General features: G+C 43.1%; 3 protein-coding genes across 4 annotated transcripts; all 3 read left to right on the forward strand.

The window, feature by feature from the left end:
- Positions 1-12,226: 12,226 nt before the first annotated feature.
- On the forward strand, positions 12,227-14,078 carry LOC120528932 (zona pellucida sperm-binding protein 4-like). The gene is made up of 7 exons (XM_039753008.1): positions 12,227-12,264; positions 12,347-12,464; positions 12,992-13,108; positions 13,313-13,410; positions 13,485-13,612; positions 13,728-13,917; positions 13,997-14,078. Exons 1-7 carry the CDS (start codon positions 12,227-12,229, stop codon positions 14,076-14,078), a joined length of 771 nt encoding a protein of 256 aa, XP_039608942.1.
- Positions 14,079-33,158: 19,080 nt separating this feature from the next.
- Positions 33,159-36,156, forward strand: LOC120528933 (zona pellucida sperm-binding protein 3-like). Its single transcript, XM_039753009.1, has 9 exons — positions 33,159-33,585; positions 34,519-34,637; positions 34,805-34,908; positions 34,988-35,162; positions 35,236-35,356; positions 35,437-35,528; positions 35,607-35,722; positions 35,792-35,917; positions 36,038-36,156. Exons 1-9 carry the CDS (start codon positions 33,244-33,246, stop codon positions 36,154-36,156), a joined length of 1,314 nt encoding a protein of 437 aa, XP_039608943.1. The 5' UTR covers positions 33,159-33,243.
- A 19,093-nt stretch (positions 36,157-55,249) lies between these two features.
- On the forward strand, positions 55,250-58,354 carry LOC120528247 (zona pellucida sperm-binding protein 4-like). 2 transcript variants are annotated; one of them, XM_039752371.1, is made up of 12 exons: positions 55,250-55,453; positions 55,533-55,654; positions 55,746-55,818; positions 55,960-56,121; positions 56,196-56,383; positions 56,662-56,759; positions 56,834-56,961; positions 57,114-57,303; positions 57,380-57,527; positions 57,698-57,773; positions 57,988-58,110; positions 58,214-58,354. In XM_039752371.1, exons 1-12 carry the CDS (start codon positions 55,297-55,299, stop codon positions 58,333-58,335), a joined length of 1,587 nt encoding a protein of 528 aa, XP_039608305.1. In that variant the 5' UTR covers positions 55,250-55,296; the 3' UTR covers positions 58,336-58,354. The 2 variants fall into 2 exon arrangements, with proteins under 2 accessions (XP_039608305.1, XP_039608306.1); XM_039752372.1 differs by having other exon boundaries at positions 58,185-58,225.
- The last annotated feature ends 13,366 nt before the right edge of the window (positions 58,355-71,720 follow it).

Genomic DNA, 71,720 nt, shown 5'->3' on the forward strand with positions numbered 1-71,720 from the left:
TGCGTAACTGAAGCCGCGGACTTCCCGGCCCTTTCCAGTTTCAGGTAATCTTCTCCAATCGGCGAGCTATCCACATCTGCACTCACGATCGCACCTTCGCTCCCCTTTTCGCTCTCAGCCGGCGACGATGTAGCGGACCGTGGTCCCGAGGAGTCTGTGCTTTCGCCCATCTGATCCAGGTCTGTCTCTGATAGGCCGTATCTTGAACTAAGGCTTGCTGATCGCAGCTTGGATGTAGCTTTAGTTTCATTCTTTCGAACCCCCTTCTTGTTGGCCATGTTTATATGTGTTTACATATACTGTAGCGGTCCCTCTCGGGTTGAATAAATACAGGATATCTCAGAATAATAAGCAAATAATATGAAAAATAGCACCACTGCTAGCGGAGCTCCACTTCAGACGTCCATCTCTCACATCGGACGAGACCAATCTCACGACTGTTCTGAAGGCAAAAAGGTGGTACAAGCAGCTACTAGCAAGGTTTATTTTATTTATTTATAAAGCACTTTAAAATCAACATCAAGGCTGACCAAAGTGCTGTACAAAAAAAGCCCAACATATCAGACAAACAATAACCAAAGGGTAACAGAAACACATAAATACATAAGAGCTAAATAGATTCATAATAAAAAGTACACAGACAGTCAACATATCATAATGGGTTAAAGGCCAGGGGGTAAAATTGCATTTTTAAATAAGATTTAAGCACAGCGAGTGATAGAGCCTGCCTAACGTGCAACGGCAAATCGTTCCCGAGTTTTGGAGCTGCAACTGAAAAAGATCGATCACCTTGGAGTTTGCGTTATATGTTAGGAACACATCTGGTCTGCTGACCTGAGAGAGCGAGAAAGTACTTAAGGGTGCAGCAGTTCCGACAAATAAAATGTGGCACAACCATTAAAGGCATATTGTAATCTTTTTAGTTAGCCAATAAAAGGTGTCATTTTGCTTGGCTCTTCTCTAGGATTTAAAAACAAATGCAAGGATCTTAAAATAGACTCGAAAATGAGCTAAAGAAACTGAACAAATCATTTTCAAATCAAAACATCATTACTTTGAACATGGAGGCAAAGCTAAAAAAATCTTAGCTCAACAAATCCACAAGCAAGAAGTTCGCTATGCAATCCCAGCAATCGCCAACACAAATGGAGACAAAATAAATGTGTATTATATTTTTATGGTCAATGAGAGACTACAATAAATCCTTATATTCTACTGAGTGTAAAGAAGACAACACACAATCTAATGTATTTCTGGATGCATTACAGATTCCACCAATAGATACTCTCAGTGCAGAGGAACTGTATAAACCTTTGGCACTATCAGAATTAGATGCTATAAAGTCACTTAAGAGTGGGAAAGCAGCAGGCCCTGATGGCTATCCTGCCAAATTGTATAAGAAGTTCTCCACTCAGCTAGCTCCCCTTTTATTAGCAACATTTACAGAAGAACGAGACAATAAAATTCTACCTCAAACTTTTCACCAAACATTAATCATTGTCTTTACTAAACAAAATAAGGACTTATTACAATGTGCATCATACAGACCTATCTCACTTCTGAATAATGATGTTAAGATACTCTCAAAAGTCCTATCTAGAAGGATGGAAAAAGTGCCGCCTTTGGTAATATCACAAGAACAAACTGGATTTATTAAAGACTGACACTTAGCTTCCAATCATTGACGCCTGTTTAATGTTATCTATTCACCCACAAAATCAAACATCCCGGAGACATCAAATGCTTTTTCTGCATTCAACAAATATAATATGATTGAATGGAATTACCTTTTTACTACGTTGGAGAAATTTAGGTTTGGCCCAAACATTTGTGCTTGGATCAAACTACTGTATACCAATCCAGATGCTTCAGTTTGTATTAAAAACTTTAATTCAGACTACTTTAAACTAGAATGGGGTACCAGACAAGGATGCCCCTCGGCACCACTGCTTTTTGCAATGGCCATTGAGCCACTGGCAGTTCACTGTCGAAATGCTTATCAGATAAAGGGGATTATCAGAGAAGGACTGGAACAGAAAATTTCTCTCAATGCAGATGATATGGTACTGTATATATCAGATCCACGAAATACTGCGCCTTTGCAGTCCTAATAGCACTTACAGAATTTCAAAAGATCTCTGGTCTCAGAGTTAATTTGACTAATTTTTGATTAATTTTTCCAGTGAATTCTCAAGCACACAATATTAGATTGGACACCTTCCCTTTTATCACCCATCCATCAATTTTCCAACCCGCTGAATCCGAACACAGGGTCATGGGGGTCTGCTGGAGCCAATTCCAGCCAACACAGGGTACAAGGAAGGAACCAATCTCGGGCAGTGTGCCAACCCACCGCAGTCCCTTTTATCATCGCAGATCAATTTAAATACCGAGGGGTAAACATCACAAGTAAACACAAAGCTCTTTATTAACAAAATTTTGCCGTCTGTACGAAAAAAAATAAGCAAGACTTGTATAGATGGTCAACCCTTCATCTCACTCTAGCTGGAAAAATTAATACTGTTAAGATGAATATCCTCCCTAAGCCTGTCTTTTTATTTCAAAACATTTGAATATACATCAATGGATAGAATTTTAAGAAATTAGATTCAACCGTAACCTCACTTACTTGGAATTTAAAACATCAATGTATCCAAAGAGCGACCCTACAAAGGCAGAAGGTGGCATAGCTCTACCTAACTTTCAGTTTTATTACTGGACAGCAAACATACAAGCTATAAAAACCTGCACATGGACACAAATACATGAACAGACACAGGCTTGGTCCACAATAGAAATAAAATCCTGCAGTACTTCTTTATATTCCCTGCTTTGTGGCCCAATAATAACAAGTCATCACCAATATATTAACAACCCAATAGTGCTTCACTCACTCAGAATATGAACCAATGTAAGAAACATTTTAAGATGGAGAATCTTTTATCTGTGGCACCTCTACATGAGAATAAACTTTTTCAACACTCACAGAACATATGTAGTTTTTAATGTCTGGAAAACATTTGGGATTAAATCACTTAGAGATCTGCAAATACACAACATCTTTGCATCCTATGAACAATTACATTCTAAATTTATTTTCCAGCAACACATTTCTTTCAATACCTTCAAATTAGAAACTTTGTTAAACAGAACCTGCCCAGTTTTCATCACCTTCATCCTACCTCTTTGCTGGAAAAAATATTGATCAGTCTTGAGGGCTCAGGCACCATTTCTGTTATAATTTTAACCATTTTACAGTCCCTCCTAAGAGGACAATAGGAAGAGGATCTCTCACTCAACATCTCAGAAAAGGAGTGGAAAGTAGCAATGCAGAGAATTCCCTCGAGCTCCATATGTGCAAAGCATACGATTATTCAACTCAAAATTATATATCAAGCACATCTGTCTCGCTTACAACTGTCCAAAATGTTTCCAGGGCGAGATCCAACCTGCGAACGCTGCAATCGAGCTCTAGCCTCACTGGGTCACATGTTTTGGGCCTACACCAAATTAACATCATTCTGGACAAAAATCTTTAATTACCTTTCAGACAGCCAGGGTGTCACAATCCCTCCTAACCCACTAACAGCTGTGTTTGGTGGGCACCCAGAAGGGCTTAAAGTGGAGAAGGACAAACAAACTGTCATTGCCTTTACTAAATTACTGGCACATAGAACAGGAGAGTTAGGGGTCCTCAAGTTTAGCAAAATAAATCTAAGTCAGTGGATAACTGATGTTTTATATTATATGAAATTGGAAAAAATCTAATTCTCACTTAGAGGATCTGAGCAGAACTTTATCAAAACCTGGCAGGATCTCATTAATAACGTTTTTGATTAAGCTCTTTAAGCACTGAGGAAGCAGATTCTCTCCCCATTTCTTTTTTTTTTTTTTCTCCATTTATCTTTTTCCACTTATTAAACCCATCAATTTATTTATTTTTACTAGCTTTAAGATTTACTCTGTTGGCCATGGTCTGTTTCTTAGGGGTGGGGGTTGATTTGTTTTCAATCCTGTTTTTATAAAAAAGGATCAATTTGTATGGAATGATTACAATAAAATTAAGTAATAAATAAATAAATAAATAAAAATAAAGAAAATGACCCGGAAGCCAGTGAAGGGAAGCCAAAATCGGGGTAACGTGCTCATCCTTTCTTGTGACAGTTAAAATCGAGCAGCAGTGTTTTGCACCAGCTGTAGGCGAGCGATGAAGGCCTGGCTAATTCCAAAAAGAAGCATTGCATTGCAGTCATCTAGATGAGACGTTATAAAACCAGGTATCGCTGTTTCAAGGTTGTGTTTAGACAAAACGGGCTCGATTTTTGATAGCAAGAGTTTACCACTGCGTTCACATGGCTATCGAGTTTTAAACTGGAATCCATTTTCACGCCTAAAATTTGTCATTATGGATTTCTCAAATTGAGCCACAGTGGAAAGGTCGATGCAGGGGGTCCCGCTGGTGCCATTGGGTCTAAATAGCATGATTTCTGTCTTGTTCTCATTAAAATTTAGAAAATGTAATTTCATCCAACTCCTTATGTAAATATGACAATCAAGCAGGGGCTGGACAGAACATGGACGATGGCACTTCAGAGGGAAATAAACCTGACAGTTGTCTGCACAAAGATGAAAAGAAATACAGTCGATTCCTGTTAATCGGACCACATCGAGACGCGATCATTTTGGTCCTAATAACCGGCTGGTCCGATTGCACAAACATGCCCTATACATGTGCAACCAAGATGGGACGTGCTATAAGTAACATATTAAAATGTCATTATGACTTTTATTGTGCTGCACACACATATGGCGAACGTACGAACAACAACTACGTACATGTACATATACAATTGCTTACAACTTTGTTTATTGAAAAAGAAATCTACAAATTCTTTGAAACGATCTACACGACACTCGGCATGCGAAACACAATAAAAAAGGTTAAATTACCAAATTCCAGTCAGCATTTGAAGAACTTGTCTAGTGTGATCTGACGTATTCTGTTTGCACACTGCACTTGTTAACGCTCGACTTCATGACACCAGCTACTGGGTGGTCCGGTTTATGATAGAAAGGACAGGCATGTTCACCCCCACTGGTTTGCACTTGGTACAAATTTTCCGACTTCCTGACTTTTGATAAAAGCATAAATTCTCCTGGGGAGCCCAGGGGATCCTCCAGATGTCGCTGACCCGCTTTACATCTGCTTTTTTACACGGGCGACTTGTGGCTTCTTTTTCTTATTCTCTGTCACGTTCTTTGGTCCAATTAAACGGAATTTTGGTCCAAATAAGCGAACAATATTGGGCTTATGTAATATGATCTGTTTTGGTTCTTTAGGATTCGGTCCGAATAAGCGGCTGGTCCAATTAACCAGTGGTCCAATTAACCGGAATCAACTGTACAGTGTTTCTGGAAAATAGCACCGAGTGTCAGCAGGTACAAGGAGAACAGAATAGGTCCCAGGATTGAGTCCTGTGGTACCCCCAAGGGGAGGGCCACAAAGACAAAAGTTTTTGTGTCAGCATCGATGATTTTACTTCCATGTGAGGGATAGAAGCTAAACATTGAAGAGCTGAACCTGTGATGCCCACCCACTGCTCTTGCCTGGAGATGAGGATCTCATGGTCTATCGTGTCAAAGGCAGAAGCATAAGTAGTACACAGTCACCAGAGTCCACTGATAAAAGAGTATCATTAAAAACCCCTAACAGAGAGGACTCAGTGATGGTTGTGAGTTTTAAACCCAGACTGGAACACTTCCAGAATTGCATGTTCGTCCAGAAAGGACTTCAGTTGGTTGTAGCTGACTTTTTCCAAGAGTTTGGACAATGAAGGTATCTTGGAAATGGGCCTGAAGTTACACATAACAGAATGGTCCAGACCCGTTTTTTTCAGCAGAGGTTTCACAACAGCATGTTTCAAATTTTTAGGCACCACACTAGAGGTTAAAGTACTGTTACAGTTGTGATTTTGACAGGTGCCTACTGGTTATACACAAATATAGTTTTGTTTGTACTGCATCATGAAGGAACTCTGAGAAATACACATTTATATGTTTACTGACAATAATGTATTTAGTCACGTTTATGTTTTGCATAAGCTATTAAATTCAACAGAATTAAAAGTGTTTTGCTCCGAATTTTCTTTTGTACTCAATGTCTGGTGCATCACGTTGCAGTGTCCAACCGTAGTCAGCAAGCATTGACGGATTCCAGTTGCCCTGGTATCGTCTCTCTATCGTAGCATATGTCCTGGTGAAACCTTTCACTGTGTTCGTCACTGACAGCACCGAGATTTTCATTGGAAGAAGTCCAAGTGCGAGTGGAGGAAATGAATCTTGAGTGACTTCATTGTATTGCATGCTTTGAGAAGCTTGTCTACCAGCTGAATGGAATTTAGGGCTCTTTAATTGCCCAGAAAATTGTTAACAACGTCTTTGAAGGCATTCAAGGCAATTGTTTCCTGCCCAACTAACAGATCTTCAAACCGCTTGTCACTCATAACATGTCTGATGTGGGGGTCAACAAAAGTGTCCTCTTTGATCTTGGCGTCAGTTATTCTTGGGAACATCTGTCTTAAATAACAAAAACCTTTGCCTTCCTTGTTAACTGCTTTCTTGAAATTCTTTATGAGTCCCACTTTTATGTGAAGAGGAGGCAAAAATATCTTTGACGGGTCGAGAAGCGATTCATGTGCCACATTTTTTTGTCCTGGAAGTAACTTTTTACGGAGTGGCCAGTTCTGTCAAGAATAGTGCGACTCTTTGGTACAGCTGTCCCATTCACATTATTTTGTATAGCCAAGCTGCAGTCCTAGTAAAGAGTTTAACGACTTTAAGATCTCCACAGATATGCCAGTTGTACCTGCTATACTGGAAGTGATTAACAACAGTTCCATATTCTCATGTTTCTGTCATGTGTGCTGCATACCCAACAAGTACTGAAGGATAAACGTTGCCATTGTGTAGCAGAACAGTTTTCAGGCTTAACATTGACAAATCAATGAAGAGACACCACTCTTCTGGGTTGGGATTACATTCCAAGGCCGAGAACAATCCTTCAATGTCACAAAAGAAACAGACTGTCTACTTGTGCAAAAAATGTGGATCTATCATAATGTCGGCTTTGAAACACAGAAATTTTCATACCTGGTGACAGCAAACACCATTCCTACAGTTTCGAACCCTGCAGCTCAGCTTTGACTTTTGACGGACCCAACTCTCTGACCAAGTTGGACTGTGTTATTATATACGGATCACTTGACAAGCACGGTTCAAAATGTGGGTTAATGTCACTGTCAGTATCCTGTATTGCAGTTTCTTCATCTGGTTCGTCTAAGGTCCAATCCTCTGGTAGTTTCAGAATTGTAAGACTGTCTTCCGTCATGTGGCACGGGTCTCATTGCTGAAGGCAGATTTGGATGTTCAATTGACTTCTTGTGTTTGGCAGAGAAACCAATCACATTAGTCAAACAGAAGTAACAGTCCGTCACATGGTCTTTCTGTTCTCGTCATATCATCGGAACAGCAAACGGTATTGTATTCCGCATGACTCTGAGCCAGGCTCTTAGACTGACAGCACATGTCACGCAGCAAATGTGAGCCGCCCATTCCTTGTCTTAATCACCAGCCGAAATACAGATGATAAGCTTTCTTCACAAGAGCAGTCATCCAACGTCTCTGAGGTGCAAGTGTATTTTCACCACAGATAGAGCAGAATGTATCGCGGCTGTTACAACATCGACAAGACACCAAAACGTCTATAGCATGAAGCTTACTTACTGTTATATTGCTAAAGATACTATACTTTACAATACAGATAGTACACACACACACTGAATATCTATATTTACCAAATGAGCAGGATCGCTGTATGCAAGCCACCTTTATAGCATGTGGAGACAGTGTCAAGCTCGTTCAGACCAGCCCAGGATGTCATCTTCCACAGAACAACTTGCAACCTGGACATGCCCAGGCTGCACAAACCGTTGATAAGTCACTTACGGGAGCAAAAATGTTTGGAAACAAATAAGAAAAAAATCATGACAAAACCGAAACGGTACGTGATGGGTACATTTTGATGTGATATTCGCGATCAGCACCCAAAATTCTATAAGAAACACCCAACAGTGTTCAAGAAGCAAAAGCTTTGTTGTGCAGTGAAATAGTAAGAATAGAAGGACCAAAGGTAGAAAAGACCTCCTTAAGAAATCAAGGAGGGACAACATCAAGTGGGGGAGCCAAATGGCTTCATACTGGAAACCAGCTGCTTTTTAAAGAGGAAAGTGACAGGTCAAAGTGGTCAAACACAGATAAACAGGGTAGTAAATGGACAGATGATGAGAAGGTGATGAAATGAGGGCCTTAGTGCTTACACAGCCTTCAGCTGTATAGCGAGTGCCCAGACTCTGGAATGACCTACCGAAATTAAACAGGTCAGCTGACTCCATGAATTCTTTTAAAAAACATCTCCAAACTCATCTGTTCAGGATGGCTTTTAACTCTACTTGAACTTTATTACCCTTCTCTCAGTTTACCTCCATGTCAAGATGTTCATGTAACCTGTGTGTGTGTGTGTGAGACCATCAATTATGTTGTCTGTTAGGCTTTTCTCTGAATTTACTGTCTTAATCTTTTTTTTTTTTAAACTGGTTTGTACAATGCTATATACTGTATACCCTGCTATTCTATCTTAAAACTCTGAAGTGCTTTGAACATGGGAATGGCGCTATATAAATAAAATGATTATAATTATTATTACAACCTTATTCCAAAAAGTCAAGAGATTTCCTGCAAGTTTCTCTAGAAGCTTCCAGATAGACTGGTTCATGAAGATTAAGTACAGAACTCAATGTGTTAAAAAGTACACTGGGGTTGTGAGAGTTAGAGCCAATAACTTGATCTAGCAGCTATTAAAACTTTCTGATAACACAACCAGCTATCTCTCGAAATCTCAAAAGAAACCTGCCACCTGTCCATCTTTCAGCTCCGCTCAGCTCTCCTGCACTCCCGTCTATAGGCTCAGGTATTAATATTTAATCATGGCTCAGAGCTGCTGTGCTTTAGTTTGAGCCACAGAGTCCAGAGCAGTTTGACAAGCAGAACTAAACTGAAGTGATAGCTCCTCAGTATAGAAGACACCGAGGGCTGTGAGGTCACATCATAAATAAAACAGCGAAGAACTGAATGGCAGTGGACAATTTAAGAGCACAGCAGTAACGAGCAGGAGCGTACGGTTTAGCAAATTGACAGAGGAACAAAATGAAAACGAGCATATGGTCTGAAAACACTGCATCACCCATTTCCAGATTAAGAACAAATAAACCGCGAGAAAAGACAAGATCCAGCGTATGCCGGCGTTCCTGAGTAGGACCAGTTACAGACAGAATTAGACTAAAAGAGTATTAAGTGGAAAATGTCATTCACCAAAGGCTTCTCAGTGCAACAAACATGGATATTAAATTCATTAACAATTAAAACTTGGTCATATTTTGCCATAAATTCAGCCAAGAAATCATACAAGTCACTTTTACTTATCCTTCTTATACTTTGGTGGACGATAAGCCGCAGCACAGGAGAACGACCCAACTCAAAAATACTCCATTGAAAGCTGGAGTAAGAAACAGCTAGAGACCGCCGTTTACAATTAAAGTGGGATTTGAAGACATTCGCTAAACCTCCACCACAACCTGAGAACTGCGGGTAATTAAAATACGAGTAGCCACACTGCAACGATTCATACTGCAACGCTGGACTCGCCGGGAGACAAGCAGGTTTCAGTCACTCAGAGGAAATCCAATCGATGAGGTCCGAAGAAATCCTTTAAGATAAAAGTTTTGTTCATTACAGATCTAGCGTTCACTAGACCCATCCTGATGGGAGCCGGGTCCGAAGCCGTAATAGTGAGCGGAGCGCGCCCCAGAGGTCACAAATTCTGGAGAAACGCACCTCGCTGGCGTAGGTGAACTGGGCAGGGGCATGGGGGTGGCATCAGCCTGATCTGAACCAAAAATAGGTACAAGCAAGGAGTCCACAGGGTCCCGGGAGCGAAATGACGCAAAAAGGTGAGGAGCAAACCTATGATGAGCCAGATAAACTTTGGGAGATCGAACAAAACAGGCCTTTAACTAAACCAACCGTCCGCCGCGTTTACCTCGTCGTCTATGACGCTTCCTCCAGAGAGGTGGACCTGGAGCAATGTAGACGAATGCTGGTATTCCAGATTGGAAAATGTAATCCTCCGTTGTCCAACTGTACAAGTTTTACAGCAGACAAGCTCCAGAAATGTTTGACGATCACACACCAGTAATGAGTTGACATTTTACATGACACACAAAAATAACAACAAAGACATAAGCAAAATAGACAGCGGCAGACGACATGCCACACACACTGGCGCCATCCAAGTTATCGCTTGCTGACCTAATAAAGTGGCCGGTGAGTGTATAGTGAAGTCACAGCACATTCATCGTGTTGATTACAGTTTACGATCACAAAACATTGGATTCTTCATGAAAACAGAAACATTTGGAAAAATCAGTGTTAGTGAATTCCTTTACTGTTAAGTGACACCTGAACCTTAAGGTAGAGCATGTTTAAAAGTAAAGTTCTTTATACTTATTTCTTGATACTTAGTGCAATCATTTTCTTCAGTAAACCCTCTGATGTCAAACCATATCAGAAAAATAAACTTACCTTTGAAATCGTTGTGAAGATAAACGCACAAGTCAGCTGTGATTTCAGTTTCTCTTCCGATGTTGCCTGACGAGGGCCTTTTCTTGAGCTCACACTGCCACCTAATGACTGCTTAGTGAATAACACACTTTAAACTAAATGGTTGAAATGACACAAACCGAGTGAGATGAGTACCCCTCTTTTTTATACTAAGCTGACCCGCCTTTTAAAGGCGACCGACTTTTAAGTTGACCACTTCTTAAGGCAATTTAATTTGTAGATCAATTCGATATTTTATACAAACTCATTAATTTGGTTATATTGCATTTGATCGGTATTACTTTAATACTCGTAGTTTCTGTTATTTTTGTGATGAAATTTAAACTGTTTTTTCTATATTGAGGTCGCCCTTTTGAGCCCCCCTGATATTTACTACGCGGTTTGGCATTTGTACCCCATCAACATTAATTATTTCCAGAGACATAATTTTGTCTATTTTTCCAGCGCATCGCGCACAAAACCAAGGGAACGATGGGAGCTCCAGAACTCTGCTCACATCATGTCGCTTCGTACCGCAAGCTGCAAGTAGTAAGTCTGTGATAAGCGGAAAACCGCTACGCTTTCAACTCACGGGACAGAAGGACAATCCCGACCGCTTTTATATAGTAAGAAAGAAAGAAGAAGAAGATATCTCACAGTCTGGAGTAGAAAATCAACTTTTACCTGGATAAACGAAACTAAAAATCCCATCGTGCATTGCAAAAAGGACGGGGCGTGTGTGAAACTCCCCGCCTGCGTAGCACTCACGTGACTTTTATATAGAAAGAGATCAGATCTCGAGACTGAAAATAAGCTCCAACAAACGGCTGCTCATACCATTTTCTTATTTCTTCTTTTATTTTGTATCGTTTGCACATGTCCAGTGTAATAATCTCAAGAGGGGCCTGAACACCAACTTAAGTTAAATAAGTCTCAAGAAATCCCCTTTATTCCCCTCAGCTAATGAAAATATCTTAATAACTGGATTCATAGCACAGTGACACACTGGTGCGCGACTGCATACATTGACGAGTTGCATCATAAATTTGCCTGTTAATCGTTAGGATTCAACATTATCGGGAAACTCATCTCAAATACTAAAGCGCTAAAATGAAGAGAGAAAGAGGAAATTGGGAAATAGTTGTTTAAAAAAAAGCTGAACTAAAGCAGTGTAGGAGCACGATGCATTTATTTATTTTTTGACAAAAGGCGCTATATGGAGGAATTTGTTTTAAAATACATCATTTCAGCAAAGGAATTTCAATTAAACAATACGGCTCATCTAACTTCAAGTCATTTACTTTACGAACTTCAAAAATATTAATACGTTTATTTTATTTTTTTAAAACCCTCTTTTTGTGTTTATTTATTAGTACTTAATTAACGGGTCATTCCCAAACCTTACAAAGCCTCTCTCTTGAAATACTCATATTTGACACGTTTCTCATCTCCTTTTCTTGATTAATGTTTCCTGATTCCCCTCATTAAATTAACAGACAGATCGCCCCACACAATGGTCACTGAGGCTGTCATTTGCCGTTTATCTCCAGAGTGAGTGCGGCGTGTACTCGAGCATTGAGACTTGTAAGCGCCTGCGTATTCCAGTAAATCTCGTCAACTTTTATCTTTTCAGAGACGAGTGGTGGACTGGTAAAGGTGACAATCTCCCAGGAGTCGTCCTCCATGTAATATCCAGTCGCACCACATTATCGGTGACCTTTTCTTCCCCTTACGGTTATGCATCTGAGAAGGTCAGTAGTGCCGACACTTCAGCCATTGGTTGCCGTTGTGAAAAAAGCTGTGTGTCTTTTTGCGCCTCCTGCTTATTTAGAGTTCCCAGTATGTTGTGATCATTACTGTTGGATCTCGCACAAATCTGAAAACCTTCACATGCCCTAAGCCTGTTCTGATTTCTCTTCTGGGATGGCACCCTGAGTGTCTCTCCCATCTTCTAAATGGGCTCTTTTGCCATCACAGCTCGCCGATCTGTGAGTGTTGCTGAGATGTGCAGTTGCAGCCAGTGAGAAGCTCTCTTATGGAGGGTCTTCATCCATCACTCAAGCAGACTGTCAAGCCAGAACTGTTGCTACGATTCAAGCAGCAGCACCAGTCCATGCTACTATGCCAATGATGGTGAGTGGTTGGGAGATGTGAGTGAGCAAAGGTGGCTGCCACTGGATATTCATGTTTGTTTGCTTTGTCCAGTGACAGTGCAGTGCAGTGCACCCTCAAAGGCCAGTTTGTGGTGGTATCTGATAATGTGACCCTTCCTCCCCAGGATCTTGGGTGCATCCAGTTGGTGGACAGCAGTTCCCCCAGCTGCAGCCCTGTGACCAGCCTGTCCAGCTTTGTCATGTACCAGTTTCCAGTAGGTGCCTGTGGCAGCACAGTTCAGGTGAGACCCCATCTGGCGACTTAGCAATGTTGGCAAAAAGTGGCTCAGATGTTTAGAGTTGTCCTACCTGTTCAATGGAGGTTAATGTCTGGTGTAGAATCTAATCTTTCCCATTTTCCTCTTTGGAAATATTAAGGCAATGTGATTTTACTAGAACCATTATTAAAATGTAGTAACCAGCAGTGATTGATGATCCTGTTTCAGATGGCAGGTGGCAACGTGACTTGCCAGAACACCATGTCTGCTGCCATCACTGTGAGGAGTGGTCCAGAGGGCTCCATCACCAGGGACAGTGTCTACAAGTAAGGCTTCTGAACCTGCTTCCTCTGACCCTAAATGTGCTCTACCTGCTATGATGTGGTGTTTCTCTCCTCAGGTTATTCTTCCAGTGCACCTACTCAGGAAGCCAGGATGTGCAAGTGGAGGCTGAGGTGTATACTGTGGCGCCAACTCTGCCAGTAGTAGAGCAAGGGCCATTTGACCTGGAATTGGTCATTACCACAGGTACTGCTGGGGTCACAGATTGGCTTGATTTGCTGATCATTGTCAATGCCTTGATCCATGTAGTATGAAGTTAGAGTGTGATTGTGAAGTAAAGCCCCCTCTTTTCCATGGTCAGATTCCTCCTATGGCTCCTACTACGTGGATGCTGACTACCCTGTGACCAAAACTCTGAGCGATCTTGTGGCTGTGGAAGTGCACATCGTGAGCAGGACTGACCCTAACGTTGTTCTGACTCTTGGGGACTGCTGGGTCACCCCAGGACCTTCTGCTTCCAGCCAGCCCCAGTGGAGCCTTCTGGTGAATGGGTAGATGCCGTCTGCCCAGTGTGAGGGTGGGGAGGAGAGGATGGTTGTTCAGGGCTGACTTGAGGTTTGCATTGCCCAGGTGCCCATACACAGGGGATAACTATTTGACAAGCTTGGTGACAGTGGACAGCACATCTGGAGTGGCCTACCTAAGCTATTAGAAGAGATTTGTGTTTTGAAATGTTTGCTTTTGTGGACCCTGCAGCTCAGCAGGCCTTGGCTGAAAGGCTGGGTTTTGTGGTGATGATGAATGCTGTGTTTTCGTGCTGCTCTGTGGTTTTTATATCGTCTGTCTTGAAATGCCATTGCTTTGGCCACTACAGTGTAAGTTTGTCTGCTGTTTTGGGTTCCTGTTGATGTTGCTTCCTTTACTTTCTGTAGATCTTCACCTAGTGTGTTGCTGCTGCCTGCTATCCCTCTGCAGCAGACCCTGTACTCAGAGCTGCCCTGTGAGAAGTGAGTTAACTAATCATTAGGTAGTCCTGTACTGATAACTTGTGAATTACTCAAATGTATAATCCATATTTGGAATGCAGAATTCTTTTTTTAGTTTACAAAATTTAAATTGGGGTAGTTTGGTGTATTTCAAATGGTGGGCGCTTGGCTTGCCTTCCTAATAAGGGGTCTTATTGGCATCTTGTTATGGCTTCTTTTTTGTTTTGTTTTCCTCCTCTTGCCACCTTCAGGATCCAGCAGAGCTGCAGACAGGTAGGCTTCCTTCAGCCAGAATGTGCTCCTTCACAGTGGTCCTGTCGTCTTGGAGGCTGACCAGGTGCAAACATCTAAGCTGGAGGATGAAGGTAATGTTTGAATCGCAGAAAATGGCTTTTTAGTTAATGGTGATTGGAGAGTAAATGCCCTTTTGTCTTCCTTGCACAGCCCCTTTACCCCACTGGATACCGGGTGCTGCTGCTGCCATGTTGATGGTGGTCCTGGTTTTGGGTATAGTTGCTGGGCGGAGGTTCAACTGGCAAAAAGCAAAATTGAAGTCTTAATATTTTTATGGCTGCCTGACTTGTGACTTTTCTTTCTGGTTTTTGGACAAACTGGAGCCGTGCCAAACAGGGGTCAGCTGTGGGTATTTTTTGGGCAAGAGCACTGCAGTACTAGTCCGTCTACTTTTTTGGTATTTGACATTTCATTTTAGAAAAAAGAGGAATTTTGAACTCAGAAGAAAATTAGGGATTTTTTTTTTAGCTCTATGGTGACAAGTAGCAGTCGCCCTTAAAATTCCATGTTGAAGGATTTATTTGCGATTCAAATGATGGGGTAATGGCTGAAACAACACAACAGATGCATTTTCGTCGTCTGAAACCGGGAAGGGGTGAGTTTAAAAACCGGCTAACCCTCCTCTTGTGTTAGTTTTCTGTTATCATCTCTTATGTTAACGGGTCGGTTTTGACCCATGTATTAAATCAGCTATAAAATACACTAAAAACAATAAGCTATCATCCAATTTGTTTCTCATCTCTTGGTTACCTTGTTAGGCTTCCTTAGCCATGAAAATGTTGGTTTTAATACTTTTGGTGTGGACCTCTGGGCCTTTTTTTGTCAGTATACCGCTTGATTTCAATTTAAATAAAATGGTAAAATGAACCTCAAGAGAATCATATTAATAAATAAAAGGTTGTTGTGTTACCTGACTAATACTGAGGGGTATAGAACACATCTCTTAAATAAATTTGTTTTATTTATTTTTTCACTTTAATATTAATAACTAAAGTGACATCTATGGTGTTACGGGTCAATTTCGACCCATAGATATTTACATCAAGAAAAGGCAAAAAAAATATTTTTTTAACAATAGAACTTTAATATAAACTGAAAAAATGAAAAGCAGAACAGCTCATGACACACAATATATATTTGAATGGTCAAATAAACAAAAAACAATCAAGAAAATCGAACAAATAGAAATCAATTACAAGTTCCAAAACTAATACAAAGCTAAATCAGAGTTAAAACCTCCGTGTGCAAGAACATGCTTGTGTATGTGTGTGTTTAGAGGCATGTGTGGCCAAAAGTGACACTTCTTGTGTGTTCTCTGCAGAGATATTTCTTGCAGTTCAAACACAATACATTTGTCTTTCTGTCCTTACTGCTTGGCCAGACCTGACACCTCTTTCTTTTCGAATCAGGCGGCCTGACTGGGGTTGGGGTTGTTTCGGTTGCTGTTGAGGAAGATGCTGATGCAGATTCTCTCTGTGTTGCTGATGGTCAGGATGGAGTGCTGGGTGAGCTCTGCAGCTGTCTGACCAAGGCTGCAGCGTCTGGGTCTCGGGGCACCCGTTCCCTTCACCTAATGTGTGGCTTGAAAAGGGAATTTCCCAACTCCTCAAGAAACAGTCTCCGCCTGTTTTTTTTTTGGTCGAGTTCCTTCCTTGGTGGATGTGGCTCCACAACAAAATGCATTCTATGCAGACACATCAAGGATGTTGTAAAACTTCTGGTCATTCGCTGGCATGTGTATGTGGCTGTCAGCTTGACCATGTTGTCCACTCCTCCTTTGTTTTTGTTATAGTCGTGGATAATTGTGGGCTTTTTGTCACTTCCTGATGATACAGCTGCGTCTTTGTGAAGAGTAGACATGAGTGTCACATTCCGGTTTCTTTTTGAACAATATGAGACAACAGTGGTGGTGTTTGTAAAAGCAAACTTTGAGGAAAGTGGAGCCCTGCCCTTCACCTACAAGATTTCAGCAGGCAACTCAGGTTTATTTTTCTTCACTGTTCCCACCATGGTAAGTTTCCTCTTGAGAAGTTCTCGTCCGAGGTCATAGCTGGTAAAAATAATTGTCACAATTGATATTGTCACCTTGCAGTCCAGTGGTCATATCGAGGACCACACGTTTTCCTTGGTTTTTCTGAGGGATGCCACTCGCAGCTTTACCTGTGTAAATCTGTAGATTCCAGGCATAGCTGGTTCTTGCGTCACAGGCTGCCCAGATTTTTATGCCATATTTCCCTGACTTTCTGGGTATGTATTGCCAGAAGGGGTATTTTTCTCGAAAAGGGACAAGACGTTCATCCACTGTCACCTCTGGCCCTGGTTTGAACATCAGCAGAAGGAGCTGCACCCATCTCTCCCAGACATTCCTGATGGGACCAAGCTTGTGAGATCTCACTCTCGTCTCTCTGTTGTCAAATCTGAGGACTCTTGATATCATTTGAAATGTCTGAAGTGACATTGTTGCCCGGAAAATATTTCTGCCTGTTGATGCGTCCCATAGATTATCAGTGGCCTCATTGCAGGATCTGTACACTCCAGCAAGAAGAAGAACACCAATGAAAGCATCCAGGTATTCCTCATCAATGTCTTTCCACATGTCGCCATGGACTATTTTTCCTTCAAGGTTCGTCATAGTAATGATGATTCTTTTTAGTGACAATGGCATAAATAGCTCAAAACATGTCTTGATGTCACTGACTCTGGTCAGAGCAAACCTTGTGATTCCAGGGGTCATTTGGATGACATTTGCAGCAGCTGCCCTGCCATGTACATCATGAGGTACTGAGCTCCAAAAGATCTTACCATTTTTGGACTTGAATCTTTCAGCAGGAGCAGCTTAAGCACCAGTGACCTCCTCATCCGACTCACCAGATGTGTCTGAGTCTTCTGGATGATACTCCACATTGTCTTCCTCCTCAGAAACCTGCTCATCTGAATCGCTATGCTGCTCTGTGTCCTCTCCTTCATTTTCACCAACAATATGATCCAGAACTTGACTCACTGTGAATCTTCTTCTCATTTTTGCATGCTGCAAATTGTAAATGTGAACTCTGCAAGTCAAATGGCCACTCAAATGAGTGAATTCACCTCACATCTCTGGACATGGCCGTCTTTGTTTGTTTTGTTTTTGTGCAGGTATCCTAGAAAGCCACGCAAAATGAGAAAGCTCACATGATTAGGAGCGGAGCTGGTTGTCAGTGTGTCAGCTGACAGTGCGCTTAGGATTTCAGTTTTGGCTCTAATTATTGCTTTATCATCGTATTATCATAACTGGGTCGAAACCGACCCTAACAACACAAAGGTCATAATTTCAACCAGAGCATTTTATAATTTAGTAAAAATATATATATTTTTTGCTTTATTTTGTTGAAATAGAGGTTCCTGACAATGTCAAAAACCTTGATGCAATAAACAAATTTATGTGATTCTTGTATGCATTTAAAATTTAAAACGGGTCGGTGCAGACCCTAACACAAGAGGAGGGTTTAATTCCGGTGACCCCTTACCGCAATATCTCTGAAAAAGATGATTAAATCCAGGGATGTGCCCATTCCAGCTAGCACAGAGGACGAGGCAGAAACCAACCCTGGACGGGCATGGGCTCATCGTAAGGTGAATACAAGCGCAAACAAATACACAGCGGCATCATTTTAGTGTCAGCAAATCTGCATTTGTTTGGAAGGAAACCGGAGCCCACTGTGCAAACCCAGCAGGAAAAACATGTGTCAGAAGGGGACCTTGTTTTTCAATTTCCTGGATAATCCAGTTACTGATTGTGTCATGGCTGTCTGCAGGATGTAAGTATTTGCTGTCTTGCAAAGGAGTTGCCATTTTGAAGTTTATGGCTGGTTGAGATACAAACAAACAAACATACAAACAATACCACGTGTATAACAGAACTGCTGCTTCCTTGGAGGGGCCTGGATAATTCAGTTACTGATTGTGTCAGGATTGTTTTTGTAAGTATTAGTTGTCTTGCAAAGGAGTCGCCGCTTTGAAGTCTTGCCTTGGAGGATTTCTGTATTTACCTGACTTGGCAATTAACATTTTGACAATATTGGTTTCTAAACAGCAGATCTGTACTCATTAATGGTTGGTAACAATACATTTTGTTAACTCGTGTTTTCATTATTTGTTAAACCCAGGAAATTTAGCTGTGCCACTTGTTTAATCTGGTTGTCCAGAACTGATAATTGCAGGGACTGAAGGAGATTTAAGCTCTGGCCAGGAGAAGGCAACAGAAGGAGGACAGTCCACTGAGAGCACTGCCAAGACACTCGGACGGAGCACAGAGGCTCGCAGGCTGACAAGGGTACGTGGCTGGCACGACGTGAGGCACAAGGACGGCAATACTCCCAGGGAGGAAGAGACAGCTCTACAAGGAGACGCCGGTTGTGGGTCCAGCGAGAGAGGGAAGCCGCATGAAAGGACCGAGCAAAGCTGGCAGACAAGAAATAAGGCGTGCCTTAGGTCACAGCAATACAAGGAGCCCAGAGTGGACAAAAAGGAACAGCAAAGAGACGCCAACAGGGATTCCACGATTCTCTTGGAAACGAGTGTCCAGGGAACAGAGTGCATCTGTGGACAGTTGAGCAATTAAGTGTTGGGGTAACACTGAGAACAAACAGGACTTTGCACCACTACAGGTTGTATCATCCAATTCATGTTTTTAATGGACTTTTAGAGTGTGGACTGTGGGCTTTCCTTTCTAAGATAAGAAATTTTCTTCATGATACTGTTAGATTTGGTTTATGTTCATTTACCTTTTTCATGTACTTATTATTGTCTAGTGTAATAGAAGTTACTGTTACTTCCTGAAATTGCAGTTGTGTCTTTCATGGTGTGTTTACTCACCGCCCAATTTAAAGAAACCTGTGTGCTATAATTGGTAAATTTCAGGAGTTCCCAGTCTCTTAATAAAACTGGGTGGCGTAGTCGGATATTTGGATGGTGTCTAGTTAGATTACCTGAAAGTGTGACAGACACCTGTTACATAATTTTGGCAGTAGTCGGCAGGATTGGGCTTGTGAGTAACACACTTGGAAGTACTAGGCATTTTTTTAAAATAATTTTTATTTAGTTATTGATTTTGTGGGGTAGTTTTACTGTATTTTTATTATCATCATGATGATGCCTATTTTTGCCGGTGCACCTTGGATTGCCAAGTTTAGTGGGGAAAAAGGAGATTTGAAATATGATGAGTGGAAAGAACAGATGCAGGGGTTATTAGAAGCAGCTGAATATGGGGAGTCTCAAAAGGTCAGTATTGTGATGGGAGCATTGACTGGGGATGCCAAACGGGAAGTCAGTGTTTTGAGTGTGGAAAAAAGAGATAGGGTTACAAAGATTTTTCTTTTTCTAGATGGATTATATGGTGACCAAGTCCCGTTAGCTACTCTGATGTCCCAATTTTACATTTGTACACAAAGAACTAACGAACCTTTCAGGGCTTTTGTGCTTAGATTGAGGGAACTTCATTGCAGGTTACAACGGCGTAGCCCAGCCCAAGCCCCCTCCGATATACAGCTGCGAGATCAGCTGTTGTTGGGCCTCCACGACACGGGACTGCGACAAGCACTACGGACATTTGTGCGCCATAATCCAGATAAAACTTTTGGGGAAGTGCATCAAGAGGCCCTGCTGCTGGAAGGGGAATGTAATTATGTGGGACACAGGGAAGCAATTTGCGGAGCTATTGGTGAGTTCTCTGCAACTAACTCTCATTCACAGGCAGACTGGAGACTAGCATTCAAGGAAGAGATTCTAGGTGACCTGAAAACACAGATGATGGAATGGACTCAGGAGCTGCTGAAGGAACTGAGGCCAGCAGTTCCACAGGTTGATGCTGCCCAGCCACTAATACACTCTCAGCCAGATAGGAGGCCTCGCACTAACAGCCGTTATGCCTGGGATTCACAAGGTAGGCCCATTTGTAATCAGTGCCAAAAAGCAGGTCATTTGGCGCGGAACTGTCCATCCTCTAGTGGGCGCCCTACTTTTGAACTTGTGAACCCTGCAGCTGTGGGCCAGATAGCAGGGTTGAACAGTGAAACACGAAAGGCCATATCCCCTCTTATTGGTGAGTGTCCCGTGGTACACGTCACCATCGAAGGCAAAACATTAAATGGACTGTTAGACACTGGATCCCAGGTAACACTGATGAAAGAGAGTATTTTCAAGCAGCATTTTACAGATACGATTGAAGTTGGGCAGGCACCGTTTCTTCTAAACCTGAAAGCTGCCAATGGGTTGGATATCCCCTATACAGGCTACGCCACAATGGATTTTGAGGTGGCTACAGTGAAGTTACCTGCTAGAGGGGTTGTGATTGTACCAGATGAAGTCCAAACGAGCCCATTGCTGATTGGAATGAATGTGATCTCTGCTTGTTGGCATGCTGTTTTTCAGGCTTCAGATTCACCAGTTGTACTGTGTCAGGCAGCCCCCAGTACGCAGGAAGCAGGGTCTAACAGCTCTGCTGTGTGTCGACGTGCTGAGCCACACCGGGGAAAATGATGGATTCAGCCGATATGTACAACCAGCCTTCTGCCATAGTGTGAAGGTCCCTGCCAGAGGGGGTACCAGGGAAGAATGGGTGAAGGGACATCAGCAGAAGCTATCAAATACAGGTCAAACTGCTAAGGGGAGGATGGATAAGGCAGCACAACATAATAAAGCTCAGCATAAGGAAGCTCAGGCTATTCCATTGCTTCCTGGAGAAAGGGTATGGCTGAGAAATAGAGGTAGACAAGGACAAGGGAAGCAGACAGGTTGGTGGAACCAAGAACCCTATGTGGTGCTGGGCCAGGTAGGGGATTCTGGGGTGGTGTATAAGGTGAGGTCAGAAGGGGGAGGTAGAGAGAAAAATGTGCACCGTAATGCTTTAAAGCCTTGTTGTTGTCTCCACAAAGTGCTTCAGCTACCCCAACAGCCGAACCATCTCCACCTGGACTTCCCATATATTGGTTTTGGACAATGAGAGACCCAGCCTCTCGAGAAAATGGTTATGTCTCAGAGGGGGGAGCTGTGGAGTTGCGCCGATCGAGGAGGGAAAATTTGGGGAGACCCCCAGCCCGTTTTAGAGAATAAGAATATTATGCTGATTGTCCGGGACTGACAATGGTTAAGTCTGGGGGGATGTCAGAAGGGGACCTTGTTTTTCAATTTCCTGGATAATCCAGTTACTGATTGTGTCATGGCTGTCTGCAGGATGTAAGTATTTGCTGTCTTGCAAAGGAGTTGCCATTTTGAAGTTTATGGCTGGTTGAGATACAAACAAACAAACATACAAACAATACCACGTGTATAACAGAACTGCTGCTTCCTTGGAGGGGCCTGGATAATTCAGTTACTGATTGTGTCAGGATTGTTTTTGTAAGTATTAGTTGTCTTGCAAAGGAGTCGCCGCTTTGAAGTCTTGCCTTGGAGGATTTCTGTATTTACCTGACTTGGCAATTAACATTTTTGACAATATTGGTTTCTAAACAGCAGATCTGTACTCATTAATGGTTGGTAACAATACATTTTGTTAACTCGTGTTTTCATTATTTGTTAAACCCAGGAAATTTAGCTGTGCCACTTGTTTAATCTGGTTGTCCAGAACTGATAATTGCAGGGACTGAAGGAGATTTAAGCTCTGGCCAGGAGAAGGCAACAGAAGGAGGACAGTCCACTGAGAGCACTGCCAAGACACTCGGACGGAGCACAGAGGCTCGCAGGCTGACAAGGGTACGTGGCTGGCACGACGTGAGGCACAAGGACGGCAATACTCCCAGGGAGGAAGAGACAGCTCTACAAGGAGACGCCGGTTGTGGGTCCAGAGAGAGGGAAGCCGCATGAAAGGACCGAGCAAAGCTGGCAGACAAGAAATAAGGCGTGCCTTAGGTCACAGCAACACAAGGAGCCCAGAGTGGACAAAAAAAGGAACAGCAAAGAGACGCCAACAGGGATTCCACGATTCTCTTGGAAACGAGTGTCCAGGGAACAGAGTGCATCTGTGGACAGTTGAGCAATTAAGTGTTGGGGTAACACTGAGAACAAACAGGACTTTGCACCACTACAGGTTGTATCATCCAATTCATGTTTTTAATGGACTTTTAGAGTGTGGACTGTGGGCTTTCCTTTCTAAGATAAGAAATTTTCTTCATGATACTGTTAGATTTGGTTTATGTTCATTTACCTTTTTCATGTACTTATTATTGTCTAGTGTAATAGAAGTTACTGTTACTTCCTGAAATTGCAGTTGTGTCTTTCATGGTGTGTTTACTCACCGCCCAATTTAAAGAAACCTGTGTGCTATAATTGGTAAATTTCAGGAGTTCCCAGTCTCTTAATAAAACTGGGTGGCGTAGTCGGATATTTGGATGGTGTCAAGTTAGATTACCTGAAAGTGTGACAGACACCTGTTACACATGGAAACTGCAGGCAGGGAATAAGAGCGACGTGACTACCTGTGGAAAAGAAATGCTAACGCTCCAACACCGTGTCACCCCCATGTGTGTAATTATTAACAGTTAATTTAAACAATAAACGCTTCGTAACATGTATCATTTCATCAAGAAAGTGAAATCATCTATAAACGTAAGGATTCTAAATGCAGAGAGTTGGAAAATCAATGTACTCGTTATGGCGATCTATTGCTGTTTGCCTATCAGGAGGAAGCCCCAGAAAAAAGAGACGGCATAAAAGATGATATAGATATATATATAGAGAGAGTTTGTATCGTGACATTACGAGCGGGAATATGCGACGCTTGAATATAAAATCACCACGAATACATTTGAATGTCGGCATTTGCTTCACCAAATCGAACCGTTCATCAAACATCGAAGCGCGCACATCGATCCTACTAGGATTCGCTTAGCGGTTTTCTGTCACATGTAGACAGTAAACGGACTCTGACGTCACATTCCGACTTTTATCACAGTGCGCCCCCACTCGACTTATTGCTGGTACTGCAACTTGTACACGAGTCACATTAATGTCTGAGGACCTGCTCAGAGGACGAGTCAAATGAACACTGGGCACGTGTGGCAGTGATGATGCGTGGGCGTACGAGTTTTGAGCGTGAAGTATAAACGAGCTCAAAGTGTAATATTCAGTAAGATCCACTTGTGTTTTCCAAGTCCAGTTAAGTGCAAATGTAGCATTGCTTTGACCGATCGCAATCTCCCTGTTAATGCTATACTTGTCAAGTGTGTTTGACCGAGCAAAAAATTCACAGGGAAAACCAAAGATAGGGGTCCCTCTTGGAGTTTCAGGCGAGTAGTCCATGCATATTACAGAGGAAAATGTTATGCACTGGGACAGGTTATAATGTGCAGGCTTATCGTCTTTATTGTTTCCACCCTTTGTTTTCTTAAACCGCTAATGCAGAATGAGGTCATGAGGACGCTGGAGTTGCCCCAGTTAACATCAGGCACAAGGCAGCTGTGTTCAAATCTGTCCATGTAACATCTAGATTACTATGACATCTTGCACACAGGGAAGACTGAAGCTGTTTGGGCTCACGTCCCATTGCTGTCACCACTTTGTGACCTCCAACAAGTGGTTTACCTGGCTGAGCTCGTATTGGAGAATTCCCTGTGTGGCACTAAAATTGGCATCGCTAGCTTTTGCACTTGTTGGGCGCTTTGTAGTGGTGGGGAAAAATAAGTCTCGTGAAGCTTTGAGGCTTTCTTTCTATTTGTGCCGAAAAAGCTTTGAAACTTCAGCTCCATAATGAACGGCGACATCTGGTGGTTAACTGAGGTCAAGGCAAGAAATCAAAAGCACAAGAGATGCGGCGCTCGTTGTTTCAATCTCGCGTTACTAGTAAAAGGTCAGAAGAGACCGAGTTCATCTTATTCGACTAAGAGCCTTGTCCATAAATGTAACTTTGAACGCAGTTTTCCGTTGTTAGTCGTCATCTGTCACCAAAGCTCTCCAAATCTGTAAAACTCAACATTGTTTTATGAGAATGACTTATTTTAAATAAATAGGCTACCTGCTCATTTAGCGCCGAAGCTAACAAACCAATGAAGTGCGCTGTGACGCACTGAGGACGTTTGAAGCTTCAAACGTCACAGGTCACGTGATAGCGGTGTTTGGACACTGACTCTTCTCACTACGGTTCAGATTGACTGGCACAAACTTCCACACTTAGGCATCATTGTCCCGCTCTCTAGCGCTTTGTCATACCCTTATTAATGCTGATTGTTGGGGGGTTGGGTGGGCAAAAGCAATTCAAATAAGCACTCGTTATAACTGAGGTGTGCAGAAGGACATCTCAGAATGCACAACACGTTGCACCTTGAAGTAGGTGGGCTACAGCAGCAGGAGACAACAGCGGGTGCCACTCCAGTCAGCTCAGGATGGGCCACTGAAGCTACAATTCACACATGGTGCTCACCAAAACTGGACAACAGATTACTGGAAAAATGTCTCCTGCTCTGATGAGTCTCGATTTCTGCTGTGGCATTCTGATGGCCCTGGTCAACAACATGAAAGCAGCAATCTATCCTGCGTTGTATCAACGGTTCAGACTGGTGATGGTGTGGTGGGATATTTTCTTGGCACTCTTTAGGCCCCTTAGTATCAACGGGACATCATTTAAATAACACAACCTACCTGAGTGTTGTTGCTGACCATGTCCATCCCTTTATGACCACAATCTTCTGATGGCTATCTCCATGTGCCATCTCACTAAGCTCAAATCATCTCAGACTGGTTTTTTGAACGTGAGAAGGAGTTCACGTGAATCAAGTGGCCTCCACATTCACCAGATCTCAGTCCAGTAGACCACCTTTGGGGTGTGTTGGAATGGGAGATTTGCATCATGGATGTGCAGTCGACTAATCCACAGTATTAAGTGATGTCAATATGGAGGACAGTCCCCAATGAATGTTTGCAGCACCTTGTTGAATCCACACCATGAAGAGTCACGACAGATCTGAAGGCAAAAAGGTGGTCCAACCAGCTACTTGCAAGTTTTGTTTATTTTATTGATTGATTTATTTATTTATAAAGCACTTTAAACACAACATCAAGGCCGACCAAAGTGCTGTACAATAAAAGCCCAACATATCAGACAAACAATAACCAAAGGGTAAAAGAAACAGAAACACATAAATACATAAGAGCTAAAGAGATTGATAATAAAAAGTACACAGACAGTCAACATATCATACTGGGTTAAAGGACCAAGACCACAATTTGGAGAGCCACAGCAAATGGTCTGAATATTTATGTAAATGAGAGGTTTCACTTATTGATTTTTTTTATAAATATGCAGTTCTATCTGAAAACATGTTTTCACTTTGTCATTATGGTTTATTGAGTGTAGATGATTGTCAAAAATAGCAAATGTATCTATCTTAAAGAAAATCTACAACATAAGAAAGTGTATATGGTGAGAAATATATTAAATACCGTGTGCTGCCTGGTGAAACACAGTTGAGGCGTCTGTCGAGGATTGCTTGTCTGTTACCGAGGCAACTTCAAGTTCACAGCCTCATGGCGTAACACATCTGTCGCCCAATGATTGATGTGGAGAGCATACTAACCCGACCCCTGACCTGGCCCTGTCACTGCCTGTTTGCTGTGTCTGCGTGTATTGAAGTGGTAGTTCCTGTTTGAATAAATATGCTGACTGTTCCTGTTTTGATTGGAATAAAGATTGTGCTCGTGAAGCATTTGGATACAGCATCTTCTCTCAAGTGTAAGACCGTGACTCACATGGTACCATAAGTGGGGTCTTGCACCAATGGAAACTCAACAGTCATACGATGTTCCTCTCCAACCACAGCGGATGAGGCTACAGCAGGTGCTTCTGCCCTTGCCTGTCCCAGAGATGTGCTGGTGAAGATGTCACCCTCATACATCCCAGAGTGCTTCCTATTCTGTTTGGAATGCATAGCAATACTGATGTGCTGGGACAAGGGAGGCTGGGCATCAATTATGACCTCTGTTATGATCAGGGAGGCCATACAGGTCATGCTAAATCTTTCTCCTGACAGACTTGTGATTTTGACTTCTTGTAGCAACGGAACCTCCTCCATATGGCTATGATCCCCTTGGCCAAGGGACATCAGTTTTAGCTGTGGCGAATCGATTCTGATTGCCCTATATAGGGACGGGTCCAGGGTTTGGTAGACCTAATTCAAAGCTGGTTTTGCGGAGACACCTTCGAATGCATTGAAGAAAGCTCGCTATAGACACAGTCTTGTCAGGGATAAATGAGGTCCTTTGTGATGAGATGCATTGGAATGATGTCTACTTGCTGCTAGAACTTAGCCGCAGATTGAAGGGCACCTAAGCCACCCGGAAGCACAGGTGGCACTGACTTCAACTCAACCATCACGTCCACTCTAGATGGTCAATCGCTGACTCTATGGGTCTTAGCCTCCACCTCCACCTTGTCTTTGCCTCTCTTCAGAACAATATCTATTGCCACTCCCTTCCTCTGCCCCTCCTATTCAATCACCAGGCTCCTAAAGTTGGTGATGCCACTGCTTGGGGCACAAAGATTGATGTCGCAGGTAGACGGTACTATTGTAGGAACTCCACAGCAGGGATTGAGGGCAGGTGCTTTAGCTGTGACCAACCAGAACATCTTGCTTGGGAGTGCTGCCTCTTGCTATCACCGTCCATGGACATTGGTCTGGCCCAGGTACGCGGTTCTCAAGATTCTCACAAGATGTTGAAAAAGGAAAATTATAAGGTCTCTGTTAAGTTGGCTGGACGCAAAGTCCTGGCTCTGTTGGACATTGGTAGTGACCTCCGTGTTGTCCACCATGGCTTTCTCCAGCAGGCCCCTTACACAAACATGGACATGAACATCCACTGTGTCCATAGGACCGTTAAAATGTATGAGACTATCTTACTACCTCTGAAATTTAACGGGCAGAGCTTGAAGGTTTGGACCACTGATAAGCAGTTGACACAGGCAGAGATTGCTTGTCTGTTGCCGAGGCAACCACAGGTTCATGGCATCAAAGAGGCAACTACAAGTTTGCAGCCTCGCTTTGTAATGCATCTGTTGCCTGATGGTTGATGTAGGGAGCATTCTAATCTGGCCACTGACCTGACCCCATCTCTGCTTGCTTGTTTGTGGTAGCTGCCATTTAAAAAAATATGTTGACTGTTCCTGTTTTGATTGGAGAAAAGTTGGTTTTCTTGAAGACTTTGGGTTCAGCGTCTTCTCTCTGATGCAAGACAGTGACTCACGTGTCACTCTAAACAAATATATGTATATTGATATACAGTATATGTACGTATATATATGTATATATTTATATATTTTTATATATATATTGTGCAGAAAACCAGGGCATTGGCCCAAACACCCAACACGAACACATCAAGAGTCCCGGGTTCAAATAAAGGATGGCTCTTATTCACCACAATACCTTCACTATAACACAAGCACAGATTTTCCATCTCCACAAATCAACCCTCACCACCGCACTACCCAGCTCCGACTCACCTGGAAAAGGGAGTGTGGTCCCTTTTATTAAGGACCTGGGAGTACTTCCAGTGCCAGAGCTACTGCCCGATGGAATCACTTCCGGGTTATGTTAAAGTCAATTATAACAGGGAGCTTGTCCTCCTGCAGTGCCCTCTTGTGGCACCCAGGGGAATGTAGCCTGGCAGACCAGCCCTGCTGGCTTCCCACTGGGCACTGATATCCAGGGCCACTGCCATCTAGTGTGCTGGGGCAGTTAAAAACTTCCAGTGACATCTTCATTCAGTGGGCTGTCTGTGCAATCCCTTTAGGTCCTTCCTTCCTGGTCTGATTCCTTCCTCCTTCCCAGCCAGGTTGCCTATCTGCCTGTTAGGAGCCTCCTGTCTGAAACAGGAACCTTCCCTTCTTCGGGCCATGTTGCATCTACTAAATATATAATGTGGTCCCCGGCCGGGGCTGGAGCCTGGCCGGGACGCCCAGGAGGACCAGAGGAGGGCTTGTGTCTCCTCCAGACCGAGAGGGGGCGTCTGTCCTTGTTATGCTGGAGGCCTCGGGTAGAGGGCTTGGAAGCCCAGCCCTGTAGGGACCCATGGCCAACGCCAGGCGGAGCACCAGTGCCTGATTATTCCGGGAGCTCAGCACTTCTGCCACACCAGGAAGTGACGGGGGGGAGACGACAGGGGACACCCAGACGGCTTCCGGGTGCACAGCCTGCACTTCCGCCACACAGGGGTGTGTCCGCGGGAGATTCCAGGGAAGCAGCTGGAGCCAATCCGGGTTCCTATAAAAGTGGCCACCTCACTCCAGTCATTGGCGGAAGTCGGGTGGCAGAGAGACGGAGCTGGAGAGAGGACTGGAGGTGACCAGAAGAGAGAGGCGTTGTAAGGCCTGAAGAGAGAGAGAGGCATTGTAAGGCCTGGACATTGGGGGAACGGTGCAAGAGGCACTGGGGTTTGTGCACGTGACTTTTGTACATAGTGTAAATAAACAAGTGTGTGGTGGAACCAACGATGTCTGTCTGCCTGTGTCCGGGATCAAGTTCACAATATATATATATAGTGGAAATTATTCAACAAAGAAAAGAAACTCCATAAAGATAAAGTTTTGGGGACCGTCCCCATATATTGTCCTGAGGACAAAAGTATGCAAACGTGATTAAAAGTACTTGTAATTCAGTATCAGTTGACAAAATGGATATGATAAGATGGCGTTTTTTATAGAGGATGCATTATAGGAACAGGAACTGGTTGGCAGGAAGTGACATCATCATTGTGGAGGAGCTGGAAGTGTCCATGGTGACAAGCAGAAGAGATGAAAAATGGAGTCACCGGAAGTGACGTTATGGCGACCATTTTGAAACCCGGAAATAGTGGCTATTATCATTCTTTGGTTTTCATGTTGGGAGAAAAGGTTCAAGTAAGTACCATGTGACAATCCTTCATCTCGTGATATTTCACTCACATTTGGGCTTTCTGACTGCCTCCTAATCACATGTTTGTGACTATATATATATATATATATATATATATATATATATATATACATATATATATATATATATATATATATATATATGTCCATCCTTGTCTTGCACCTCAAAACACAAGGCTGAGTCTCAGTACTTTAGCAAAATCATCTTTATTCAGCTTTATTCAGCAGACGGAAATGCCTTTGTCATGGACAATGAGGTGTCAAATGGAAAAATGGAGAAAATTCATCAAAGTTCAAGGGTTAGCAAGCACTGTGGCTTTGAGAGCTGATATTTTTTTTGCATCAATGGATTTTGAACGAAGACCCCTTCACTGCTGTTCAAAATCTTTTACATTTACATGCATATCTGCTATGATTTAGGGATAACATACAGAAATGATGGGCGGCATGGTGGCGCAGTGGGTAGTGCTGCTGCCTCGCAGTAAAGAGACTTGGGTTCGCTTTCCGGGTCCTTCCTGCGTGGAGTTTGCTTGTTCTTCATACGTTTGCCTGGGTTTCCAAAGACATGCAGTTTAGGTGCATTGGCAATCTTAAATGGTCCCTAGTGTGAGCTTGGTGTGTGTGCGCCCTGTGGTGGGCTGGTATTGACTATAGGAGACCCCCGTGAATCTGTAGTTGGGATAAAGCAGGTTGGATAATAGATGGATGGATGGATAGATACAGTAGTGATTGTAAATGAAGTGTTTTGGTTTGCAGTGCACATTAAAAATACACAGCATAAGTATTTGTGTTCGAAAAAGTATGAAGAGACTGATGCACTGGATGGTTAAACAGGTGCCTTTCACATCTATCTATCTATCTATCTATCTATCTATCTATCTATCTATCTATCTATCTATCTATCTATCTATCTATCTATCTATCCTGTTATTCCACCTGCTCTCACGGTCCCCATCATAGTTTCAATGTGCATCTTGGTCTCTTCAGTACCAGATCCATAGGACAAATCCAGACTATAATATTTTCAACCCGTTGCACCATGCTGTCCAATATGATGCCAGCTTTCTCTTTGCTTCTGTTCGTCAATCTTCAGTCTGTGAAATCCGCAGCCCCCTTTATTCTTCCCCTAATTTGTTCTACAGATGTTTAAAAGAACAGGTGTACCCCTGCCACCCAAATTTTATTCTACACCTGACTCTAAATTTCCCAGTCCTCTGCCAACTTGCCCAGTTCCCCATTTTGCCAAAGCACACACCATAATGTCTGCACCCCCAGCTCCATAATCTTCCATAAACGTGCACTTCTGTCTGCCTTACAACATATTCATAGCTTGACTCCAAATCTTATTCTCCCTCTGCTAATCGAGTGCCCACTCCTTGGCCATTTGCACTGTTTTCCACACATTAGTTCATCATTTAGCCCACCTACAGAGACATTCCCACCCTAGTTTTATTCTACACTTGCTGCCAGTCTACCCAGTCCTATGGAGGTTTGCCAGTCTCATCTCACCTTGGCACAATCTCACACTGTAAGATCCACAGACCCCCACATCCTGACACATCATTCACCCCCACCCTGTCTTGTACTACTCCCACAGGACACATCCAAGCTAAATCTTATTCTGTCTTTAAGATCAGGATGTCTGCATTTCATTGAATATTAATTTTTCCCTCCTTTCCTTCAGGCCTGAAAGAATTCTCATGTGCTTTCTGATTGTCTAGATCCGTGTTTTCCAGCTTTTTTTTTCTTAGGTGGCCCACTTTTTGTAACCAAAAAGATCCCAAGGCACCCCACAATTTTGCTAACCACAAACACACTCATTCTGATACTTGTGCTCAACTGTCCGAACGGGTGGGAGTAAAAAAGCAGCTCCGAGATCAGCATTCACAGCACTTAGTGAGCACATTGGTGGCACCTCCCAGTTACTTTGTCCCTTTGCCCGGCCTCTCTGCCTCTGAATCAGCTCGTATGCCAACTATCCACTCGCTGGCGACCACACACCCAAGCAGCCAGGGGAGCTGTGTTGGCAGCATAGTGATAATAGAGCTGCTTTTACACCAGCTTCTCCAGGTAGTCCTGTCCTCCTCAGACAGGTCTTGCCCACCTGAGGATGTTGTCCCTCTCAGGTTCAGACCCAGGTGCGTTACACTATTATTTCGATGGCACAACTGGATAGCTGTCATGGCACACCATTGTGCTGCGATACAGTGGTTGACAAACACTGCCTGAGATGACTGGCGCTACTTTCATGCAGCTTTCATTGTTCATGAAGATGTTTTCGGTCTTGTACGTTTATCGTTTTCCACAGCAATTCAATACTTTGAAACAGAAAGCAGGGGAAACAAAATTAGACATCACTTACTCCGCACCCCATTAATCAACTCCAATTGTTACAACAAGAGCTGGAAAATGTCAGTGTGTACGCTCTTTTGGCCTTTGCTCTCTTGAATATTTTGTTTCTTTTCCCTTTCATCACAACCCCTGGAGTTTTTATTATTTTCTGCCCTCCCAGGCCATGTGACTACAGCATTAGACCTATCGTTAGAGACATATTACTATTAAATTATTTTAAAGTGAATCCTGGCAGCTAGGGATGTCTCATGAGTCAAATGGCTTCCAGCCCCTGATAAGACATTGAACTTGAGGTAGGTTACCTTGACCGATGTTGAGATATTCTTACTTTGCATTTCAGCTTATTTGTGCCCAGTGAATGTTGAATACGTATATTGTGCACCAGTATAAAAAGAACCTGAGAGGTTCAAGTGCCGTTCCTGGTCACTTTTACACCACAAAACTGTTGATTCACTATTACATAAATAGGCAAAAAAGGAAGATTTCTTTATGTTATCTGAGGTCCACTTCCAGATTATGACAACAATGGAGCAGTCACAGGCACTGCCACTGTTTGGCTCAAAAATAATATTTATCATCGTCTCTGCATTGTTTGAACCAATCCACCCAAAACTGGGCCTGCTTGTCCTGAGGTTGCTTTCCACTATTTTTTTTACAAGGTGATTTACTTTATGACCTTTTTCACTTAATCAATCAGATATGAAATCAATGTGAATGGTAAGATATTTGTCCTGTCTCCGCTTTGCAAAGCTGATTTGATTTTACCAAAACAGTTCCTTAGAGCTGTCTGCATCACTCCAAACGTTTTCAAATGAATTTGATGCAAAGTGAGATTAAATCGAAGCTACATAAAAACGTTTTAGTAGCACCCCATTACCACAAAACATTTGACTACATTCAACTTTAACTACATTTGTCCAATATTCCATTAGTCTTCCGTGTTAGTCTGCAATGCACAACACGCCCCCAAATCTCGTAAGTGAAACTTCTTCAAGGCATCACACTTAACATTTAGTTCACTTTATTCTTCACTTACGCAAAGCAAATAGGTTTTAATTACCGAGGGATTTAAAACCCAATTGGCGGCTGCGTGATCCACATAAGAACTGCTAGTTTACTGCCAGAGATGATCTTACGCGTTGGCATGCTTTAATTTGTGATTCGAATTTTATGATCTGTTTCCCGTAATTAACCTCAGTATTTCATGCGTCTTGATTATTTCAAACGCGATTGGTGTCTGATTGGTGATCTTTTTCTCCGCACGTGTTATTATCATTAAGCGGTCGACCGCCTTCATTCGTGTATACAAAGACTGTGCTGCGCTTCAAACTTTACTGCGCTTTGTTGATTTTCCCCTTTGCTGTTTCAAAATGTGGTGTAAAGACAAGGGTCAGATAGCCGTGGTGTTGCTGCTCTTTATCTTCTGCGATGCTTTTGCTCAGCCCCGTTTCAAAGGACGGAAGCAAATCGCAAAACACCAGAAGCCCGCGGTCATGCATTATGTTGAGCCGAGAGCTGGCGCTCCGCAGACCGTAACCGCTCAGTGCACCGACAGTGAGGTGATCGTCACCATCAGTCCGGACTTGTTGGGCATCCAAAAGCCGGTGCAGCCTTCTGATCTTTCCATGGGTGGATGTGGCGTCACCAGCCCGGCCGGTGCTCAGCCTTTTGTGATCGAAGCGCCTCTGCAGGGCTGCGGGAGCACCGTGGAGGTGAGCTGATGAAGTGCTCTCGCATTTGTCCTTTTCCTAATCTTGTTTCTCGATGATTACTACTGAAAGCTCTCGTATGTGGCTCAGGTCTGGTTTATGTTCGTATGACGTTTTGGCGCACAAGTCGCAATTGATCAGGCACGCTTTAACGAGATCCTCTCTTTCTTTACGTTTTCATAGCGGACTGAGTGCTCATAGGCTTTAGTACAGCATAGGCAAGAAAGGAGAATTGAGTAGTTAAGCCTGCATTGTGTGCATAGACCCTTTATCGGTGGTGCAGTGCCCACTCGTGACCTGTATGTGGGCATTCTAAATATCAGATTATTCCTTTGAAGAAGCCTTCTAAATTCTGTTCAGTTAAGTTGACAAAACTAAGTTGAGGTTTTTCCATTTTCCGTAACAAACCCGCATTCCTAAAGCGTTCAGGTGTGAAATCTACAGTTTAACACCCCAAACCATTTCAATATGCTGTGAAAGACTTTAATCAATATGGTGAGTAAACTGCTTTGAATATCGGTACTAAAAATTGGGAGAGGTGTACTGCTTGGACATTTGCTTAAGTAACCTTTTGGGTGAATGGCCAGTAGTCAGCCCTTTGGTGGGAGATCTTTACAGATCAAGAAAAGGATATCTGGAGCCTTTAAAAGGATTATTTTTGTTACAATCCTGAAAGATTTACATCTTGCCTGAAGGGGCCCGAGTTGCCTCAAAAGCTTGCATATTGTAATCTTTTTAGTTGGCCAATAAATGGTGTCATTTTGCTTGGCTTTTCTCCTGAAAAGTTACAAAGCCAATTGCTTTATGCAACTTATATTGATTAAACCTTTTGACTACAAAGGGTCTCTGACTGTGCTGTTCGAGTCCAATCTAGATGTTTTTGCTCTTGTAGTTTAGCATTGTCAGCTGAATAGCCCTAAACTGTTGGCTCTTTAGATGCTGGGAGCTCTCATCGTGTACACCTTCTCCCTGGACTACAATCCTTCTCCAATTGATGGTCTTCCCATTGTAAGAACAAATCCAGCTGTGGTGCAGATTGAATGCCAATACAACAGGTAAGGGAACCAAGTCCACTTGGCCAAGTATATACTAATGCAAAACAGACAAGTGCAAAACGGATGCGATGTACAGCACATTATGACGTGTTAAGCTACAAGAATCTACCCTGATTTGAAGACCCGTCATGTTGCTCACCTTTCTAATGTCCTTTTTCTTTCCCCAGGCTACACAATGTAAGCAGCAATGCTTTAAACCCCACTTGGGTTCCCTACACCTCCACAATATCTGCCGAGGACGTTCTAGGCTTCTCGCTTGTTATAATGAGCAGTAGGTGTACACATTTAAAAATCCTACTTTCCATTTGCACTAATGTGATCTGAACACCTTGTAACATTCCTGTCTGCAGGTGACTGGAGTGGGCCGAGTCCATCCAACACCTTCTTCCTAGGAGACCTCATTAACCTTCAAGCGTCTGTGGACAGCACTAACCATGAGCCTCTCCGTGTCTTTGTGGACCGCTGTGTGGCCACTCCTGGGTCCAATGCATCAGCCCCAGCCTACACCTTCATTGGGAATAATGGGTGGGTGTGAGGAATAGTCGGACTAGATCTTGGTCTGGAAACGCAATGCTATGGTCCATCTTGTGTATTGCAGGTGTTTCTTAGACAGCCAACTGACAGGCTCCAATTCCCAGTTCGTGTCCCCCAGAGTTGCCCAGTCTGTAATGCAGTTCCAGCTGGATGCCTTCAGGTTTTATGGCCTGACTACTAGTTCAGTAAGTCCTTTCCTCCCATCTTTGGAGGAATCCCATTGGATCTCCCAGGTTTGACAGTACTCTTGCATGTCTACTTGCAGATCTTCATTACCTGCCATCTGAAGGTGACCTTGGCGTCTGCTAATGTTGATCCTTTGAATAAGGATTGTTCATATGACTCTGCACTGAGCCAGTAAGCGACTGACTGGGAGGATGAGGGTGCACCTGTTCAGATGAGGTAGCAGGTTGTGATTGGTGGCTGTGCTTTCAGGTGGAGCTCAGTGGATGGGAACAATGCTGTCTGTAGCTGCTGTGACACAAGCTGTGCCAACCCCCCTCCCTTCAGGAGGGGCTCTGGTGCCCCTAAACACAGACGCAGGAGAGCAAGTAAGTGACCTTTACAGCAGGCTTCTGTAGTGTCCAGTCTGGGATACACCAACTAATTGTGTTTTGCAGGTGAAGTGAGTGCACCAGCTGGATGGCAGGAGACCATTTCTGTTGGCCCTCTTTTTCTGGAGAAGGTCTCTCCTTTGTCCTCTGTATCTCAGGCCTTGTCTCCTCAGCAAGACGAAATCTCTGCAGGTAACTTGTCTGAACAGTGTAAATGCAAGCCATGTTAAGGACTGCTTTTGAATCTAGCCTAGTGAGTTGCAGTGTGTTTAGGTTTTCTTCATTCCTAATCTCCGTCTTTTCTCCTTGCAGACTCCCAATTCCAAGAGTCCATCCTTGGTGCTGTTGTAGGTGTCCTGGCTGTCTCCTGTGTGGCTGTGCTATTCTGTAAGCACAGAAAAGCAAAGGGCTCTGTTAATACTAAGCAATAAAATTTTTAAAGTTCACAGCATTGCCTATAGTATATTTTCAGGGGGTGGTGTACCGGTGCCTATTTAAATAGCATTCTGGTCTTTCTGAATCTTCTAGACAGATGGTGCCACATGCATGGCCACTACCTCATGGAACAATCTCTGACCATCAATTTGCTTAGGATTTTAGGTGGGAGTGCTAAAGAAGCTGCTCTCTAACCAACTTTGGTAGAAAGTGTCCTCTCCACAAATGTGCCTACTAGTCGAGGCAAAAGTCTCCATGCACTCGTATCAGATTTTGGATGTCAGATCTCCCATTGCTCTTAATCTCTGGTACCCACCAGAGTTCAGACATCACAGCAGCTATTCATTAAAATGGCACAATCTAGACCTGAGCCTCAAAATGGGGGCTATGAATGTGGCAGCCCATGCCACCTGTCATTTGAATGCAGAGAAAAGCTATAAAATCGATCACAGACAAGCCCAGCAGCTCTTTAACCCAAAACATTTGTTTTCTATATGCATCAGGATCACAAAGTAGGGAACTAAACTTATTGGGGTGGGGGAGGCAAACAAGTGTCTAAATTTACAGACCCTACCCATGACAAACTGTTAGGCTAGAAACAAATTTAAAACAAGCTGACAGGACCAAAATCCTGGGTATCCAGCATGAAGTGTCTCATTGAGCAAAACATTTTGGCTTTGATTTAAAGACCCTTTTTGTGGACTGAATCTTAATGGCACTCATAACTGAGTAACCCTGCTGTCAGATCTTTATTTTGAGTGATCTTTGAGATGGAGTATCTTTCTCTACCAAGACAGGTTCTTGCTGCAAGAAAAGCAATTCATTTAATGTGTATGTGTGTGTGATCCAGCTGGTATGTCAGAACTAAAGATCTATTCCTCCTGGTGGATACGAATCAACCTTGATATTTTTCTCTTCTAGTTTCTGGGATTTCATTAAATAACACCAACTGGTGCAACAACAAAGTAAAGGTTCCTTGTAACAAGGATTCTGTTGTATTGTAAGAGGTACAGGTTTTGAATTTATGACTTAAAGCAGGGGTCCTCAATTGCGGTCCTGGAGGGCTGAATTGGCAAAAGGCTTTCATTCCAAACTAGAACTTGGTCCTTGCTGCTGATGAATGTTGGTGTAGTTGCCTTGTTAGTGCCTTTTATTCATCAAAGACAAATTTTAGTTATTGTAGATCAGGAGTCCTCAATTACAGTCCTGGGGGTCTGTTATGGTTGCAGGTTTTCAATTCTAACCGATTTCTTCATTAGAACCTTTTTACTAGCAAAGCAATGTTTTGGATCTTAATTTTAGTTACCTTGCCTGTTACCGTTCACAAATCCTAATTGCTTATTAGATTTAAGCAGTAGCATTAAGTTTTAATTGTTGCCCGTTATCTTTATCAGACCTTCATTAATAATGAGATGCAGATAACCAATAAACCATGCAGCAGCTCTCCAGCTCACGTACTTGCCATGAACTATCGGTGATTAAAAAAAAAAAATAAAGTTTAGAAATGAGAGGAATTGGCAGGACCATTAAGTTTAAATCTGTAATGGTCCGCAAAACGCATGGATATGTTCTCTTTGAAGGACACTCTCTACAGTGCGATTACAGTTGCTCTTAGATGAATGCAAGCATTAAAAAGCTAAATAGTTCAATACCAAGTTTCATCATCCGCATGGACTGCTTTCTAATTACCGTACTCGCGGACAAGTTCTCCCGTGGATAAGTCAGAGCTTGATTTTTATCGTACAATTTCTACTATTTTATAATGTCGCTCGTATAATCGAATGCGGAAAGCTCACTCTCTATTGGTCCAAGAGATTACGATATGCTAACGCCCACCTGAGAGTAACGGAGCACACGGCCTTTATGTGGGTGCGGCAATGCGCTGTATCAGCGTCAGCGCCTAATCTCGCTCTTCTGTGCCCACGTGACCACACGGTAATACCCAAACTACTCCAAAGCGACGTTTGCACTTTTTTTTTTTTGTGTATCTCGCACCTTCAATGTAAGAGCATCCCTTATCTACGATGAAGCGTCCGATCAGAAGAAAATATAAAGCTGGTTTTAAATTAAACGTTGAAGTACGGAAAGAAATTGGCAACTACGCTGCTGCAACAAAATTCAATGTGTCTGAGAAACTGATGTGAGATAGAAGGAGGCAAGAACATGTAAAAGAAAAATTAAGTGTCGCATTTTTGAAAGGGTGTACAAGTCTGTCTGATATGATCGACTTTTCGGGTTTCAAGACTTGACCTGTACATGATGGTAGACGGAATAAAAACCTGCAGCCCTCCGTGATTGAGGACCACGTCTTAAGAATTTCTCAAACTCATTCCAGACGAGCTTTTACATGTGTTTTTTTTTTTAGTGTTTTGAGGCCCATTACTAACTTAAACAATAGCTAAACTTAGCTAATCTGTCCGGTTCTTGGCAGCTTTTGCTTGTTTCATTCCAGACCAGCTTTTTAATGTTTTTTTAATTGTTTTTGTGGGTGTTGACATGAAGACTAAATGTCATTGCAATAGCAAGAAATCTTTTAACAGCGTACGCTTTGGGTAATATACTGGTGTCGGAAGAATAACAAAACTCTCTGAAGCTTCTTGATTAGGGTAAAAAAAAAAACGGTCATGCAGTCTCCTATTTATTATATTAAAAAAGAAAATAAAATCTTGCTCATGCGCACCTCATATTCACCAAAATCACGCCAGCACTTAACAAAAAGGAAACACTTCTTTCAAGAGCAATTTACATTTATATGTTAAGGGGGGCCTGTCAAATGCGCTTTTAAGTTTCTATCTGGTTATAAGCTCTTGTTTCCACTACTGGCACCTGTCCCACTCTCTGATTGTGTATCCACAGATTAAATTTGGAAGAAACCCAAAACCACTTAAATTTAGATTGCTGGGGGTAAAGCGAACAAACTGATGTTGCAAACTGTCTTGCAACCAAAATTATATCTGGTGTGCTTATTTTTGTCCTTTGATTAGACAGGGAAATGCATCACCTCCATTCGTTTATAGACCACCACGTGGTCTTTGACACTGAGAAGGAGGACAAAATTGCCTTGTCTTTGTTCAGGGGCTCTGTTGCATTGTGGGTTTGGGTGTTTGGTCATACCTCGTGTTTGCTGGTTGTACTGCAGTTACACTCCAAGATTTCCCATCTGAATGCTCCTCATATGTTACATAGTTTGCTGGAAGAAAGAATTGCTTTCCTGTAATCTTTTTGTGTTTCCTACTGAAGTTGGATTCAACTTGGCACCATCATCTTACTGTCCAGCACAGGAATACCCTTGACAGTGAAAGGGTCTCTTCAGTCTTTTGTTAACGGCCATCCTGTACAGTAAGGTTGGTACTAAAGAGCAAAAGTCCAAGCAGACATTTAGTGAAGCAGAAGGAACAGAACTAATACTGGAGTTGGGTTATAAAGCATGCCGTTGACTTGGGCTTCTTGGGTTCATAAGCCAAGCCTTTTGGTCCATAACTGATACACAGGTAGAGTTATGGTCATTTTTCTCACTGACCATATTGGTAAATGAATTGAGATCCAGAAATCTCTGGGCTGTCGATATGTCTTGATTAGTGATATCGACTCTGCATGCAGTCTTCTCTGTAGAAGATTCAGAGGCAGCATTTCAATGGAAGACCAATTTTAGCAATCTTATGAAACCTGAACTGGCGTTTGAGAAAAAGGTTCCTGCAAATTAAGTGTAAAATCTCAAATTGTGATGCCACATTCCACTTAAACTACAAAAGTGTACACTGTTTTCAGGTAGCAGTAATCAGGTCTGCCTAGTAAGTCATGGAACAGCAAAGGGCTACTCCATACTAGTTTGAAGGGAGGTTTGAACAGATTGCGGTCTCTTCAGTCCAAGTGAGTGCAATAGGAACTCCCAGTGGCTCAGAGCCTCAGCCAACACTCCTCTTGCTGCTTTTGAGAGTCCCATTGTTTCAGATTTATTTATAGTCGATCGGGGCCGGCTCTACACTGGGGGAAGAGGGGGCAATGCCCCCTTAAACAAATGTCCTGCCCCCTTAAATCAAACTTTTAGAAACTGAGAAAGAAAATAATAGATTACCCATAAACTTAATATGGACAAGATTTACTACAGTAGCTGAAAAATCCACTGGAAAAGACACGAATGAGATGACAGGTTTCACCTCTTGTTTGCTCTTTCCCTCTGTGCTCTGTTTGTCTGCAGCTCTCACAGCACTTGGCAGAGATCCCCCACTCACCCTCCCCCCAGCTAAACATCCAATCACTGTTAGTATGCAAATGACCCGGTGTCAGGTTTCTCAGTAGGCGGGGCAGAGCAAAATGAGCAGCGTAACAGCAGGTAGCTTTGAGGAAGCAGCAGATCTGTCAAAATCATAGCGACTCATGAGATAATTAACAACAACTATGTAGTTTTTACCTTAACTGGTTTTAACAACTGGAAAGCAACACTTGATCGAGATAAGGAGCTACAGAGGCATATGTCCAGCCACAACCATGTGCATGCTTCAACCATCTGGACTGAGCATAAAAGCAGAGAGGCCGGGGTTTGACTGTGGATTCAATGTTGGTGGGTAAAACACAACTTGACAAAAAAACATTTCTATGTCAAGACTATTGGTAGTGCTATAAGGGTTCTCTGTGTAAAGGAGTTGTGGGTCCGTGGGACTGCAGAAACCTTGAGACATGATGCAGTGGGTAATGATGATGACATTGCTTCAGGTATTTTTCTAAAACTGATGGAATATACCTTAGAGAAGGATGAGAAGCTAGCAAGCATTCCTATGGGTATCCCAAAAAAATGCAAAATACACTTCTAAGAATATCCAAAATGAAATTATCCAAACACTGGCTGACATGGTGCTTGGAGAGGTCAGGAAAAAATATGAAAGTGCTGATTCTGCAGGGTTTTGCCTCAAAAGAGATGGGACCAGGGATAGGTGCAATGTGGAAAATGTGTCTGTGATAATACGGTTTGTCAGAAATTCTATGCCAGAGGAGCATCTCATTGGGTTGCTTGACTTGCAACAACTTGATGCAGAGTACATCACCTCTGAGATCCTGTTCCACCTTTGTGATGCTGGCTACAGTGCTGACAGTATACTGAGCCAGCGTTATGATGGGGCTTCTGTGATGAGTGGGGTTAGAGGTGGGGTACAAGCTCTGCTCCAAAAGAGACTTGACAGATATGTCCCATACATCCACTGCTACAACCACCAACTCCACTTAGTGCTTGTGCAGGCCATGCAGAGTGAGCCGTGTGAAAAAAGATTTTTAGCCTATCTAGTTCAGTCTACAACTTTTTTCACCACCACTATGTGCTCAATAAACATGATGCACCTTGTCTAAAAAAGCTGCTTGAGATCAGATGGACAAGCCACTATGAGGTGACAAGGTGCACTGTAGACAATCAAGAAGAAATCCTTAGTATCCTACCTGAGATGACAGAGGATGATGATGATACAGTTGACCTGTGTACCGAGGCATCAGGCCTGCTATGCCAAATTAAGAGGCATCACTTGTCTGAGATTGGAAAGTTCCCAGTGCGGGTGCTTGGTGTCTTGAAACCAGCAAATGCTATTCTACAGCCTCAGTCAGTTGATCTGTGCAGTGCTTCTGAGGTTTAGTGCAGCACTGGACTCCTTTAAAAACATCCGTGAGGATGACTGTTGGGGAGTGTCATCTAATATGGATTATATGAATTCCCCCTTGGGATTAATAAAGTATCTATCTATCTATCTATCTATCTATCTATCTATCTATCTATCTATCTATCTATCTATCTATCTATCTATCTATCTATCTATCTATCTATCTGATGCTGAGGATGAGTCACGTCCAACAAAGTGAAGGAGAACAATGAGCAAACACCTGGGTCAAAGTGTTGTACTCTCAACTTTGGGATCTACAGACTCTGGTGACCCTACCATTTCCCCCCATCAGTCTCTGAATAGATCCCTGCTCAACATCCTTGACAGGGCCATTTCAGAAATAGAAACTAGATTTTCACACAAGAATATTGACCTGATGAGAGCCATATCTAGTGTTGCTCCCAAATCTATCACATTTCTAGATCCCATCCTGTTGCACCCTCTGGCTGTGATGGGAGTACAAGGAACCCTTTCCTGAGTTGCATAAATTGCATGTAACAGCCCTGGTCATTGGTGTGTCTTCAGCATCGTGTGAGAGTTCCTTCTCCACTTTATCACAGGTCCTAACCCCCTATCGTCGCACCATGTTACACAAAAGAAAGAGGAATTTAGTGGTTTTGGCCCATGAGAAGTCCATAACAAATAACTTGGCTATGGATGAATTTGGAAGAGTTTTTGCAAAGTTAAATAGGAGACTGTTGTTGTAGAGTGGATTGAAGTGAAAGGAGAGTGGAGCTGTTCAGTTGCAAATGGAGAGTTCAGTTTGATGCAAAACAAACAAGCTTTAAACAAGACAAAAAGACTAAAAAGAAGAAAAAAGTTCAAATGTTCTGTTCTAATTTGTTGTGTTCTACAAATTAGTTTGAGAATTGTAGGAAAAGACTTTTTTTTTTTTAATTACTATGCCAACCCTTTTTAGTTTTGTAAATATTGGCTACTAGCCAACCCGCGGCGTAGCATACGCCACATAATCAGGCCGCTTTTTAAATGATTTTTAAGCACAGAGGAAAAAATAAACATTTGAAAAATCCGTAATTTAATAAACCACCAAGAAAAGTAACATTGCAACAATGCACGCTACGAAGCAACATACAATTGTCCGTGACTGAAAACCGGAGGTGCGCCTTCTCCTTCCAAAGCGAAGGACGGGGTTGAACGGCGCTCGTTCAGTACGCACTGCCCGCTTATGTGCCCGCCCCCAACTCCCTACCTGAGTCGCTTTTGTCTGTGTACAATCCACACTCACCTGTGAGTCACGTTGACTGTTCATTTTCCAAACACCGCCTCAGTCGGTTTCCACGTTGACTTTTCATTGTTCTTTGCGGTTCTGGGTGCTTTTTTATATATAATCCACCAAGTCACCCGGGGGGGGTTACAAAGGGTAGGAACATAATCAGTGCGAGCGTATGATCCGCACGTACTGGGAATTTCTCGTTCATGGGGAACAATTGCAAGCCACGGTCTGCATCACGAATGGGGTTCAACGGCTTACCCACGCCGGGTAGACACACGTTGATCCATTCAGTGTAGCGCGCGCGTGAAGTACCAGACATACAAGTGCATCACAGACCTGTTAATGCTCAATCTCACGTGGCTGAAAGCCACTTGTCCCTGTAAGAATTTGAACGCCGACCGCTGTTGGGTCGTGTAACTATTTAGCAGGCGGGAGTCTCGTTCGTTTTCGGAAATAAGCATCCAAATCGCTCCACTAAGTAAGATCTGCCATGCACCACCACCCACAGAATAAAATACGGAATCGTCCCGTATTTGAGAATGAAATTGCGTGTTCCGTGGTCTTGGCCCCCAAGGGATGTGCCCCCCGCTGCAGTATGGGTCCCTTATTTGTTTGTATTAAAAGTGGTAACCCTACCTGTGACTCACGAAGACTTTTCATTGCTCTGTGCGGTTTTGGCTGCCTTTCTATATATAATCCACCAAGACACCCGACCACCATGGGGGGGGGTGTGTGTACAAAGTGCAGGAGCATAAGAAGACGCATGTTTGTCGCGGATGCGAATTGCTGTATGTAGCGTGTAAAACAGTTTGCTATGAGCAACAGTTTCGTCAATGACATTTCTCCAAAAAAACCCGACTGACAGAAACAAACAGTTACCTGAAGCAGGAATTTCTATAACATTGAAAGAAGTGTTGTTTCCATGAAATACATTTGAAGCGGTAGCCATGGAGGACAAAAGAATAGTCAACGTGGCTCACAGCTGGGTTTGGACCGCAGCACAGACTAAAGTGAGTGAGTATGTGTTTGATGAGCTGTTTGAGTTGGCGGGCAGTGGTCTGAGGTGCGTTCCTGAGCACATGGGAGGAGGGGTAGAGTTTGTGGGCGGGGCTTCATTGTTCCTTTCGCATGGTTTTTCATGGTGGACGTGGTTGGTGTCGAAACCGAAAAGAATAATGAAAAGTCAATGTGGCTTAGACGTGTTTTGGACTCCTTGCACAGACGAAAGGGGCTAACTGGGTGGTCGGTGAGTTTTTGCGTCAGGGCACATGGGTAGGCAGTGTGAATGCGTAGAGAGCGAGGGTAGACGCGGGCCGGTGAAAAAGGAGTGTTGTTGGGCAGGAAAACGTCTTCCGTGTTCCTGCAGGAGCATCTAAGAAGACGCAGGTTTGTTGCGGATGCGAATTGCTGTATGTAGTGTGTAAAACAGTTTTCTATGGTGCAAGCGGTCATGCGTTGTAACCGAAAACTCGTAGACTGCTTACTTCATTGTGTTTTAACCTCAGTCGTAAAGGAATGTTTTAAGGATCCCATGGGATACCCCTCGCACGCTGCATATGGCGATTCACCTCCGCGAGAAACATGCCTCTATGAACAGTCAACGTAGCTCGGAGGTGCATGACATGAACATGGCATTAACCTGACCTGCACCGCATGTGGCCTCCACGACAGACGAATATAAATGACGCCACTTTTTCTGTGTCCTCGCGTCCGACTTGGTGGGCGGGGCCCTGCGAGTTGTCCTATCCAATGGTCTTGGAGTTGGTGGGCGTGGCTCCTTCCTGCGTGCGCCATAGGTGTCTCACTTGTCGGCGGCTTAGTGAATCCAAGCCCCTTCCGGCGTGCTTTTCATGGTTGTCTTGCCTTAGTGAATTACATATATAGATATTGAGAGGTCTTATTTTATTCTTACTTTATTTTGCAAATTTATTTGAGAATTAGGCCATCCAATTAAGATACATTTTATATTGTTGGATGTAAAGATCTGGATGGATATTTTATTTTATTCTTTATTTTATTAGATTTTTTTATTCTATTTTTCAGTTTTATTTTTCAAAACTTAGTGAATTGATTTTTTTTTTTTATAACTTGGCCTACCCTTTTTAGTTTTGCTAATATTGGCAATAGTGAGAAGTGTTTTTGTTGGGTTCGAATATATTTGATTTAGGCCATCCAATTAAGATAAATGTCATGTTTTTAGTTGTTTTAATCTGATGAGGAAAATTTTATTTTATTTTTTGTTATTTTATTTTTCAGTTTTCCTCCTTAGGGATTGCCACCTTATTGTGGTCAGGGGGTTTTCATACCTCGGTGACCCTAAGAGCCACACCAGCAGAAGCTTAGCCTTCAGGTGGGACACCCAAGTTGGACAGGTCTTAGGGTAGAGGCCTGACAAAGAGCAATCCAATGACATGACGAAAACAGTTATCCAGAGCACCCCCCACCACCACCACCACACCACCCCTTTCCGTCTCTCCGCCACCATGTGCCCCCTTCACATTTCTGTCAGCCCCCTCATATATGCCTGTCTTGAGCCGGAACAGCTAGCAAGGTTTATTTTATTTATTTATTTATTTATAAAGCACTTTAAACACAACATCAAGGCTGACCAAAGTGCTGTACAATAAAAGCCCAACATATCAGACAAACAATAACCAAAGGGTAAAAGAAACAGAAACACATAAATACATAAGAGCTGAGGAGATTCATAATAAAAAGTACACAGACAGTCAACATATCATACTGGGTTAAAGGCCGGTTAAAGTGCGCTTTTAAATAAGATTTAAAGACAGCGAGTGACACAGCCTGCCTTAAAGTGCTACGGCAAATCATTCCCGAGTTTTGGAGCTGCACCTGAAAAAGCTCGATCAACTCGGAGTTTGCGTCGTATCTTAGGAACGCATAAAAGCACCTAAATCACACTGAAAATCTGTGGAAAGATCTGAAGATAGCAGACCACCAACACTCACCATCTAATGTGAGTGAACTTGAACAGTTCAACTGTAAAGAAGAGTTGGGGCAAATATCGAGTGGGCTCAATCTAGGTGTGTAAAGCTGATGAGAAGTTTCAACAGACTTAGGGCTGGCATTAAAGCAAAAGGGGGGTCAACAAAATGACATTGGCATTAGGGGTGATCCTTTAATCATCTCAGTAGGTCTTGTTAATGTTTTTTTTTTTTATAATTCTTTGACTCTTCTCTGAAGAGTGACAGACAGCATGCGATCCTCAAAGCAACTCTCCAAAGATCTGAAAACAAAGATTGTTGAATCTCCTGTTTTAGGGGAAGGCTACAAAAAGCCATCTTAGAGGTTTAAACTGTCAGTTTCAACTGTAAGGAATGGAATCAGGAAATGGAAGGCCACAGGCACAGTTGATGTTAAACCAACCTAGCAGGTCTGGCAGGCCAAGACAAATACAGGAGTGGCATATGCAGAGGATTATGAGAATGGTTACAGACAACCCACAGATCACCTACAAAGACCTGCAAGAACATCTCACTGCAGATGGTGTGTCTGTACTTCGTTCTACAACTCAGCACAATTTACACAAAGAACATCTGTATGGCAGGGTGATGAGAAAGAAGCCCTTTCTGCACTCTCACCACAAACAGAGTCACTTGTTGTATCAAATGCTCAATTAGACAAACCAGATTCATTTTTGGAACAAAGTGCTTTGGACTGATGAGAGAAAAATGGAGTTATCTGATCAGAACAAATAATGCTTTGCATGGTGGATGAAGAACACCACATTCCAAGAAAAACACCTGCTACCTACTGTCAAATTTGGTGGAGGTTCCATCTTTTTGTGGGGCTGTGTGACTAGTTCAGGGACTGGGGCCCTTTTTGGAGTCGAGGGTCGGATGAATTCAACCCAATTTAAAAAAAATTTTCAGGATAAAGCGTCAGTCACAAAGTTGAAGTTATGCAGGGGAAGGATATTCCAACAAGACTATGACCCAAAACACAGTATGAAATCTACAAAGGCATTCATACATAGGGAGAAGTACAATGTTCTAGAATGGCCATCACAGTCCCCTGACTTGAAGATCATCGACAATCTATGGGATGATTTGAAGCAGGCTGTCCATGCTTGGCAGCCATCAAATTAAAGTGAACTGGAGAGATTGTATGAAGAATGGTCAGAAATACCTCCATCCATCATCCAGACACTCATCACAGGCTATAGGAGGACAGCATCGAGAGGTAAAAGATAGATAGATAGATAGATAGATAGATAGATAGATAGATAGATAGATAGATAGATAGATAGATAGATAGATAGATAGATAGATAGATAGATACTTTATTAATCAAGAGGATATTCACATAATCCAGCAGCAGTATACTGATACAAAAAAGAAAAACAATATTAAATTAAAGAGTAATAAAAATGCATGTAAAAAGAGACAATAACTTTGAATAATGTTAGCGTTTACAACCCCAGGGTGGAAGTGTGGAAGATGAATGTTCTCTTTGTTCCCTTTTACTAATTCATGTCTGAGAAGTAAGCTTTACAAAACCATTGTCGCGGATGCCAGGGGCGACTATCCGGCCGGGACGCCTTGGAGGACCGGAAGTGGTCGTGTCCCCTTATGGGATCACGTGGAGGTCGCCTTCCTTGTTGCTTTGGGGGCCATGGGTTCAGGGCATGGAAACCCCACCCTATAGAGGCTCGTGGTCACCGCCAGGAGGAGCCCCAATGCCTTGGGGACTTGTGACCTCAGCACTTCCGACACACCAGGTAGGGAAGGGTAAGATTTAGGAGGACACCCGGGGAGCTGCCGGGAAAACAGCCGGCATTTCCATCACGCTGTGGCGTGGCCAAGAGGGGAATGCCGGGAACCACCTGGAGCTCGTCCGGGAGTATATAAAAGGGGCCGTCTCCCTTCAATCATGGCTGGAGTTGGGTAGAAGCAGGACAAGGCACCAGAGAGGTGTGGAGGCGGCTTGAAGAAAGGCATTGTGAGGCCAGGACTGAGTATTGGGGTTTGTGCACTTATTTGAACTGGGTCTGAGTGACTTAATATTTGTAAATAACTGTAAATAAAACACGTGTGGTGGTGAAGTACAACATGTCCGCCTATCTGTGTCCGGGTCAAGTCCACACCATACACTATGTAAAAGCATGCTTTGCTGAGCAAAACAGAAAAATATTTGTCCAAAGGACTTAATGTCTGAGCATTCCACACCTGAGTCTGCCTTATCACGTTTTCCCTTAACTTACATCTGAACGCCATAACAAACGGGGCCAAGAAATCAAGTTTTGCAAGGGACGTTGAAGAGGCTCAAGGATTGTGTATAATAAACGTGTTGACTGTTATATTTCATAATGATATTAAATCACGCATTCTAGAGGTATATAAACTTGCCTCACCCAAAAGATGGGGTACAGAAGAGCCCTGACGCTGTCATGTATATTGATTGTCTGCTTTCCTGAATTTCTTCTCACTGTGACTCTGCAAAATAAAGCTGCTTTATAACCAGTTATGTGGACAAAGACTTCAGACAAGACAGCAGGTGTGAAGAGTCGCATAGTGTGGAGTCTCCTCAGTCTGTCACTGAAGCTGCTCCTCTGTCTGGAGATGATCCTGTTCAGTGGATGCAGTGGATTCTCCATGATTGAAAGGATCCTGCTTAGCGCCCGTCGCTCTGCTACAGATGTCAACCTGTCCAGCTTCATTCCTACAATAGAGCCTGCCTTCCTAACAAGTCTGTCCAGGTGTGAGGCGTCCTTCATCTTTATGCTGCCTCCCCAGGACATCACCGCATAGAAGAGGGCTCTCACCACAACCGTCTGGTAGAACATCTGCAGGATCTTATTTCAGATGTTGAAGGACGCCAACCTTCTAAGGAAGTATAGTCGGCTCTGACCTTTCTTACACAGAATATCAGGATTGGCAGTCCAGTCCAATTTATCATCCAGCTGCACTCCCAAGTATTTTAGGTCAGCACCCTCTGCACAGTCACCTCTGATGATCACGGGGTCCAGGAGGGGTTTGGGCCTCCTAAAATCCACTACCAGTTCCTTGGTCTTGCTTGGAGGCTCCACTAAGTATTGATGTCATATCTCTGTTGGGGTGCCCACATTTATGCCGCTGTCTAATTTTGTTATAATGCATATTGCTTATTTTCTGTTAATCCAATAAACTTAAGGTCACTGCTGAAATACTCCTGTTTCCATAAGGCATGTCAGATATTAAAAGGAAGTTGCTACTTTGAAAGCTCAGCCAATGAGAAACAAAAATTAAAGAATTAAGAGGGGGTTCTAAACTTTTTCATATGACAGTATATGATATCCTCATTGTCTTACACACTTGAGTGTTTTATTGGTTGTCAGAAGGAAGAAGGAAATAATTATATTATATTATATTATGTTATATTTTATTATATTGTATTATATTAGACTAGATTTGCATAGATTAGATCAGTGATGAGCTGATCCTCCCATGAGGCTGTTGGACATCTCTATGCCTGCGGTTCTTGAAGCTGATCCTCCAATTAGCTGTGAACCTCCCAGCCTCACTGAAATTGCAAAGGTGGTGGACCAGCTGAGGGAAGGGAAGGCTGCAGGGTTCTGTGGTATCTGTGGGTGAACTTCTCCAGGTTGGTGGCCAGCTGTCCTCCTGGCATTGCAAATAATCTTTCCTTCCATTTTGGAGACGCACGTCATCCCAAGTGACTAGAAAACGGGACTTGTCATCCCTATCTGGAAAGGGAAGGGTGATCGCCTGGATTGCAGCAACTACAGGATGAAAACACTGCTCTCAGTGCCAGGTAACGTCCTTGTTAGGGTCATCCTCAATAGGATCAGTGATCAATTGCTCACCTACCAGCGACCGGAGCAGTCTGGTTTGACGCCTAAGAAGTCTACCATCGACTGCATCCTGGCACTGAGGGTTCTCATGGAGCGCAAACACCAATATCAACAGAGTTTCTTTACAGCCTTTGTCGATTTTCATAAAGTGTTTGAGTCAGTTGATCAAGCTGCCCTGTGGGACATCATGAGACTTCACGGGATCCTCTCAAGGTTGTCGGATATCATGGCCGCCTGTACACTGGTACTGTGAGTGCTGTGTAGAGAGGGGCAGACCCTCTCAGGTGATTCTGGGGTCCATCAGCGGTGTGTTCTGCTCTTACTCTGTTCAGTACTTGCATGGACTGAGTGTTGCATAGTGTCGTAGGGTCCAGCGAATGGGGGGCATCTGTTGGTGAAGAAAGATTCACTGATCTTGTCTTTGTTAATAATGTTGTGATTATTCACAGAGTCAATGAAGGCTCTGATCGGTGCAATCAAGAGACTGAGTGAGGAGTCTGAGTGTCTGGCCTTGTGAGGGTCCTGATAAAAACCAAACAGCCTTTAATGACTTCTTGGGCATGGGCATCAGCAGTTTGTCTGTGGAGAGAGTGTTGACCTCGTCGAGAGGTTTACTTACCTCAGCAGTGACATTCATATCTCTGGTGACTCTTCCTATGAAGTCAGTAGATGGACTGAGAGAGCATGGGGGTCATGAGGTGACTGGAAAGGGTTGTGTGGTTCTCCTTATATCTGAAAAATGATGAAAGTACAAGTCTTTAGAGTCCTGGTGCTCCCTGTTTGTGAGACATGAACGATATCTGGTGACCTGAGATGAAGACTGGACTCCATCATATGTGTCTCTTCAGAGAATCTTTGGGTCCCACTGGTTTGAATTTCTGTTGCTCCTGCAGTCCCAAATGAGGTACATGACCTGCATTGTAAGGGAGCTTACATCACTAGTTCAAGTTCAAAGTTTATTGTCATGTGCACAGTAAGGAAATATGTTTCCCAGTATAATGAAATTCTTTCTTTGCTGTCCGCACCAAATAACAGAATCATCATATAAAGATGAACATAAATAATTAGCAGCAGATAGACAATAAGTAACAGAGGCAGCGTAAAGTATAAAAACAGAATAGAAGTATAAAGTGTAATGTGCAGGTTGGTGTGTGATGGTCAAGACCAATACAGTTGTGTGAGGTCGATAGAATGAGGTGGACCACGGTTATAAACTCCAGTCAGTTATTTAGGATGCTAATAGCCTTGGGGAAATTTCTTTAGCCTGGAAGCCCTCATTTCATACTTCTATACCTCCTGCCTGAGGGTTGAAGTGTGAACAGTTTTGTGTTGGGGGTGAGTCGAGGCAGATCTCCTGCAGACTCTGCAGTTGTAGATGCTCTGCAGAGAGGGCAGTGGGGTCCTGTTGATCTTCACATCAGTCTTTCCCACTCTCTGCAGGAATCTGCGGACCATAGCAGTAGTGGTGCCGTACCACACAGTGATGCAGCTGGTCAAGATGCTCTCAACAATGTAGCTGTAAAAGATGCCAAGAGATCTTAGTCGACATACCAAAATTCCTCCGCTTCCTCAGAAAGTCCAGCTGCTGTTTGGCCCTCTTGACCAGCTGTTTGGTGTTAAGTGTTCAAGTGTAGTCCTCAGTGAGGTAGATACTATGGCCATGTGACGCAATTCCCAGAGGGTGATCCTTATTGAGGACTTGAGTGGCTGGACTAGGCCAAAGGTTCACCCACGTAACACCTGGCTGCAACAGATAGGTCAATTCTGGAGGGTGGGACTGGACCGCATGTCTGCCTGTGGGGTTGCCAACCGGGATCCCGTGCTGTTTCGTCATGTGGTGGGTGCGGTAACGTGCTGTACCAGTGTATGCTCCCCATCCCGACTTGATTGTCTTACCCCTCACAAAACCCCGAGAGTCATCAAATTCTTAAGCCACATTTGCTTTTTCGGTTTCGATCAAACCAGCTCCGAGGTCCCTTCATTTCACAAGCTTGTCTGTTTTCTCCTCCTCTGTCCCGGTCTTAAGATGAGAAGAATGACAGCACTTGAGTGTTTTACTGGTTGTCAAATGGAGGGTGGGAATAATTATAAACTTACATTAGATTAGATTCGACCAGATTAGATTAGTAAAAGGAAATCTCTCTGTGATGCGTAAACGGTATTGTTTCACTAATATCGGGCGGTTTGTCATTCGATAGGTGAATTCATGCTTAGACAGACTGGCTCATTTTACCACACAATCAAGCGTCGACCAACCACAGACATGTCGGCGATCCATTGAAGCACTACAAACGAATGAGGCTGGCGTAGCGGGATCGCGCGTTTAGCACTCACGAGGAGCGCAATGCTGAATCGATTTGTTTGTGTTCGCCAATCGATTCCCACTGTGAGGGACAGTTGTACGTTACTGTGCTGAGTGTACACTTGCTGGCCTAATTCTTCGGTTAGAAAGAACCGCAGCTACACCAGAGAGTAGATAACACCCTTCAACAGCTTGCTTCAGGTACTTTGATAGATTTGTATACATGTGTGGTATCTAAACAGAAATAAATGAATACAATAAGTGCATAAATACCGATGGAATACATATATGAACATAACTAATTAAATGTCAAAGTTACACAGTATTCAGCAAGAGCAATGTTAAACATATCTCAACTTTACGTATTGTTTAATCAAACCAGTAGGTGGCACTATTAACCAGAATTAAAGGTACAGCGTAATGCCCAAGACGGCATTCATTTAGAAAAAAATACCTTTACGTTTAATACTGAAAAAATCAACACATTTTAACGTCTTGTAGCGTAGAAAAATACAACTCATCTCTCCTCAAAGGTCAACAGTGCACAGACTTAACAATATGTTCATTCGCAAATAGCAAACATAGCCATAATAGCGCTTTTGTATACTTGCACTGAATATCAACATAAGTTGCAACAATAGCTAAAATATTAAGTTACAGTGAACACTACAAAAAATAAATAAATAATTAAAAAAAAAAAAAAAAAAACCTTTGCTGTTAACTTTTGTAACTGTGTGTTGTGCGTTACTGACAAACAAGCAGGTAGAGACTGTGAGCGCGTTACAATTCAGAAACAAAACGCCGTGCATAGTCTTGTGGGCGTGTCTTGACTCGGTTCAGCAAATATCAGGGAATTTTGTACACCCTGCTTTCTGTAGGACTTCTTTTATTGCTTCGTGAAACTACTCATGTAGTCATGACTGTAAAAATACATCGCCAAGTAGAAGTGTAACTGACTGGAAGGTTGAGATATGTGCTATAAAATGTAGTGGAATAAAAGTAAAAAGTTTCTGCAGATAAATCTTGTAAATAAAATTACAGAAAAAAAAAAAAACAGAAACAATTGTAATTCTACTTCGTTACTTTCCATCACTGCTGCCCGCTTGCCTTGAAGTGACCACTCAAATCATCATCCTTCTATATAAAAGCGGTCGGGTTTGTCCTTCTGTCCCTTGAGTGCTACGCAGGCGCGGAGTTTCACACACGCCCAGTCCATTTTGCAATGCACGATGGGATTTGTAGTTTCGTTTTTCCAGGTAAAAGATGATTTTCTACTCCAGACTGTGCGATATCTTCTTCTTCTTCTTTCTTAAGCGGTCGGGATTGTCCTTCTGTCCCGTGAGTGGAAAGCGTAGCGGTATTCTGCTTATCACAGGCTTACTACTTGCAGCTTGCGGTACGAAGCGACATGATGTGAGCAGAGTTCTGGTGCTCCCATCGTTCCCTTGCTTTTGTGCGCTGGAAAAATACACTAAATTATGTCTCTGGAAATAATTAATGTTGATGGAGTACAAATGCCACACCGCGTAGTAAATATCAGGGGGGTTCAAAAGGGCGACCTCAATATATAAAAAAGTTTAAATTTCATCACAAAAATAACAGAAACTACGAGTATTAAAGTAATACTGCTCAAATGCAATATAACCAAATTAATGAGTTTGTATAAAATATCAAATTAATCTACATATTGAATTGCCTTAAGTGGTGGTCAACTTAAAAGTCGGTCGCCTTAAAAGACGGGTCAGCCTAATATAAAAAAAATCATGACCAGTGTCAGCCTCTTACACAAAATATTTGACGAACAAAAAGCTTATTGCAAAGCAGCTCTACGCTCGGTTTATTATAGCTCCATTTTAATAAATGTTTGAAGACTTTTTTAAAAGTAATTTTATTCATTTATTTATCTTAATATGGGCTACATTTTGTTTTATCCTAGGACTCATCTCATGCTATACGCACTGCAAAGTCGTTGAGTGACAATTGACAAATGTTTTCGTTATTAACCCATCAGTGGAAATAAATACACTTGTGAAAAGTTACATACGGTAAACACTACATAGTAATTAAATCACCAAATACGAAAAAGCCCTTAAAAGCGGCTAAATTCGGACACGGACTGGTTCGTGGACAAACGCAAAAGAAAGGACAGGCACACGCATCAGTGAAAAAAAAGTTCATTTTGAAACGATGAGCCCCCTGTTCTACTTTCCGATGACATCGCGATGCCCTTGTGTGTGAGAAACAAAAGTGGGGCGAATCAACGAAGAGAAGTCCGCACTGCACCAGGGGTGGGAATTAAAGGATACAGAGAGGGCTTGAATACCATCTAAAGTAAAATATGTCTAAAAAAATCCCCTTCATTCCCCACAGCTAATGAAAAAAAAATAATAATAACAACTGGATTTGCGGCACGGTGACTGCATACGTTAACGAAAGAAAAAAAATGCCCGTTATTAGGATTCGCCGTTGTCGGGAAACTCATCTCCAAATACTAGAACATGCGTGCTAAACAATGAAATGAAATAAAAGGTTAAAATGGAATGCTAAAAAATGAAGAGAGAAAGATGAAATTGGGAAAATAGATGTTAAAAAAGTTGAACCACGAGAAAGTATGTGAAAGATAATATTTTTTATGGAGGTTTTTTTTCTTCTACATCATTTCGGAAGGAATTTCAATTAAAACAATACGGCTGAACTAACTTCTAGTCATTTAGTTTCCAAAATTCAAAAACGTTGTGAATTAAAAAAAAAAACATTCAGGAAGACCCTCTTTCTTCTGATTTATTTATCAGTACTTAATTAACGGGTCATTCTAAAACCTTACAAAGCCCTTCTTTAGACATACTCGTACCTATAGCTGTCACGTTTCTCCTTTTTTTTTTTTCTTAGTTGAGATTTCCTGATTTCCCTCACTAAATTAAAAGATCGCACTGCTGAGCGGTCACTTACACGCAGTCTTCTACTGGACATATCAGTCCGATGCCCTGACGTGCTGATTGCTCATTAAAGCCGCACGAGCAGAAGGAGTGCCTCAGACTTCCCGCGCTTTCTCACTAACGAGTCACTTGCGCGGGCCGCAGCCGCTGATGATTTAAACCTGCGCTCTCTTGTTCATGTGGTGTTTCTGTTTGGCGAATTCACAGCATGGCACGTTTGGATTGTTGGTGCTTTTTCTGGCTGGTCGTTTGCCTGATGGGGGTGCAGTTTGTTTATGCGGCGTCAGGAGACTTGACCAAAAAATGCGATGGTGACAAGATGATGATGCTGTCAATTGCCGGCTCTCCGACCGTTTTTCTTCAAAGTGAGTGTGGCGTGTCCTCGGTACTTGGACTTGTTAGCTCCTGCGTATTCCAGTAAAGCTAGTAAACTATCTTTTTCAGAGACGAGTGTTGGACTGGTAAAGGTGACCAACAATCTCCCAGGAGTTGTCATCCGTGAAAAGTCTGGCCGCACCACACTAACTGTGCCCTTTTCTTCAACGTACGGTTATGCGTCTGAGAAGGTGAGTAGCGCCGACGTTTCAGCTGTTGGTTACTGTTTTTTAAATTAAGCTGTATGTCATTTGTGGTCTGAGCCTCTTCTGCTCACTTTAGAGCTCCCAATACGTCGTGACCATTGCCGTTGGATCTCGCGCAAATCTGAAAACCTTCACATGCCCTAAGCCAGGTATGCTTCTGTTCAGGGTTGGAACATGGAGTTTTTTTTATATATATATATATATATATATATATATATATATATATATATATATATATATATATATATATATATATAAAAAAGAGTGTGGGTTTTTATTTTTTTTAAAAGGTCGTCGAGTTCTTAAGCTTCCGTCTGATAGATGTGCCGTTGTGGACAGCGAGAAGCTCCCTTGTGGAGGGTCTTCATCCATCACTCAAGCAGACTGTGAAGCCAGCAATTGTTGCTATGATTCAAGCAGCAGCACCAGTCCATGCTACTATGCCAATGATGGTGAGTGGTGGGAGAGTGCGAGTGAGCAAAGGTGGCTGCTACTGGATATTCATGCTTGTGTTTGGTTTGGCCAGTGACTGTGCAGTGCACCCTGGATGGCCAGTTTGTGGTGGTGGTGTCTGAGAATGTGACCCTTCCTTCCCTGGATCTTGGGTCCATCCAGTTGGTGGACAGCAGTTCCCCCAGCTGCAGCCCTGTGACCAGCCTGTCCAGCTTTGTCATGTACCAGTTTCCAGTCAGTGCCTGTGGCAGCACAGTTCAGGTGAGACTCCATCTTGGTGATGTGCAGCAGCAAGCACTCTGTCAACCATAGGAAGCCAGAGAGCTGAGTAATCAGATCTCTGTATTAGACCTGATGGCTTGTGGTGGATCTAATATTAGTCCTAATTCTGTAGTTATTCTGTCCTAGTAAAGGGGATCAGGTTTGTTCTAAAGTTGTTGGACCATAAAGACCTTAGAAATGTCTTGCTGATGTGCTAGAAATGGAAATCCCCTGCAATGACTTCATAGATTGCACTAATTCTAATGTCCCTGTTTCAGCTTTCTGGTGGCAATGTGACTTACCAGAACACCATGTCTGCTGCCATTACTGTGAGGAGTGGTCCAGAGGGCTCCATCACCAGGGACAGTGTCTACAAGTAAGGCTTCTGAACCTGCTTCCTCTGACCCTAAATGTGCTCTACCTGCTATGATGTGGTGTTTCTCTCCTCAGGTTATTCTTCCAGTGCACCTACTCGGGAAGCCAGGATGTGCAAGTGGAGGCTGAGGTGTATACTGTGGCGCCACCTCTTCCAGTAGTAGAGCAAGGGCCATTTGACCTGGAATTGGTCATTGCTACAGGTACTGTTGGGTGGGGTCCATGATCATTTAATTTCCATTCCTTTCACAGAATGGTTTGAAGGTACAATAAAAGCTGGTAGATTTGTAGTTCCGAGAATCGTATGGTTAGCGTATGCAATTTCCAGTTATTTTCTGCTCTTTTCCATGGTCAGATTCCTCCTATGGCTCCTACTATGTGGATGCGGACTACCCAGTGACCAAAACTCTGAGGGATCCTGTGGCTGTGGAAGTGCACATCGTGAACAGGACTGACCCTAACCTTGTGCTGACTCTAGGGGACTGCTGGGTCACTCCAGGACCTGCTGCTTCCAGCCAGCCCCAGTGGAGCCTTCTGGTGAATGGGTAGGTGACCACCTTGTGGGAGGGTGAGGTGAAGAGGGTGGCTGGTCCGTGCTAACTGGAGGTCTGTTTGTCCCAGGTGCCCATACGCAGGGGACAACTATTTGACTAGCTTGGTGACGGTGGACAGCACATCTGGAGTAGCCTACCCAAGTCATTACAAGAGATTTGTGTTTGAGATGTTTGCTTTTGTGGACCCTGTAGCTCGGCAAGCCTTGGCTGAAAAGGTGGGTGTTTTTGTGGCAAAGGGTAATCCTGCCTTGTTGTTGCTATGGTCTTGCTTGAAATACTGTGATGGGCTTCAGTTTGGAGATCGGTGTATGGATACAAACCAGTGACATCCGAAGCTTCTCTGCTGTGTGGTTTCATGATTTGTGTCCCTGGCTTTTCTCTGTAGATCTTCATCTACTGTGTTGCTGCTGCCTGCTATCCCTCTGCCACAGACCCCTGTACTCAGAGCTGCCCTGTAAGAAGTAAGTAGCCCGTGGCAGTTTTTGGCTGTGGTGTGTGTTTTGTAGGACAAGGTGTTGCTGTTAATACAGTAATTCAGTGCCTTGTAATTGATGCTTTGCACACTGGTATGGAGACTGCTTGTCTCGTAGACATGGGGTGTGAAATCTGGTTGACTGCCTGGTAAAGGGGGCTCGGGGTGTGAAGCTAAACTTTTTTTTTTTTTTTTTCTCCCAGGATCTGGCAGAGCTGCAGAAAAGGTGGAACAAATTGCTTCATCCAGGAAGAATGTGCTCATTCACAGTGGTCCTGTGGTTTTTGAGGCTGACGGTATGCAAACCTCCAGACTGGAGCAGAAAGGTAACCATCTTGATCCTTCTAGAGTAGTCCAGAGTTCTGCTTGAGGTCTTCATCCTTTACTGTATGGCTTGGAGAGTAAATGTCCTTTGTCTTCCTCCCACAGCCTCTCTTCCCACTGGATACCTGGTGCTGGGAGCTGCAGCTGCCATGTTGATGCTGATCCTGGTTTTAGCTATAGTTGCTTTGAGAAGGTTGAACAAGCAGAAAGTGAATCTGAAATTTTAAATAAAAGGCTCTTCATGAATGGTTGGAATCTTGTGCAGTTTTTAAATGGAGTGACACCTGGGGGTCTTGTGTCTAAAGCTCTAGCTGTCGATTTTTGGTTTATTATGAAATTGGCGGTGACCTACACTTCAGCCGTAAACCCACCCTTGAACTCTTTTGTTGCATTTATTGCTGGCCTCCTTTACTTATCACATCCCATCTTTGCCAAGTCTACTCAAGGAGTGCTTTTAATGCTGCGTAAGACTGCTTTCTATTTAACTCTGGGATGTGTCTGAGCTACCCTCTATACCCTGAGCAGCTCATGGTATCGCATGGAGGCTTTGAGCTGACATTCATCTACTTTTTCTGGGGTCTTTTGTTTCTAAAATGGGCAACTTTCATTTTCATATTGGTGATGTTGCTCGTTGGCTAACCAAATACACCAGTATGGCTGCTTTAAATGTTGGCATGGCTTGATTGGCTCAATGATCAGGGTCCGGCCCGTTGTGCCTCATGTCACTAGGCACTATCATCCCATCCTGTGGGTTTCTTAGCGCTATGGTGCAAAAGTACCTGTAATTGATTTAAAGTCGTGCCGTCTGCTACATGTGGTACATTGCTGCTCATTGCATATAACCAACAAGTGAACTTCGGGTGTGTGGTTTTTAAGCACACCATCTCTCCATCTTTGCTCTGTCGCCAACATCTGCCAATTCATCTTTCGGGATGGTGTTGGAGTGACTACCTGTCCTTCCATGACTATGTTGAAACATTTCCTTATTCTTGATTCACTCTGTAGCATATATCAGTAAGGTGAGATCGTAGCTGACTGTGTGCTGCCCAACATCTGGACCAAGCTGTGCTCTTGTCACATCTGGAATACTGCAACTCTCAGCTGCTGAGAGTGCAAATGAAATGGCATTTAGTGTTGTGCCCTCCTCAGTTGGTTGGTGTCACACCTCTTTGTTATATTTGGTTTCTATCAGCATTGAATACCTTTTTAAATTCTTGATTTGCCTACAGCAGTCAATGGGTAATAGACAGAGTCCCAAAAATGGGCTTACACTCTTTGAAGAATTGTAAGGCCAGGTATCTACTGCATCTTCCAGTAGACGCTCCTACTAAACAAGTGTTACAATGTTTATACAGGGTGGGCTATTTATATGGATACACCTTAATAAAATGGAAATGGTTGGTGATATTAACTTCCTGTTTGTGGCACATTAGTATGTGAGGGGGGTGAACTTCAAGATGGGTGGTGACCATGGTGGCCATTTTGATGTCGGCCATTTTGGATACAACTTTTGTTTTTTCAATAGGAAGAGTGTCCTGTGACACATCAAACTTATTGGGAATTTCAAAAGTAAAACAATGGTGTGCTTGGTTTTAACGTGACTTTATTCTTTCATGAGTTATTTACAAGTTTCTCTTTGTGTACAGCCATTGACATGTCACAGAGGTTAACACGTGAGGAGCGGATAGAAATTGTGTTGATGTCTGGTGAACGCAGTAACCGGGTCATTGCAGCAGATTTCAATGCAAGACACCCTACGAGACCACCCATCTCCCATGCTACAGTTTCATGAAACTGGTTCAGTGTTGGATTTGCCAAAATGTGGACTCCTGAAAACTCTCACTAAAGAAGCAACATCCGTGGCTGTCCTAGCTTCGTTCAGCAAGAGCCCACAGCGTAGCACTCTCCGCATGTCACTGGAGAGTGGCATTAGTCGAACATCCCTTCGGCAGATATTAGCTACTCACAAATGGCACCCTTACAGACTCCAGCTACTGCAGCATCTCAACAAGGATGACCCAGATCGGCGCACTGAATTAGCAGAATGGGCAAAACAAAGTGGAATAGGACTTTCAGTTTACGCAGAAGATTTTGTTCAGTGATGAGGCAAACTTATATTTGAATGGTGAGGTTAACAAACAAAACCACCGCTATTGGTCTGACACTAACCCACATTGGATAGATCCCTCCAAGACTGTTGGAACAAAAAAATTGATGGTGTGGTATATGGGGTTTAATGAGTGGGGCCATTCTTCATCAATGGAAACCTCAAGGCCACTGGATATGTGAAATTGCTACATGATGATGTGTTTCCCTCTTTATCCACTGAAGCTGGCACGTTCCCTGAGTTTTTCCAGCAAGATGGTGCACCTCCACATTATGGGTGTCGGGTCCGAGCATTCCTAGATGAACAGTTTCCTGGAAAGTCGTTTGGTCGTCATGGGCCAGTTAAATGGCCCCCAAGGTCTCCCGATCTGACCCCCTTAGACTTATCTTTGGGGTCATCTGAAGGCAATTGTCTATGCTGTGAAGATACGAGATGTGCAGCACCTGAAACTACGGATACTGGAAGCCTGTGCTAGTATTTCTCCTGCGGTGTTGCTATCAGTGTGTGAAGAGTGGGAGAAGAGGATTGCATTGACAATCCAGCACATTGAACACATTTTATAAGTGGTCAGAAACTTGTAAATTACTCATGAAAGAATAAAGTTACGTTAAAACCAAGCACACCATTGTTTTTCTTGTGAAATTCCCAATAAGTTTGTGTCACATGACCCTCTTCCTATCGAAAAAACAAAAGTTGGATCCAAAATGGCCGACTTCAAAATGATCACCACCCATCTTGAAAAGTTTCCCCCCTCACATATACTAATGTGCCACAAACAGGAAGTTAATCTCACCACCCATTCACATTTTATTAAGGTATATCCATATAAATGGCCCACCCTGTACTTGCACCCTTACAATTTTATTGGAATCCTCCAGGTGGCGGTGTGAGATCATCTTGGTGATGACAGGTTCGGCTCCTCTGTTGTGAATTGCCTGGACCACCCGTTAAATTCCGGTGAACCCTTACCGCAATATCTCTGAAAAGGAGGATTAAATCCAGGGATGTGCCCATTCCAGCTCGAACAGGGGACGAGGCAGAAACCAACCCTGGACGGGCATGGGCTCATCGTAAGGGGAATATAAGCGCAAACAAATACACAGCGGCATCATTTTAGTGTCAGCAAATCTGCATTTCTTTGGAAGGAAACCGGAGCCCACTGTGCAAACCCAGCAGGAAAAACATGGAAACTGCAGGCAGGGAAATAAGAGCGACGTGACTACCTCTGGAAAAGAAATGCTAACGCTCCAAAACCGTGTCACCCCCATGTGTGTAATTAACAGTTTGTTTAAACAATTAACGCTTCGTAAAATGTATAATTTTATCATGAAAGTGAAATCATCTATAAATGTAAGGATTCTAAATACAGAAAGTTGGAAAATCAATGTACTCGTTATGGCGATCTATTGCTGTTTGCCTATCAGGAGGAAGCCCCAGAAAAAAGAGACGGCATAAAATGATATAGATATATAGAGAGAGTTTGTATCGTGACATTACGAGCGGGAATATGTGACGCTTGAATATAAAAGCACCACGAATACATTTGTATGTCGACATTTGCTTCACCAAATCGAACCGTTCATCAAACATCGAAGCGCGCACATCGATCCTTCTAGGATTCGCTTAGCGGTTTTCTGTCACATGTAGATTGTAAACGGACTCTGACGTCACATTCCGACTTTTATCACAGTGCGCCCCCACTCGACTTATTGCTGGTACTGCAACTTGTACACGAGTCACATTAATTTCTGAGGACCTGCTCAGAGGACGAGTCAAATGAACGCTGGGCACGTGTGGCAGTGATGATGCTTGGGCGTACGAGTTTTGAGCGTGAAGTATAAACGAGCTCAAAGTGTAATATTCAGTAAGATCCACTTGTGTTTTCCAAGTCCAATTCAGTGCAAATGTAGCATTGCTTTGAGCGATCGCAATCTCCCTGTTAATGCTACTTGTCAAGTGTGTTTGACGAGCAAAAAATTCACGGGGAAAACCAAAGATAGGGGTCCCTCTTGGAGTTTCAGGCGAGTAGTCCATGCATATTACAGAGGAAAATGGTATGCACTGGGACAGGTTATAATGTGCAGGCTTATCGTCTTTATTGTTTCCACCCTTTGTTTTCATAAACCGCTAATGCAGAATGAGGTCATGAGGATCCTGGAGTTGCCCCAGTTAACATCGGGCACAAGGCAGCCGTGTGCAAATCTGTCCATGTAACATCTAGACTACTATGACATCTTGCACACAGGGAAGACAGAAGCTGTTTGGGCTCACGTCCCATTGCTGTCACCACTTTTTTGACCTCCAACAAGTGGTTTACCTGACTGAGCTCCTATTGGAGAATTCCCTGTGTGGCACTAAAATTGGCATCGCTAGCTTTTGCACTTGTTGGGCGCTTTGTAGTGGTGGGGAAAATTAAGTCTAGTGAAGCTTTGAGGCTTTCTTTCTATTTGTGACGAAAAAGCTTTGAAACTTCAGCTCCAGTATAAACGGCGACATCTGGTGGTTAAATGAGGTCAAGGCAAGAAATCAAAAGCATAAGAGATGCGGTGCTCGCTGTTTCAATCTCGCGTCTCTAGTAAAAGGTCAGAAGAGACCGAGTTCATCTTATTCTACTAAGGCCTTGTCCATAAATGTAACTTTTGAACGCAGTTTTCCGTTGTTAGTCGTCATCTGTCACCAAAGCTCTCCAAATCTGTAAAACTCAATATTGTTGAATGAGAATGACGCTTTTTATATAAATAGGCTACCTGCTCATTTAGCGCCAAAGCTAACAAACCAATGAAGTGCGCTGTGAAGCACTGAGGACATTTGAAGCTTCAAACGTCACAGGTCACGTGATAGCGGTGTTTGGACACTGACTCTACTCACTACGCTTCAGATTGACTGGCACAAGCTTCGACACTTAGGAATCATTGTCCCGCTCTCTAGCGCTTTGTCATACCCTTATTAATGCTGATTGTTGGGGGGTTGGGTGGGCAAAAGCAATTCAAATAAGCACTTGTTATAACTGAGGTGTGCAGAAGGACATCTCAGAATGCACAACACGTTGCACCTTGAAGTAGGTGGGCTACAGCAGCAGGAGACAACAGCGGGTGCCACTCCTGTCAGCTCAGGATGGGCCACTGAGGCTACAATTCACACATGGTGCTCACCAAAACTGGACAACAGATTACTGGAAAAACGTCGCCAGGTCTGATGAGTCTCGATTTCTGCTGTGGCATTCTGATGGTCCTGGTCAACAACATGAAAGCAGCAATGTATCCTGCGTTGTATCAACGGTTCAGACTGGTGATGTTGTGGTGGGATATTTTCTTGGCACTCTTTAGGCCCCTTAGTATCAACGGGGCATCATTTAAATGCTACAACCTACCTGAGTGTTGCTGCTGACCATGTCCATCCCTTTATGACCACCATCTTCTGATGGCTATCTCCATGTGCCATCTCACTAAGCTCAAATCATCTCAGACTGGTTTTTTTGAACGTGAGTAGAAGTTCACGTTACTCAAGTGGCCTCCACATTCACCAGATCTCAGTCCAGTAGACCAGCTTTGGGGTGTGTTGAAACGGGAGATTCGCATCGTGGATGTGCAGTCGACTAATCCACAGTATTAAGTGATGTCAATATGGAGGACAGTCCCCAATGAATGTTTGCAGCACCTTGTTGAATCCACACCGTGAAGGGTCACGACAGTTCTGAAGGCAAAAAGGTGGTCCAACCAGCTACTAGCAAGGTCTATTTATTTTATTGATTTATTTATTTATAAAGCACTTTAAACACAACATCAAGGCTGACCAAAGTGCTGTACAATAAAAGCCCAACATATCAGACAAACAATAACCAAAGGGTAAAAGAAACAGAAACACATAAATACATAAGAGCTGAAGAGATTCATAATAAAAAGTATGCAGACAGTCAACATATCATACTGGGTTAAAGGACCAAGACCACAATTTGGAGAGCCACAGGAAATGGTCTGAATATTTATGTAAATGAGAGGTTTCACTTATTGATTTTTTTTATAAATATGCAGTTCTATCTGAAAACATGTTTTCACTTTGTCATTATGGTTTATTGAGTGTAGATGATTGTCAAAAATAGCAAATGTATCTATCTTAAAGAAAATCTACAACATAAGAAAGTGTATATGGTGAGAAATATATTAAATACCGTGTGCTGCATGGTGACACACAGTTGAGGCGTCTGTCGAGGATTGCTTGTATGTTACCGAGGCAACTTCAAGTTCACAGCCTCATGGCGTAACACATCTGTCGCCCAATGATTGATGTGGAGAGCATACTAACCCGACCCTGACCTGGCCCTGTCACTGCCTGTTTGCTGTGTCTGCGTGTATTGAAGTGGTAGTTCCTGTTTGAATAAATATGCTGATTGTTCCTGTTTTGATTGGAATAAAGATTGTGCTCTTGAAGCATTTGGATACAGCATCTTCTCTCAAGTGTAAGACCGTGACTCACATGGTACCATAAGTGGGGTCTTGCACCAATGGAAACTCAACAGTCATACGATGTTCCTCTCCAACCACAGCGGATGAGGCTACTGCAGGTGCTTCTGCCCTTGGCTGTCCCAGAGATGTGCTGGTGAAGATGTCTCCCTCATACATCCCAGAGTGCTTCCTATTCTGTTTGGAATGCATAGCAATACTGATGTGCCGGGACAAGGGAGGCTGGGCATCAATTATGACCTCTGTTATGATCAGGGAGGCCATACAGGTCATGCTAAATCTTTCTCCTGACAGACTTGTGATTTTGACTTCTTGTAGCAACGGATCCTCCTCCATATGACTATGATCCCCTTGGCCAAGGGACATCAGTTTTAGCTGTGGTGAATCGATTCTGATAGCCCTATATAGGGAAGGGTCCAGGGTTTGGTAGACCTAATTCAAAGCTGGTTTTGCGGAGACACCTTCGAATGCATTAAAGAAAGCTCGCTATAGACACAGTCTTGTCAGGGATAAATGAGGTCCTTTGTGGTGAGATGCATTGGAATGATGTCTACTTGCTGCTAGACCTTAGCCACAGATTGAAGGGCACCTAAGCCACCCGGAAGCACAGGTGGCACTGACTTCGAACCAACCATCACGTCCACTCTAGATGGTCAATCGCTGATTCTATGGGTCTTAGCCTCCACCTCCAACTTGTCTTTGCCTCTCTTCAGAACAATATCTGTTGCCACTCCCTTCCTCTGCCCCTCCTATTCAATTACCAGGCTCCTAAAGTTGGTGATGCCACTGCTTGGAGCACAAAGATTGATGTCGCAGGTAGACGGTACTATTGTAGGAACTCCACAGCTGGGATTGAGTGCAGGTGCTTTAGCTGTGACCAACCAGAACATCTTGCTTGGGAGTGCTGCCTCTTGCTATCACCGTCCATGGACATTGGTCTGGCCCAGGTACGCGGTTCTCAAGATTCTCACAAGATGTTGACAAACGAAAATTCTAAGGTCTCTGTTAAGTTGGCTGGACACAAAGTCCTGGCTCTGTTGGACATTGGTAGTGACCTCCGTGTTGTCCACCATGGTTTTCTCCAGCAGGCCCCTTACACAAACATGGACTGGGGGAACATCTACTGTGTCCATAGGACCGTTAAAATGTATGAGACTATCTTACTACCTCTGAAATTTAACGGGCAGAGCTTGAAGGTTTGGACCACTGATAAGCAGTTGACACAGGCAGAGATTGCTTATCTGTTGCCGAGGCAACCACAGGTTCATGGCATCAAAGAGGCAACTACAAGTTTGCAGCCTCGCTCTGTAATGCATCTGTTGCCTGATGGTTGATGCAGGGAGCATTCTAATCTGGCCACTGACCTGACCCCATCTCTGCTTGCTTGTTTGTGGTAGTTGCCATTTAAAACAATATGTTGACTGTTCCTGTTTTGATTGGAGAAAAGTTGGTTTTCTTGAAGACTTTGGGTTCAGCTTCTTCTCTCTGATTCAAGACAGTGACTCACGTGTCACTCTAAACAAATATATATATATAGATATACAGTATATGTACGTATATATGTATATATTTATATATTTTTATTTATATATTGTGCAGGAAACCAGGGCATTGGCCCAAACACCCAAAACGAACACACCAAGAGTCCCGGGTTCAAATAAAGGATGGCTCTTATTCACCACAATACCTTCACTGTAACACAAGCACAGATTTTCCATCTCCAATTCACCTCTCACCACCGCACTACCCAGCGCCGACTCACCTGGAAAAGGGAGTGTGGTCCCTTTTATTAAGGACCTGGGAGTACTTCCAGTGCCAGGGCTACTGCCCGATGGAATCACTTCCGGGTTATGTTAAAGTCAATTATAACAGGGAGCTTGTCCTCCTGCAGTGCCCTCTTGTGGCACCCAGGGGAATGTAGCCTGGCAGAACAGCCCTGCTGGCTTCTCACTGGGCACTGATATCCAGGGCCACTGCCATCTATTGTGCTGGGGCAGTTAAAAACTTCCAGTGACATCTTCATTCAGTTGACTGTCTGTGCAAACCCTTTTGGTCCTTCCTTCCAGGTCTGATTCCTTCCTCCTTCCCAGCCAGGTTGGCTTTCTGCCTGTTAGGAGCCTCCTGTCTGAAACAGGAACCATCCCTTCTTCGAGCTATGTAGCATCTACTAAATCTATAATGTGGTCCCCGGCCGGGGCAGGAGCCCAGCCGGGACACCCAGGAGGACCAGAGGAGGGCTTGTGCCTCCTCCAGACCGCGAGGGGATGTCCGTCCTGGTTATGCTGGAGGCCTCGGGTAGAGGGCTTGGAAGCCCAGCCCTGTAGGGACCCGTGGCCACCGCCAGGCGGCGCCACAGTGCCTGATTATCCCGGGAGCCTGGCAGTTCCACCACACCAGGAAGTGCCGGGGGGAAGACGAAAGGGGACACCCGGACAGCTTCCGGGTGCGCAGCCGCACTTACGCCACACAGGGGTGTGTCCCGGGAGATTGCCGGGATGCAGCTGGAGCCCATCCGGATTCCTATAAAAAGGGCCGCCTCCCTCCAGTCATTGGCGGAAGTCTGGTGGCAGAGAGACGGAGCTGGAGAGAGGACTGGAGGCGGCCAAAAGAGAGAGGCGTTGTAAGGCCTGAAGAGAGAGAGAGGCATTGAAAGGCCTGGACATTGGGGTAACGGTGCAAGAGGCACTGGGGTTTGTGCACATGACTTTTGTACATAGTGTAAAAAAACAAGTGTGTGGTGGAACCAACAATATCTGTCTGCCTGTGTCCGGGTTCAAGTTCACAATATATATATATAGTGGAAATTATTCAACAAAGAAAAGAAACTCCACAAAGATAAAGTTTTGGGGACGGTCCCCATATATTGTCCTGCGGACAAAAGAATGCAAAAGTGATTAAAAGTACTTGTAATTCAGTATCAGTTGACAAAGTGGATATGATAAGATGGCGTTTTTTTAGAGGATGCATTATGGGAACAGGAACTGGTTGGCAGGAAGTGACATCGTCATTGTGGAGGAGCTGGAAGTGTCCATGGTGACAGGCAGAAGAGATGAAAAATGGAGTCACCGGAAATTACATCATGGCGACCATTTTGAAAAATGGAAATAGTGGCTATTATCATTCTTTAGTTTTCATGTTGGGAGAAAAGGTCCAGGTAAGTACCACGTGACAATCCTTCATCTCGTGATATTTCACTCACCTTTGGGCTTTCTGACTGCCTCCTAATCACATGTTTGTGACTATATATATATGTCCATCCTTGTCTTGTACCTCAAAACACAAGGCTGAGTCTCAGCACTTTAGCAAAATCAACTTTATTCGGGTTGAAACAGGAAGAGCATGGATATTTATTGTAGTGGGATCTACCACTCTCCAATACGCAGACACAGCAGTCAGGCAAGGTCGTTGTCAGGTTAATTGGCAAGTAATCCTGTTCCCTGCCTTTATAATGTTCCTTGCAACACCCAGCAATGATAGCACTTATAGTGTGACCGCGGTCGGCTTGGATTTGCTTTCCCAGTGAGTGCCTGGAGCCTGCTGTTGCCCTGGCAACAGATACGCTGTCTCCCACAGACAGGCGGCGATTGTGCTTCGGGATACTCTTCAGTGTGCTGTCTCGTTAGGGGGGAGTCCCAATAGAGTTTAGAAACCTTACAATATACTATGTGGATATATATACATATATATATATATATATATATATATATATATATATATATATATATATATACTGTGTGCACAATTATTAGGCAAGTGAGTATTTTGACCATATCATCATTTTTAATGCATATATTCCAACTCCAAGCTGTATTAACTTGAATGCTTATTGGATTTAAGCACGTCAGGTGATGTGTATTTGTGTAATGAGGGAGGGTGTGGCCTAAGGAGATCAACACCCAATATCAAGGTGTGCAGAATTATTAGGCAGCTAGTTTTCCTCGGGCAAAATGGGCCAAAAAAGAGATTTAACTGACTCTGAAAAGTCAAAAATTGTAAAAAGTCTTTCAGAGGGATGCAGCACTTTTGGAATTGCTAAGATATTGGTGTGTGATCACAGAACCATCAAACATTTTGTTGCAAATAGTCAACAGGGTCACAAGAAACATGTTGAGAACAAAAGACGCAAATTAGCTGCCAAAGATTTGAGAAGAATCAAACGTGAAGCTACCAGGAACCCATTATCCTCCAGTACTTTCATATTGCAGAGCTGCAACCTACCTGGAGTGCCCAGAAGTACAAGGTGTTCAGTTCTCAAAGACATGGCCAAGGTAAGGAGGGCTGAAACCCAACCACCACTGAATAAGAAACAGAAGTTGAAACGTCAAAACTGGGCCAAGAAATATCTGAAGACAGATTTTTTTCAAAGGTTTTATGGACCAATGAGATGAGAGTGACTCTTGATGGACCAGATGGATGGACCTGTGGATCAGTAATGGGCACAGAGCTCCACTCCAACATGGAGGTGGGGTACTGGTATGAGCTGGTATTTTTAAAGATGAGCTAGTTAGACCTTTTTGCATTGAAGATGAACTCAAAATCAACTCCCAAACCTACTGCCAGTTTTTCGAAGACACTTTCTTCAAACAGTGATACAGGAAAAGACCATGATTTTTATGCAGGCCAATGCTCCATCACTTGCATCGAAGTTCTCCACTGCGTGGCCAGCCAGTAAAGGCCTTAAAGATGAAGGAATAATGACATGACCCCCCTTCCTCATCTGACCTAAACCCTATCGACAACTTGTGGGCACTTCTTAAACACTAGATTTACGGGGGAGAAAAACAATACACCTCTCTGAAGAGTGTCTGGGAGGCTGTAGTCACTGCTCCACAAAAAGCTGATCGTCAACAGATCAAGAAACTGAAAGACTCCATAAATGGAAAGGCTTATGACTGTTATTGGAAAGAAGGGTGGCTATATTGGTCATTGATTGACTGATTGATTTTTTTTGAAATGTCAGAGATGTTTATTTGTAAATTTTGAGGTGTTTGTTTATTATTCTCACTATAACAGATGAAAATAAACAAGTGAGATGGGAAAATTTTCATTTTCCTTTAGTTGCATAATAAATCTGCACACTAATAGTTGCCTAATAATTGTGCGCACATATGTATTCCCTGATGATGTTCACACTCACATTTCCGTTGTGAAACATTCAGGTTTCAGGTTTATTGACATTTTGGATTGACTGATAGCACTGTGTTTGTTCCATATTAAAATTAATCCTCAGAAATATAACTTGCCAAATAATTGTGCACACAGTGTATATATATATATATATATATATATATATATATATATATATATATATATATATATATATATATATATATATATATATATATATATATATATATATATATATATATATACGGTATATATATTATATTTTTCATTACTGTATAAAAAAGTATTATTTCAAATTTGCATAATTCAAAGGATCTATTGTGGAACTGTAAGTAAATTCCTCATTTGTCTTGAGCCACTCTGACTGGACAAAGACATTCCTAAACTTATATAGTGTGGCGGGTGGCTGGGGGCTATGCCCAGCTAGGATGCCTGGAAGGACCAGGAGAAGGACTACACCTCCTCTGAACCACGCAGGAAGCTCGTCAGGAGCACATCCGGGTGGACTTAAAAGGGGCTGCCTCCCTCCATTCATCAGCTGCAGTCGGGAGGAAGAAGACAGAGCTCGGTGGAGAGGAGTGGAGGCGGTGAAGACTTGAGGAGGTGGGTGACTGTGTGTGTCCGGGGCTGGACTTCTACAATAGGCAGCGAAAAGAAATGACAGCTGAAGAACAGTTAAGCATCCTATAGAAATTGGAAATATAAGACATTTTAATACATCAATAATAAGGGGCAACTCCCCAACACAATAGAAAAATGAAATACACAAAATGTTAAAATTACTTTGACTTATTTGATTTAAATTTGGTCATGCTGTTGAAAAAAGAAAATGATCTAATAATTTGTCGATAAATTTTTAATTTTCAAATTTTTGTTTATATTATGTTCACTTAAATGCTCAGCATGGCGCAAGTGACGAATGTTGCAAAAGCAATTGAAAGCAGGACTAGCTAACAGGGTGGGCGCATGAGTGAAGGAGAGGCTGTGTCCAGCACAGGAGAAACCAGACGGAAATGCCTTTGTCATGGACAATGAGGTGTCAAATGGAAAAATGGAGAAAATTCATCAAAGTTCAAGGGTTAGCAAGCACTGTGGCTTTGAGAGCTGATATTTTTTTTCATCTAAGGATTTTGAAAGAAGACCCCTTCACTGCTGTTCAAAATCCTTTACATTTACATGCATATCTGCTATGATTTAGGGATAACATACAGTAATGATGGGCGGCATGGTGGTGCAGTGGGTAGTGCTGCTGCCTCGCAGTAAGGAGACTTGGGTTCGCTTTCCGGTCCCTTCCTGCGTGGAGTTTGCTTGTTCTCCATACGTTTGCTTGGCTTTCCTCCCACAGTCCAAAGACATGCAGTTTAGGTGCATTGGCAATCTTAAATTGTCCCTAGTGTGAGCTTGGTGTGTGTGCGCCCTGTGGTGGGCTGGTGCCCTGCCTGGGATTTGTATGTGCCTTGCGCCCTATGTTGGCTGGTATTGACTATAGCAGACCCCCGTGAATCTTTAGTTGGGATAAAGCAGGTTGGATAATGGATGGATGGATGGACAGATACAGTCACAAAATTGCGACATACTCCAAGAAAGGTTTGGGGCAGCCACCCGTATAATGTGGTATCCTGGCTGCAAAGGTCGTTTTTACAAATAATCAGCACTGAAGTGCATACAACTGAGTCCAAAACAAGACTGAGGGAAAAGGGAAAAAGGGCAGGCTTTTAAAGGGGAAGACAGGAAGTGAGGTCATGGGAATCAGGCATGTGTTCGCCACTCATTGGATCAGGCCCAGACGTGATATCAGGGGTGCCAGCGCCGGTTGTTTCCTGCAGAGGCATTAGCTCTCTTGGAAATGTGTTCTTTTAATATTGTGGCTTATTAAATAATTAAACAATATCATAATATACCAGAAAAGGCGATATCC

This window comes from Polypterus senegalus, chromosome 4, assembly GCF_016835505.1.
Source record: "Polypterus senegalus isolate Bchr_013 chromosome 4, ASM1683550v1, whole genome shotgun sequence".
NCBI lineage: Eukaryota > Metazoa > Chordata > Cladistia > Polypteriformes > Polypteridae > Polypterus > Polypterus senegalus.

Coding starts and splice junctions, on each gene's coding strand:
- LOC120528933 (XM_039753009.1), top strand. CDS start 33,244: ATGTGGTGTAAAGACAAGGGTCAGATAGCCGTGGTGTTGCTGCTCTTT. Junction 34,638..34,804: donor ATTGAATGCCAATACAACAG/GTAAGGGAACCA, acceptor TTCTTTCCCCAG/GCTACACAATGTAAGCAGCA. Junction 35,163..35,235: donor ACCTTCATTGGGAATAATGG/GTGGGTGTGAGG, acceptor TGTGTATTGCAG/GTGTTTCTTAGACAGCCAAC.
- LOC120528247 (XM_039752371.1), top strand. CDS start 55,297: ATGGCACGTTTGGATTGTTGGTGCTTTTTCTGGCTGGTCGTTTGCCTG. Junction 55,454..55,532: donor TCCGACCGTTTTTCTTCAAA/GTGAGTGTGGCG, acceptor TATCTTTTTCAG/AGACGAGTGTTGGACTGGTA. Junction 57,304..57,379: donor TGGAGCCTTCTGGTGAATGG/GTAGGTGACCAC, acceptor TGTTTGTCCCAG/GTGCCCATACGCAGGGGACA.
- LOC120528932 (XM_039753008.1), top strand. CDS start 12,227: ATGGTCACTGAGGCTGTCATTTGCCGTTTATCTCCAGA. Junction 12,465..12,991: donor ACGGTTATGCATCTGAGAAG/GTCAGTAGTGCC, acceptor CTTCCTCCCCAG/GATCTTGGGTGCATCCAGTT. Junction 13,613..13,727: donor GGAATTGGTCATTACCACAG/GTACTGCTGGGG, acceptor TTCCATGGTCAG/ATTCCTCCTATGGCTCCTAC.